General features: G+C 47.5%; 2 protein-coding genes across 7 annotated transcripts in view; one reads left to right on the forward strand and one right to left on the reverse strand.

Annotated features, from left to right (window-relative positions):
- ARHGEF37 (Rho guanine nucleotide exchange factor 37) overlaps positions 1-4,157 on the reverse strand; it is a gene marked incomplete at both ends in the record, with an annotated part of 9,960 nt that extends 5,803 nt beyond the window's left edge. The window contains 6 exons of the mRNA XM_080353274.1: positions 564-668; positions 1,201-1,331; positions 1,888-2,087; positions 2,906-3,053; positions 3,412-3,535; positions 3,954-4,157. Of these exons, the coding sequence (XP_080209400.1) occupies positions 564-668; positions 1,201-1,331; positions 1,888-2,087; positions 2,906-3,053; positions 3,412-3,535; positions 3,954-4,157 (912 nt within the window). The remainder of the gene's footprint in view (positions 1-563; positions 669-1,200; positions 1,332-1,887; positions 2,088-2,905; positions 3,054-3,411; positions 3,536-3,953) is intronic.
- Positions 4,158-23,857: 19,700 nt separating this feature from the next.
- On the forward strand, positions 23,858-59,936 carry CSNK1A1 (casein kinase 1 alpha 1; the record flags this gene model as incomplete). 6 transcript variants are annotated; one of them, XM_080353401.1, is made up of 11 exons in its annotated part: positions 23,858-24,417; positions 25,285-25,391; positions 37,786-37,912; positions 39,584-39,682; positions 42,068-42,151; positions 45,433-45,572; positions 48,660-48,738; positions 49,731-49,805; positions 51,061-51,167; positions 52,053-52,201; positions 59,816-59,936. In XM_080353401.1, exons 1-11 carry the CDS (start codon positions 24,295-24,297, stop codon positions 59,908-59,910), a joined length of 1,185 nt encoding a protein of 394 aa, XP_080209527.1. In that variant the 5' UTR covers positions 23,858-24,294. The 6 variants fall into 6 exon arrangements, with proteins under 6 accessions (XP_080209527.1, XP_080209528.1, XP_080209530.1 ...); XM_080353402.1 differs by having other exon boundaries at positions 52,053-52,165; positions 59,816-59,932; XM_080353404.1 differs by lacking the exon at positions 59,816-59,936 and adding an exon at positions 57,344-58,424.
- Positions 59,937-61,318: the final 1,382 nt, after the last annotated feature.

Genomic DNA, 61,318 nt, shown 5'->3' on the forward strand with positions numbered 1-61,318 from the left:
TCATGACAAGGTCTTTCTAGACCTTGAATTGCTGCTTTCTGAGCCCTCTGACATTTCCTGAGACTTTCCTGATAACACAGTGTCTGGAGAATTCAAGTTTTGCCATTGCTCATACTTTCATTTCCCTCAGATGCCCCAAGGGATTTCCATGAGACAATCACAGCCCCTGCTCAGCCGGGTCATCTCAGAAGGGAAGTGTCTTGTTTTCCTGATTCAGAAACACTTCTGCCTTATGCCTGTTATGCAAGAATTCCCAGACTGAACAACACTTAGCCTTCTCAGCTATTTAATGCCTTGAAATAATGATCAGTTTAAGGACTGATTAATCTCAAACGACGCCCAGCTCAGACTGTGTCAGTGAAGCTTTGACTTTGTTCTAAACTCTGCTGGCCCTGAGTAATCCTTGGATATTGTGCAAGCTCCTGGCACAACATATTTAGCCAAGAGGTGCAAGTCACTCAATATCCCCAGCTGACACCGGTTTCCATAGGGCTTGAGAGTATTCTGCAGCCCCAAGAAACAGGTCCTGAGGCCTGGAGGAGGGCAACCCCCTGCAACTTTACCTCTAAATGGCCCAGGTAGGATGCCACGTTGTCCTTCAGCATGGCCACGCTGGACACCACACACTGGAACTTCTCCTCCAGGTCGTCGTATTCCCTGTCCTCTGTCTGCAAGGCAAGGGGCAGCTTATCCCCAGCACAGGGGGGCAGGCGCTGCCTAGGGCAGGGCTGATGCCCCTCACTGGGTGCTAATGTAAAAAGCAGCCAGGTCTCTGCCTGAAGCTCACAGTGCTGGGACGGGCTGGGGGGACCCTGAGAGGCTCCAGGAATCTGAAAAGGACCAAGATCTACGGTGCTTGGGATGCTCGCAGAAACAGGGCTTTCAGTGCGGTGCTGGGGAACACCGGGGTGTCTTTTCTGTCACTGGCGTGCCTGAGGGGTCAAAGCACTCCCCTGAGGTGTTCTGAAGCAGGCAGCGAGGTGTGTACCTGCATCCCTCCCACCCCGCTGGTCCTTGACTGGGAGCCACTCTCAGGCTGCTCGAAAATGGGACTGTGGCTCCTGTGACAGCCGGAGCCACTGGGTGTCAGCATTGGCCACCTCAGCTCTGCTCACCCCATCCCACTGGCGAGGTGTCTTGGGAGGCAGTGGAAAGCCCCAGAAATAGCCAAGGAGAGGCCGTGGGGTGCAGGCTGCCCACCTTGGCCACGATGCCGGCCTCGTGCATGAAGAGCCGGCTCAGCCGCGTGGTCTTCTTGGCGATGGAGTGTGTGTTGAGGCGGGCAAGGCGGTCCCGCAGCGTCAGGTGCTCGGCTTTGTTGTATTTGGTTGCTGCCTCAGGTGGGGGCACACAAGGTGGGAGGAAAAAAGATCAGAAGAGGAAGCTTCAGCAGCCTGAGCAGCACTGAGGTCTGGAGCTGACAAGTTGTGATTAACAGGATAAGCACAACCCACATCAAAGAAGGGCAGCCCCAGGGGAAAGTACTGTGAAAACCAAAATGAAAAGCGAGCTCCCATTTGTGGGGAGCCTGATTTCTCCTATCCCAAGGGCAGGACTGTTCCTCCCCGGTTCCAGGAATGCAGACAGGCTGGTTTTGTGCTCAGCCCCCCAATGCCACCCTGTTCCTGCAGCCTTCAGGTCTTGCCCAGAGAGGCATTTGCAGGACCAGAGCAGTGCCGGCAGCTGCCTGCGCACGGCTGCGGCTCCGCCACGCAGGATGGGTGGAGGGCAGGAGAGCTTTGAACTGATTTAAGTGGGAATTAGCGCAACACCAAGAGGAGATGACTGGGGTCAGGATGGGGCTTCCCAGATGCGGTGCCCCTGCCTGCACCGTGTCCCCTGCCTGCACCGTGCCCCCTGCCCGTGCCGTGCCCCCTGCCCGCTCACCTACTTCTCTGCGCCGTTTGTACTCGTTGATGTTGGCGTTGACCTGGGCCATGGCGCGGACGGCTGCCTGCAGGGCCGAGTAGGCGCTGGCGCTGGGGGGGGTGTTCTCCAGGATCTTCCCCAGCAGCAGCGGGTATTTGGTGACTCTCTGCACCGGCATCACCAGGAAGAAGCTGAGGTCCGATGCACCCGTGTGAGGCCTGGTGGAGGTGAGGATTGCCGGAGGTCAGAGCGGAGGGCTGCCCTGCTGCTCCCCCCAGCTTCTCTGTGAGCATTCTGGGGAGAAAGCAGCGCCTCGCCAGCTGCAGCGGAGCATTGCTGCCCGGACCCACAGGTAAGCTGTGCCCAGCAGCTGTGCGGGGTTTCTGGCTGTGATCTCCCACCCCCTGCCAGCTGCAGGGCCACCCCCCCGGAGCTGGCAGAGGGAGGCTGTCCCCACCAGCCCCGAAGGCAGTGCCAGCCCCAGGCGGGCGCCTTGCTGCCCAGAACAGTGCTGCGCTTGTCCTGTTTGGAGGCATGAGATCAGTGCTTGTTCTGGGGGCACGGGGCAGGGAGGGTGTGGGTAAAGCACAGGCAGGACTCCCCCTCTGCCCTCACGCAAAGCACTGCTTCTCCAGGCTCTGACAATGTTTGTGAGCCCCCCAGTAGTTCAGGATGGGTTCAGCAGGTCCCCCAGGGCCAGCCCATCTCCTGGTCAAGCTGGAGAACATGTGCCCTCCACGAGCACAGCCTCTTGGGCTGGGGAGCAGGCAGGAGCTGTGGGTGCCACTGCATCCCTTGTTTTGGGGTCAACCATAAAACACCACCAACCTGTAGTGCCACTTTGGTAAGTGGCCCCAAGGATACAGGACAGGCTGCCAAGGGCTATACCAGGCAATGTCACAAGGGTGATGGCCATGACATTACACTCAGCCTGGTGGCATGGACCTGTACAGGCAGCTTGTCCAGAGAGGAGAAGGGCAAGGCCAGTAGGTAAAATAGAGAGAGGAAGGTGGTGGCCTCAGCAGCGGGTACCTACACTGTTGCATTCAGGGTCTCCAAGATCTCCTCCTGCAGCCTGGGGTCTCTGCGGTAGCTCTCCACCAGCAGCAGGGCATGCTCGTAGCTGGCGCAGTAGATCTTGTAGACGCTCTCCATCTCCTCCTTGAATTCCTGGAACAGAGCACCTGGGGAAGGAGAGCCAGGCTGGAAAGGATGGTCCTTTTCTATGGCCTCACGGAAAGCCAGAGGTTTCCCTCCAGCCTGGAAGGTTCAAGCTGTCAGAGCAGAGCCAGCCAAATGTGCTCAGCACCCCGGGAATCACTGCTAAGCTGAGCCTGATGCTGCCCCTCCTCACTTTCTGCCTTACCCCTTCGGGTGGCTGTGGGCAGTGATATGTGGGCAGCAGCGCTTCCCGCAGCCCAGGGGGTGCAGGAGGTGCCAAGGCAGGGGGCTGTGCCCAGGTACAGCACTGGGCAGTGGCACTGCCAGCACCAGCACAGGCACGGGTTGGCGCGGGTCAGCCTTCAGTGCTGCAGCACTTACTGATGCAGAGCAGCTGCTCATGCTCCTGGGTGGCCGTGGCTTCTAGACCCTTCAGGAACCGTTTGGAGACGTGGAGGATGTCGTCAGTGTTAGAGAAGAGTCCTTCCAGGTCAAGATCGGGCAGCTGAAGGGAACAAAGATGCCCCAGGGTAAGCCAGATACATCAGACAGGTGGACCATGTGGTCTGGATGCATTCCCCCTCCTGAGCATTTGTGTCCTTCCAGCTGCCCATGTGACACCCAAGGAGTTGGAGCAATGCTCTGTTTCAGGGGGCACGGAGGATGCTGAGACATGGCTGTGCTCCTGAGCAGGGCAATGAGGCCTTTTTGTGCTGCAGGTGCAGGTTTAAAGCTGTAGGATGGCTGTACTGGGTCAGACCCAACATCCATCCAACCCAAGACCTTGGCTGGTTGAGGGGAGCCCAAGAAGGTGGAAGGTGAACATGTGCTGACCTCTCTGTGGTGATTTGGACACCTCACAGCTCAACAGATTCACCTTATGATCCTCAGCCCCTGGGTGGGTGGCACATACCCCCTCTCACCTGCTTCTTCTGGAGGTGTGCCCGAATGTCCGACACGCAGAGCTGGATGTTGTGGACGTAGCTGGCCTCCGTGGTGATGAGCTCCTCCACAGCCAGCCGCTGGCTCAGCTCCATCTTGTCGCAGGGCATCACATCCTCGTAGACCCCCTCTGCGGTCTTGGCTGCATCCTCAGCACCAGGCTCTGCCCCGCCGGCGCTCGCCATCTCCGTGTGACACTCTGCAGGCGGTGGCAGGGGTTAGGGACAGGCTATGGCAAGGGCAGCCCTGGGACTGGTGCTCAACCCAACTCCATGGCCATGCTCCACCATCTGCTGGGGCAGCCCACAGCACATCCCCAGGGACACTCAAGCCATTTAAATTTACAAACAAGGCACAGATGCCACTCCAAAACCTTAAAGTGCTGCAAGCCAGGAGCGGGCTGGCAGCAGAAGGCAGACAGTCACGTGTGGCAGGTAGGGACTTGACAAACACACGTGCGTCAAGTCCAGAGATCATGAGGAGGGCCAGGGTGCAGGCGAGGGGAGCCCAGCTGCAGGCAGGGGCCCGGCAGCACTGGGGCTGCACGGAGGCTGGTCCCTGCGGGCACAGCAGGGTTTGCTGCCACCACTCCGTGCTGCCAGGGCTGGCTGTTCCCTCCCTGCCTTGGCTGTCAGTGCCTGGCACGCTGCCTCGTGTTCAAGAGTCCTATTCAAAGTACAAAGACTGGTTTTTTTGCAGTGTGTGAACAAGAGGCATTTCTGTGGCAGGGAAAGCTGGTTTAAAAGTAACAGCGATGGGGGAGAGAAGTCGGCAAAGCTGCAAGTGTCTCTGTCAGAGGCACTTGCAGCGCCTGGTGTGCAAAGCCTGTGCCCTGCCTAGCACAGCCCACTCCCCTCTTCTCTCCACCTGTGGAGACTGAAAAATTGGAGCTGATTCATGCACTTTCCTTCTCAGGGACCATCCTCTGCTCTAACTGATGCTGAGGAGGATGCTGATCCATGCCATTTGCTTCTCATGGAACATCATCTGCTCTAACTGATGCTGAGGAGGATGGAGCAGCTCCCAAAGCATCACAGATAGTGCTCAGTTCCAGGCAGAAGGCCTTGAGAGAGAGACAGGGCACAGCCCACGCCAGCGCAGCGCACAGCTCGGCCAAATCCAGAGCCTGGCCGGGGAAAAGGAATGCTGCCAGGCAGCCTGCCCGCGGAGCCTGCAGAGGAGGTGATGAGCAAAGGCAGAGCGGAGGTGGCTTGGCAGGATAAAAGCGAGATGGCACAAGCAGTAGCACAGAGACGGCAGTTCTGCATCTGCCCTCCACCGCCCGCCGAGCCAGTGCCACTCTCTGCGCCTGACCGTCAGCTGGACTGTGACACGTCAGGCGCTGCAGCCCCGGGCACCTGCGGTGAGAGCAGGGACAGGGGCTGGCAGGACAGCCAGAGCCTCCACTGGGGAACAGTCCAGCTAACAAGCAGGTGATGCGGTTGTGAGCACCAGGCAGGGTGAATGTCCCTGCCTGGCACATGCCCACTGCTGCACTGGTGGAGAGCTGGGCTTGGCACAGCAAGCAAATGCCTGTGAGAAGGTATGGAACCTCCGCCTGCCTTGCAGGGGCATGTTACCCTGCCAGCTGTCATCCCTGCCCTCTGTGAATTTGGCTCCTACCCCTGCCTGTGGCATGGCATTGGCTGCTACAGGACATGGGGAGTAGAGGACACTTCCCTGCACCCCCTTGGGTGCTTCCAAAGTGTCCAGGTAGAAGGATGCCCACCAAGGACTGTTGGACAAGCCCAACATCCTCTGCCTGGAGCGAAAGCAACATGCTTGCTCAGAGGAAGGGCCACAGTGGAGGCAGGTGGAGAGCTGGGATCTGAGACACCCCCTGAGCCCTGGAGAGATGCCCTGCAGCTTGGGGGTATGCAGGTATTGGGGTGTCACTGGCCCCTGCGCCAGCATCCCCCAGAGCATGCAGCTGCTTTGGGGCATTGTCCCCAAACTGGGGAAACCTCTTTGTGCCCAATCCACCCCCCCAACTCCTGAAATACCAGAGGAACAAGGGAACTGTGCAAAACCGAAAAGAAGCATTCCTGGTCAGCGCTGGAGTGGGTTTCACTTCCCAGCTGTCCTCCCGGGCAGCTGCCTGCGTTCGACATGTCATTGCCGCCTCAGTGGCCCTCAGCATCCCTGTCTGTAAGGCAGGGGTCAGGCAGCGTCCCCAACCCCGCACTCAGAGACCCGCAGGCAGGGGATGCCGTGGGGTCCCTGGCGTGCTGCGGCAGTGCCGGCTCCAGGCCCCCAGCTCCCCCCCTGCGCCCCGAGGGACAGGCTCTGCTACAGCCGTTTTGCCACCCCCCTGCTCCCCACGCTGCTCCGGCCCCGCCGTCACCTCCACGCCCCGAAGCAGCTCCCCGAGCCCCGGCTCTTACCTGCGGAGGAGGCAGCGGTTGGCGCCGGGGAGCCGCGTCCGCCTGCGGCCGCTCTCCCGCAGCCTGCGGGGAGTTAATGATCAACCCGCAGCGCCGCAGCCGGGGTGGCACGGCCGGCGTGGGCAGGACAGGCCGGCCCACGGCACGGGGTGGAGGCACCCACGCACCTGCTGCCGCTCAGCTCGGGCCCCGCCATCCGGCCCGCCGCGGGGCTCGGTGGCGGTGTCGCGGTGGCGGGGCCGCAGCGCTCGGCGGCGGGGCCGGTCAGATGAGCAGCGCCGCGCTCCCTGCGCACGCCCGGCCGCGGCGGGGGCGGGCAGGCGGCCCGGGCAGGCAGCCGGGCTGGCAGCGGGTGCGCGCCGCCTCCGCCGCCAAACCTGCCGGGAGGGAGCGGCGAACAGCGCCCGGAGTGCGGCTGCAGCGGAGGGGGCGGCGCGGAGGGGGGTCTCATCTGCAAAAGCAGCTGGTCCCCAGGCGCCGTACCTGGCTCTGTATTAGCCCCTGACATCGCAGCCGCAGTCCCCCCCCTTTTCCCCTTGTCCACCCTCAAACCGCGAGGCAGCGCAGCCCTCTGGCGTCCTGGGAGCCTGCGCCGGACAGCAGCTCCGGGTGGGGAGCGGGGGATGCACCGGTGCGCTCCAGTTGCAAATAAACAGGGACAAGTTATCTATGTCTTTTTATGGCCTTGCTACAGCTCCAGCGTGTTGCTGCGTCAGCAGTAGCTAGGGGAGCCCGGCTGGTGCCCTGGGCTCCCACAGCCCATCCACGGCTGCACAGGCTTCCCCCCGGGCTGTCCTGCAGGCACACGCCCCCCGGCTCTGCCATTGCTCCCCAGCTGCTCAGCCACGGAAAAGTGTTCAGAGCAAACAGAAACAAAAATATATTATATAACTGAGGAAGTGGTTGCGCAGATTGGGCCATTGGGAATTAGTGGCTATTTGGTGCGAAGTTGTTTATTTTGCTCATGAGGTGTTTGCATCCTCATAAATAAGCTATTGAGAAGAGAGAGGCTGATGTGCTGCCAGCTCCCGCAGCTGAGAGATGGTCCCCAGACTGGCTGCAGGGAGGACATGGTGGCACCTGTTTGTTTTCAGGCTGAAGCAACATGTCCAAAAAGTGTCACATTAAAAATGACTGAGTCTCTGGTGACTCATGCAGGTCATAGCTGGCACTCGTGTCCAGAGCCAAACCTCCCCATGGGCGAGGACAAACACTGGATGGATAACCTGGGCAGCAACGTGGCAGGAGGAGCCAGGAATGGGAAGAGGTAGAAGCACTAACACCCAGGCAGGTCTGTGGGGGAGAAGCCAACATACAGCAGCGTCCCCTGGCTGGCTGGGGGGCCAAGGTAAAGCCACCCAATGAGAATGGTTCCCAGGTTGGCCCACACCATACATGTTTAGGGACAGACTCACAAATAGCTAGTAGGAGAGAGCTTTACCTGGCTATGGCCCTGAGGACACAGATGGTGTCCTTCCTCACTTGCAGGGGGCAGCAGGGATTCAGTGCTCGCCTGGGCACTTTCTGAAGTGGCCAGGTGGCCTTTGTGCTGCCATCACAGGGGTGTCAGGAGGTCCCCATCTCCATCCTTGGACAGGCGCTCTTACTGCTGCATCCAACAAAGCCATCACCCCTTGAGATTCATCACCACCGCTTTGCTCCCATCAGCATCTCGTGGCTGATCACACCAGGACAGGAATCACAGTCCTGTGGCTGCTGGGGGAGTCCCAGAAGGGTGGCACTCCCCTCTTGGACAGTGTCCTTGCCCCACCAGGGCCAGCACAGTGGGTGGCATCCCTGGCCACCTGCTCCACCCTGGCCAGCTCACACCATGGGTGTTTCCTAGGGCTTATTTCCCACTCCAGGCTGTTTTTTCAGGTGCAGGTTAACCTGGCTCCAGTGAGTTCCTTGCAGGATGGCCTCACCATTGAGCACTGCAGAGAGCAGCTGATGCCTCCTTCCCCTGTGCAAGCCTTTTCTTTCCTGCCATGCCACCAGCCCCATGCTCCTCCTGTCCAGCCCCAGGGCCAGGGCTGCTGTGGCTCTGCTTGGCTTGCCCAGGTGGCTCAGGGAAGGGGGGCAGTGTCACAGCACTGTCACCACTCTGGGGCTCCCCAGGGAGGTGTGAGAGCAAGCTGGCTGCCCTGGCCCGGCTCTAGTTACACAGGAAAAGCAAATAGGCGCCGTCTGGTCAAGCACAATTGTTTGTGTTCCAGGGCGAGGTGTTGTGCTCAGGTTAAGCCAAACTAAAGGGTCCCAGCACAGTGGGCTGTCCCCTGGCACCCCTGGCATCAGTGGTCATGTAGCTTTGTGGGCAGCCAGTGCTCCCATCCTGCCAACACAAAACCTGGCACGTGGTGGCAGCGTGTGGGACCACACATGGGACCACACATGGGGCCCCGCAGCCTCTGTGGGGGGTGGCAGGGCTGCCTTCTGCCCCAGAGCCAGGGTTGTGCAACCTCATCGACAAACTGTTTGTACGGGATGCTTCTCACAGAGCGGGGTGAGCCAGCTCCACAGCAGCACTCAGCCACAGCAGGGGTGCTCTGCCAGCTCTTTGCTGGAAGTGTTCAAGAAAAAAACAACCCCAAGCTGCTGGTGGGATGAGGTCCCCGTGTGACACTCCTTGTGTGATGACCACAGGCCCCGTGTGGAGGCTGAAGGAACACCTGCTTGATGGTGCTGGGCTCCAGCTCAAAATAGGCACTGCAGTAAAAGCGTCAGGAAGAGGGAGGCAGGTTTGCAGGGAGGGAGGCTGCCGGCAGGAACACAGCGTGTATGCAGCCACTGGGGGAGAAGGTACCATCTCGGTGGTTATTGCCCCCGCTTCATCTCATCCTAAATTCCTGATGGCTCCTGGAAAGCCTTTTGCTGTTGACAAGGATTTTCCCAGCCACTCAAAACGTTAGAGCTCAGACTGTTCAGATGAAAGCTAAAGCCATCAGGGGGCTCTCTGGGAACACACCAGATAAGCTTTGAGTTGGACAGGGCTTGCTCAGAAAACAAACGCAACTTCCAGCCATGGAAAGGATGACAGTGCAGGCTCTGCCTAATAACAGCAGGCGGGGGTTCCTCTCCAAGCAGCAGGTTTGCACAGGAAAGTTACATTTCCGCTGTTTAATTTTTTTCCATTATTACTGTTCTTAAGACTTCTTTCCTGCCTTGAAAGGACTTTGTTACCACATGCCGCTATCAGCCATTCATGCTGGAAATGAAAACACGGGGAAAAAACACAGCAGCTCGAGAATGTGCTTGCAGGTGTGTCCTCATCACAAAACTTCCTCCTACACCGCAGGCCCAGGAGTGGACTTTGCCTCCAACACCATCGCTTGTGCAGGCTGTGCAAAGCAGAGGAACTCAAGCAAAGGTCCTGGGAAAAGGAGGAAAAAGCCCAGGAAATGAAAGGTCTTCATTCTGCTGAGCTGGCCACCAGGAAGAGCATCTCCTGGAAAAACACACATTTAATTCCTTTCTCTTTCTTCCCTTCCCAGCTGACATAATCTGTGCTTGAATGATCCACGGCAGGGAAGGAGGGCTGTGCGAACCTGCTCGGGGTGATCCCATCCACCTCCTTGGCCAGGGCTGTGCCGAGGTCCTGCTCCTAAGCAGGTAGAAATTGAGTGAGCTCCAGCGGTCTGGAAGGAGTCGCAGGCTCCAGCCTCATGGCTGGGGGCTCTGCCTGCACCACGAGGCAGAGCACAGCCTAAAAATAAGCAGATAGAATTTGATCCAAGCGGAATAAATTAAGAATCAGTCTTTTTTTTTTTTTTCCTAAGAGGTTTATTTATGGGCCTGAGGCAGATCTGCTTCACAGAGGAGGTTCAGCCCCTCTCAGCCCCTGAGGCTGCAGCAGCTCAGGTCTCCTGTATCCACATTTTAGTGCTTGAAGCACCGTGTCCACCAGCCTCTGTCGTCCTTCCCTCTCCCCACCGAGTCCCCGTTGCCTTGTATTACTTGTCCTACCACACAATCTCCATCTCTCTCCCAGGGCTGGTGACTTGGGGCCTTTCACCCATCTGTCCCATGTCCCTGTTATCAGCTGGGCCAGCTGATGGTGAGGACGGCTCGAGAAGAAAGCCAGACACTAGTTCGAGGGCACTGAGTGCTGAGGTATCTGCTGTTCTGCCCAGCCAGCAGTGCCTGCTCCTGGGACCAGAGCCTGCTGCCATCTCCTGCCCAGTGAACCAAGCAGTGCTAATATTTTATCTTTTCTTCCTCCCATTCATGCAAGGATGCTGGTGGCTGCTTTTCTTGCTGGTGAAGGATAACAGTTTCCTGCAGAGCACAGATACTCACTTAGCAAAGAGGTTATTTTGTAAGGGCTGTGGTCTGCAAGCTCTCCTGTCCCTGCCCATCAAGGACACGGATACCAGGCCCTTCGTGGAGACTGATGCCTCCAGACCTGTGAGCAGGATTTAGTCCCTGTCCCTGCCCTGGAAAGCCATGGCCAAGCAGTATGCAGGGGTGTGTGTGGTCCATGGGCATGTGAACAGGGGTGCCAGGAATGGGTGGGGGTGTCTGCAGCACCTCGCAGCTCTGGGAGGAGGGACAAATATCTCCAAGGGAGCCCAGCCCCAGCTGGGGCCACTGACACCCCATCCCACGGCAGTGCCAGGAACAGTGCTGTGCTCAGAGCATCCCACAGGGCACGTGTGCCATCCCATCCAGCACCTTCTGCCTGGAGTGAGAAGGTAATGAGACACGAGACAGGTAAAGAAGCGTTTAGAAAATTCTGGTGGTTTCTGCTGATTAGTCATTGTCAGTGATCAAACCAACATCTTCTCCCTGCCTGGCTTTGCACAGCTTCTGCTCCTGCCGAGTCATCGCAGCCACCCACCCGCAGAGCCGGAGCTCCACGCGAGCGCTGCCTCATCTCAGCGGCACCCCACACTTTTACCCCAGGACACCCACGTGCCTGGGCACTCCGGCACCCCACCCTGGGTGCAGTTGCTCTCCTGTGCAAGGTGAGGGCGCGAGAAGATAAGCAGCAGCGCATCCCCTCGAGATTCACCTCCTTTGGGTGCAGGTGCCCCCAGAGTCCCACCAGCACCTGCTCCTCCAGGCAAATTCCTGCAAGAGCGGTTGTTCCAGAGTCACCGCAATAGCTGCTGTGTGCGTGGGAGATGTTGCAGGAGCTGACTTCTCTTGCTCAAAACAAAGAGTAGGAGGGTGGAAAGAGCAGCCCTTTGAAGCTGCCAAGCCCTTCTCTGTGCAAGCTCTCCACCCCTTTTTCCATTGATGCAACTGGGAGTGCCAGGGCTTGCGTCTCCACCACGGGCAAGCCCAACAGCTGCCCCTTGAGAGGGATCATCCTGGGCTTGTTTCACTGCTGATGGCAGAAACCCAGCCCATGAATCTCAGCTGTAGTTCACAGCACAGAAAGGACACCTGAAGCAAAGACCTTGCAGTAGACCACCAGCTCCATGCGCTGCCAGCAAGGGGGGCAGAGGAGGGCAGCCCCCAAGCTTTGTGCAATGGGCTGGGGAAGCCCATGGCCAAGAGCCCTTTCAGGGGAGCAGCCTAATGCCTGGGCTGCCCCTTCATTTTGTAAGCAGATAAACAGCAGTAGGGAGAACCAGGCATCTCAACTGGAAGCTGCTGAGAGCTGAGGGTGGGCACTTGCTTGGCCTTAGTCAAGGTCTGACTGCACACCCCTGGCAGGACAGTGCTGGTGGGGCTATCCCATGCCAAGGCTGAGAGAACAGAGAGAAGTGGCCAAACAAACCCACAAGAGGTGAAAAGAGGCGGAGGTGGAATGAGGGGGGTCCCTGGAGCCCCAGCAGCAGCTGCAAAGCTCAGGACCAGCTCATGGTGTTGCTCGTGTGTCCTCTTCCACCCACCTCCTCACATCTTTCACAAGGAGGGTGTTTTACTGGTGAGGAGTCTGCTGTGGAAAAAACCCAGCAGCTAATAACCTGGAATCTCAACCAATGGTCAAGAGTCGCATGTGCTGGTGGCACTGAGGTCTGGCAGCTGAGGGAGAGACTCCTGGTCAGCCTGGACACCACTTGTACAACTCAGCCCCCATACCTGTCGGGTTATCCTGGCTCTGGACACTGGTCCTTGCTGCCAGCCTGGCTGGGTGTGCTCTTCCCATCAATGGCTTTGGCTGAAAGCAGAGCTCCCCTGTGCGTCAGCAGCCATTACTTCACCTCCTTCCCTCCAGTAGGCAGCGTCAGAGGGATGTCTCCATTATTAATGTGTGTAGATGAGATGCCATCTCCGGTTCTTCCACCTGCCTTGACTCACCAGCCCATGCCCCACCCGCAGGTCTCCTCCCCAGGCCATGACGGTGGAGAGCCACCAGCCTGGACACCTTCCACCCCTCTGCCAAGCCTTGGGACCCACTTTTGGACAAGGGGCATCATGGGGCCATCCAGCAAGGATGCAGGGAAGGAGACCTGTTCATGTGGTCTGTTGGGGTGTCCAGCAAGAAGTCTGGCCAGGCCTCCGGCCACCAGTCCTTGGGGACATGGTGCTGTACAGGAAGGAGAGAGGAAAGACTTGCCAGGTAGGAAAGGAAGGACTGAAGTAAAGAGTCTGTTTTCACAGCATAGGGATGTTACCCTTGGAGAGCAACAGTGTGTGTCCAGAAATTATCTGAAAAAGGGCCAGAATAGCAGTGACCACATTTGCCCCCAGCAGAACCCAGTCCTAGTGCTGGTAGCCCAGCAGTGGGCTCTGCCCAGTGCATCTCCTCCCAGCAAGGAGACCTCAGGGGTAGCGTTAAGTGGTGTTTGCATAATGTCTGGAGCAGAGAAAGCAGAAAATGGAATGTTGCGAGTAGTAAAGAAACAGGGTGAGGAAAGAAACACTATCGCTGCGTGAGCTGGTGATGGGCCCATGTTTGGGAGGCTGCATGGGGGTCCAGCTCTCCCCACTGCATCCGCCTCAAGAGGGATGTGGAAGAGGCTCAGAGAAGGGAAGCAAGAACAACCCAGGCTCTGGAGCAGCTTCTTTGCGAGGAACAGCTCCATGGCCGGGAAAAGGGATGACGTGAGGGGCGTGATACAGATCTGCACTGTCTTGGGAGGTACGTGGAGGTATGGAGGGATGATTACTCACCATCTCTTCCAGTACAGGAGTACAAGCTCCGAACGAAACTACCTGGAGGGAAGTTTAAAACAAGGAAAAGGAAGTGGTTCTCGGTGCAACATATAGTTAAACTGTGGAGCTCCTCACCACAGGATGTGACAGATGCAAAGCATTAAACAGGAACTGGATGAATTCATGGAAGAAAAATCCTTTGGGTTATTAAATACAAAGAACTACCATCTCTTCCTTAGTGCTGGAGGACTGGTGGGAGCTGGGGGACTATTCTGGGAAAGTCTTGCTGCACCCTGACTCTGTTCCTCTGTAAACATCTGCCGTGACCCACAGGATATTGGCCGAGATGAGCCGACACGTGGCTCTCACATTTTGTCAAACCACTGCCCTGAGATGAAGCCACAGACAGGGCAGGTCCCCAGGAACATCGCACACCGTGTCCTGGCCCAAGGGGAGCCCAGGACACCCCACCACAGGCTCTGCAGCCCAACCTGTGCCACGAGCTGATTCAGCTGTGCCACCACGAGGTGGTCCCATTCCCTTTGGTTTTAAGGGGACAGTTGATAATAATCCACTGAAGTTCACTGTTTTTCTTGAAGCACTTTTTGGAACGCCTCGCCCTGGGGAGCGTCACTGTGCCCGGTCTCCTCTGGACTTTTGGGAGGCATAGAGCTTAAAGAAAGCAAATACTTGTGCTGCTAACAACCATCTGCTGATGCCCTTGAGACAGAGGAAGGGAAAAGAGTCTGGGAATTCATGGAAACCACAACACATGTTCCATTCACAAAAATTCATTTTAAAGAAGTTCTTTAGCTAGAACTCAGTCCCACGTCCGTCACCAGCCCACACCTCTATATGCACATCTCCCCTCCATTGCTGAATGCTCACGAGAGTTTTAATCAGCTCAGAGCTGGCAGGAGCTGGCTATTCGGACATGGCAGCTGACTCCAGCGTCTTCTGTTTCCCTGGTGCCACCTGGTCTGCTGATGTGATCTAGTCATTGTGATACCCAAGCAGCCCTACTGAATTCAGTCTGAGTTTGAATATTTCCGAGCATCATCTCCAGCTCCCCAGGGCGATAAAGCAAACCTCACAGCAAGGGTACACTGAGGTGCTGTCATGTGCCTGGAGGTCCCTGCAATGCACCAGTTCTGGCACAGTACACCAGCTGCTGGGTACAGAGATGTGACTCTGTTGGCTTTAACAGGAAGATCTGACTCTGATCTGGCCCCTGTGCTGTTTGGGTGAAACAGGGAGAAATTTATATTTTTAGAAACATTTGTTTCCAGGATAATTTTTCAAAGAGGTGACTGACACGGCTTCATGTGCTCCAGATACTGAACGTACCAGTCACAGTGTGGGTCACTCTGGCAGCTGCCTGACCCTTGGGAAGGGAACAGGGCACTTTGTGGGGGAGTGAACTTTTCTGTAGCTCCCACCTCGGGCTGCCAGGAGAAACCATGCTGGTACAGCAACACGGAGGTGTGGGGATATCCAGTGCCACGGCTGGCAGAGAGCTCCAGCCACGACCTGGCGCTTGTTTTGACTCAGCGCATTGCTGCTGCAGTTCATGCTGCAGCATCCAAGGGATGCTCTGGATGCATTGGTGACAGAGGACAGAAGAATGCTGTCACCTGCTGCATCCCACAGCTGCAGCAGATCTACCCTTGGATGAACTTCAATCACTCGTTTCTTCCCCCCTGGTCTCAGAGCTTTCCTTGTCTCCCCCCCTGCAGAGCGGAGGCAGGTCCCACACGTCTGGATTTTCCTTGGAAGCTTCAGCGTGGTGTGAATCACCTGTCTCAGACGGCAGGCTGGGTGCCAGTCCCAGGAGCCTGGGTTCATCAGCGCAGCAACACGGGCTTGCTGTGGGGAGCCACGCTCAGCCACCGCACACCTTCCCCTCCTCTGGGGCCCTGGGGGACATGGGGACACTGTGTCCTGCTGGGGACAGGACCACGAGACACCTTGTGACAGCAGGTCACTTAGGAGAGAGGTGACGACCCTTGTGTCTGAGTCACGCCAGATTTCGATCTGCTCCCCAGGTACCGGTGGGCTTTGGACCAGGCCAGGAGCACCTGTAATCAGGGCAGGCCATCCTTGCTGGGTGACATTCCTGTGCCAGCCATCAGCCGTCACCCCACAGATGTGGCCTCACAAACCCGACAGAGGTGGCTGCAGAAAGGAGCGTGGGTACGAGAGCTCCACACCCGGAGCCTCACACAGCAATAGCAGAAATGCCTGTATTTTCACTCAGTCTTGATGTCAACAAGAACAGGCGCAGAGCAGCAGCTAGCAGAGCTATTTTCCCATCACGAGCTGCCTGTGAGATCCTGCAGAGCCATTTCTGTACTGCCCAAGTGTTGGCTGGAGCATCTGACACAGGCACCTGCGTTTGCAAACCATGGCCCCTGCTCCTCTGAGCTGTGCTGAGCTGCTCTTCACTGCTGCTAAAATTAGCTGAAGGTCCATCAATAAACGAGCCCTTGAAAGAGCTCGCTCTCAAGAGCGTCAAAGCGGGACAGCCTGCACCCTTTTCTTTTTAATCTGCTCCCTCTGCTCCTCAGATGATAAAGTGGGACCCACATGGCATGATTGCTGCTCCAGAGGAGATGTGGAACAGGGCCTTGCACATCAAGGGGCTGATTGATTTGTTAGTGATATTTCCAGTGCTGTAGCAACAATAACATGTGATGAGCTTTTCCCCTTATCTGGCACTTTCCACCCTGTGCTTTTCACAAATAATAATGAACCGGAGCTCGTGATCATCTTTGGAGGAGGGGAGAAAAAAAATTCAGGCTTAATCCAAGAGCATCTCTTAACCCATGGATTGTTTGCTTTTTTGTTTTTAATATCAACAAGAATCAGCTTTCAAATTACATGAAAAGCTGCTCCATTGAGCAGAGAAGATGTTCAGGCTTGCAGGTGACTGTTGGAAGGGACAAGACACAGGCGGATCCTGCCCCTGGGAGGACGTGCTCATGAAGGGGCTGGAGCCCCAGGTTTCCAGACACAATTGTCTGGATTCCGGCGCTCCATCCTGAGTCCAAATCCTGGGATACTTTGCCCAGTAGTGTCCCAGTGGCATCTGGCAGGTGGGACAGCACTCAGCATCCCTCAGAGCTTGCTCCTGCGAGTCTCCCCCAGGATTTGGGAGTCAGCATGATGGCCTAGGAAATATCCTGTTTAAAAATCACAGAGACGTTTACAAACAAGCCCCTGGAGGAATGGGGCTCTTTTCCGCTGCACTGTGCTATCCAGGCTCTCTGAGGTGCTCTCAAACACCTTTTTCTTTACAATCTTGGGAGGAAGCAACTTGCTTTAAAAAAAAATGGAAGGAACTGTAATGCCCTAACTCCACAGGACCACCTCCATGCCCCCTGAGGAGGTGCTGATAAAAGCCACCACATGATGTGCTGCTAGTGATAAAATCACCAGACTTTACAGCCCTTGATTGGGTCCCTCATCTGCAATCTGCTCAAGTGCGGATCCTCATCCAGAGGCAGCCTCTCGTGTTTTAAGATGCAGGAGGTGGGGGGCAGAGGGAGCATCCCTGCTGCAGGGGACTGGGGGGCACAGCCTCTCCCCACTGCCCCCTATCTTCTCTGCCCCAACGTGCAAAGAGATCAGAGCACCCCCAGAAGAGGCTGGTGGGAGCGCACTGGGATGGACTGTGCTCAGCTGGCTCCGGTGCCACAGTGTCACCCAGCCCCGCCAAAACCTGTGCTGGGCAGATGGGACCGAGCTGGCCATGTCCAGTGCTCCACACCTCGCTCTGCTGCTGCAGCAGATACCCTGCACCGCCTGCTTGCATTGCTTTCCTCCTCCCCACCATCCTAAACCACAGCACACGGCAGGTATAAAAATCCACGTTCCCTAAAAAGGTTCAAGAAATTATACTTAGAGGGAAGAATTACTCCCACGTGTTTCAGCCGTCATCTGCAAGCTGAGTTATTTTGCATTAGAGGAGACTCACCTCAGTGATTTGAACTTGACGCTTTCAGCAGTTTCACAGAGGAAATGTGCCTTGGATGCCAAATACCAGAACTCTGCACTGGCAGGGTAATTAATTCAAAAGCACCAGAGAAACTGCTGCTGAAGACTCATCCATAGCACTTGACATGCAGTGAATCAGCTGTGATGCCATTTACAGCTTTTTTGGCCCATGACTTCTTCAGAGTCTCTCACCTCACCTCCCAAGTACCCGAAGCAATTTCCAGTCTGACATCACTGGGAAGTTTGGACCTCAGCTTCATCCCCGTTCAGCAAATTGTCCCCAGCAACTGTGCCAAGGGAAAGGAGCTGCAGTTCCCCTGGCTACCTACAAACACTTGTGGAGCTGCACAGCCTCTTGGCACAGCTTTAGGAAAGGAACCTGCTTTTAGAAACCCCGTGGACCTTCAGAGAGCTAAGGCAGGGTAAAATGAGGTATCCCAAAGGAAATCAGATGAGGTCCATCAAGAAAGAAACCTCCATGGACCTCATGTCTCCGAACCCTTCTTGCCTGGGTGGATAGTCCGAGCTCAGCAGCAGAGCCAGGGCCATCCAAGCATCTGCAGACGCTGCTGCTCGGCACCAATGTGCTCACTAGAGAAACTCCGCAGGAAAGAGTCTTCTAGGGAACAAGTGCATTGGTAGAGCTTCAGCTCTGCACTAATGACATTTCCTATGAATCATCAAAATTACTTGAAAATCCCCCTTTTCCTGCAGTACTTAAAAAACACCCCCTCTCCAAAGAGCCAAATATGTCTCAGACTGCAGAATTCCCCTCTAACTTCTTGCAAGGCTTGGAAATGGTGCTGTTAGCTCACGGACACCTTCTCCACAAACCCAAATACTCTGGTTCAATTCAATCACTGCGAGAATGAGATTCGTGCCAGTGTCCCAGCCCTGCTGCAGGCTCTGCCAGCACCGTGCCCCAGCTCCAGGGTCCCCCACGTCCCTTCCCTGCAGAGGATGAGCAAAGCAAAGCACGATGCTACATCCATGCTGCCGTGGCTGCGGGTGATGGGGTCTGTCTGAGACACGATGTGCACAAACGCCAGGGTTTGGCCTTGGTGGGGAAGGCTCACCCCAGCCTTGCCTATTTCTGCAGAGCTTCTGCTGCAGCAGCGCTGGAGACAAAATCCCAGGCTCAGGTCGGACATGGTGTCTTCTGATGCAATAAGGCATCACCCGTGCTGGATGTAACCCCGGACTAGAAGGGATGACAACTTTCTGAGGGTTACGTGTAAATACTTCAACAGGCACCCTTGCCAAAAATAATGGTGCCTGTTGCCTTGTTGCCAGCACTGGCATGGAAGCTTTGTGCTGAGAGCCAGTCTGGCAAATGCAGGTGGTGTCAGACTGCTCCGGAAAAACAGGGTTATTTTCAACCTGGACCAGTTCCCTGGGCTGGCTCTCCATAGCCCCATGCCTGGCCCTGCCAGTGATACCATAAATTGGCTTATTCTTATTAAATGAGTAAATGCCTAAAATCTATGGCCCTTATTCATATAGACTTATTTGATTACTAATTGCTGATTTTAGGTATCACAAGTGCAGGGGAGGGATTGGTGGGAGGGCAGGAGCAAGTGGCCCTGGAAAGGGGGGACAGGAACACCTCTTTGGTGCCAGTGGATACTCTTGGAGGGGGTGGGTGTCAGGCAGGACGTTGCCCAAGTAACGCAGAGGGATTGGATCCCTCCTGCCCCCCTGCGACGCCCTGGTGAGCCCCACGTTGCCCCACTCTGCCAGAGGCACCTCCAGGGAGGAGGCTTTGGCTGGGTGGGTGGAAAAGCCACCCTGTGAGGTGTCCTTGGGCACGCAGGCAGGACCAGCCGAACTGGAGCTGCCTCACGTGGGGTCCCAGCACAAGCCTGGTTTGGTTCCTACTGGCACAAGCTGCTCCTGTCCAGCCGCTTTCCCAAACACCGTACGCCCTGCTAAAAATAGCTGGATGGAGAGTCAGCTAAGGTCAGAGCAAAGCCAAAGCCCAGGGGCTCAGGAGCGAGGGCAAACGTCCCTGCGTGAAGGACACACTGCTGGGGTGATCGTGTGGGCAGGGGGAGAGCGAGGAGATACCAGAGCTGAATGGGTGTCTCTAGAAAAACAACCTGCTGTGCCTACAAACCTGCAACTCAGCTCTAATTTGAACCAGAAATCCCTGAGCCATGCCAGAAGCCCACTTGCCCCTCCTGACAAAGAGAAAAGAAATGCTGAGATTATTTTGGTTGCCCAAGGCTCAGTGAAACCCATTGGTGGTATCTTGCTTTATTCATCTGCAGCCAGGTTTTGCCCACTTACAAGTTGTGGATAAAACTGCCTTGGTTTCTCCATCTCTCTGACACAATAAACACCTCAGAGAGCAGACTGGACCTCAGGTTGAAGATATGGACCTTGTTTTTTCTTGGTTACACAGGTTACATGCCCCTCTGGAGCAGAGCTGATGCTGGGTGGCTGGAGGGATGAGGCAAAAGACAGAAGACAACAGTTTTATTTCTGAAGATCTTGGGCTTCTCCTGACCCTACTCTTCTCTTTCCTTTGCATCAGGTCCAGCTTTGTCGGACGTTGCCGTGAGACAATTTTATCCCCTAAACCATCAGAAAACTAGTCTGGCAAAGCAAGAGAATTGTCTCCTGCCAGGTCAGGAGGTGCCTCAGCTCAGTGAGGCGCTGGGCTGCCGGTGCTACCCTGAGCAGGACTCTGCTGCTGGGCAGGGGATGGGATCTGTCAGCTCGGCTCAGCTGTGGTCTGTAACTTTGCCCTTTGTGGTCCGTAACTTTGCCCTTTGTGGTCTGTATTGAAGAAGCGCTCAGGATGTGCATCCCTGGTGCTCCCAGGTCCTACCCGCAGCAGGAGGAGGAAAGCCCTGGGAGATGGCAGCTCCACTCTGGAGAGGGTCCGAAATGATAACTTAACCTGAACATGAGCTGACTGCTCCGGAGCAGAGGCGCTGCATGCCCTTTGACTTTTTCAATCGTGACTTTGCTTAGCTTGTCATTTCACTGATCCTCCCTCCCCAGGAGCTTTTAAACAGGAGTTCGGGATATTCGTGTTGCCCAGGAGGATGAACAGTTCCCTCCTGTTCCAGCTTCACAGCAGCACATATTTGGTGACGTGGTTACAAGCATGCAAAGAGCACTGCTCCATCAGTGCTGCATCAAACAGCTGGTTTATTACACTGAAAACATTCCCCTCCTTTGCTGGGACCAAATTAAGAGCTTTGGGGATGCTCAGCTGCAATCAGGCACAAATAAAGGATGAGCAACACTGGGATCAAGGAGGGTCAGGCCCACTGTAGGCTTGGCCGTGCAGCAAGATTTCTGGCTTATCTTCTGGACAGAGAAGAGAGGGGATTTTTTTCCTTTCACTTTATCAAGTGATGCACCTGCAAACATGTTTTTTATTGTCTCAGTGTCCCTGAAAGATGTGAAAAATAATAATGAACACGAGGTAAAGAGCAGCTTGTGGGTGCTCTAACTGTCCAGTTCAGCCTGTCCTCTTTGCTGGTGGTGCTGAGGCTGCTGTTCTCTCTGTTAGCAGCGAATTCAATGATTCTCGTGTTCTCTTCTGGGTGTCTGCAGAGCACCTTCCCAGGCAGCAGGAGATGTTCCTTCACTTTTCCCACCTGATTGCTCCAGTCTGTTTTTTTGCCTGAGGGCACATCATTGCCAACAGGGGACAACCTTTGCACTGTCCCCTGGAGCTCCTTGAGCCATTCGAGTCAGTCTGGCAGAACATTAACACAGAGAAAACACCAAAAGAAAACATTTGGACAATTTTCTGTAGGCTTGGAGAGTCGAACCAGCCCTGGAGGGTGGGACAGGCTGCCAGAGCTGGGCATTGGCAGTGGGTCAGTCGGAGGGGAGAAGGATGCAGAATTGAGACTGTCCAGTACGAGCAGCTGCGAGTCCCTCGATCCTGCTGCAGGACCTATCAGTGAATGCACGTTGAAAATACACAAAAATAGCAAATGCTGCTGGCTGGTCATTTTTGCACAGCACTCCAGTAGACTGCAGACATTTTGGGGAAGATGTGTGCCTGGGTGCGTTCGCAGCAGGCTCGGCTTGACCGGTCCCTGTCCTGTGTGGCGTCCCCTGGCCCCAGGCACCAGCAGTGTCTCCAGGACACAGAGATGTCCCCCGGCTGGCAGGAGGTGGCAGCATTGCATAGCCCAGGAGATCCTGCTGGCCTGCATAGCCATGCATGCTCTGTTCACTGGCAGGGAGCTCCAGACCTGTTTTTCCAGCTCCTCCAAGGATACGTGACTCAAGCTAAACGCCTCCAAACTGCTCAGATCCCATCCAGAACAACCATTAAAACCAAGAAAACCCCAAAGGCCGCTAAGTGCACATCAGTCCTGAGCTGTCTGCAAATCACCATTAACAGCAACGTGAGGGCAACTGAGGACACGGAGGCTCTGCATTTAGAAATGAGTGTGATGTTTAAAGATACCTCATTCGTCCTTGAAACTCCAGCCCCCTTAACTAGTGTGTGATGTATCTGAGCTCCTCCGCACAAGCTCCACGTTCCCTCTGAGTGACAAGGGTGCAGATACTCTTGCTTGCGTAAATGCTCCTTGACAGAACTGAGGTGGGAATGAGTTGGAGGCGAGCTCGCTCTCCGAGCATCGTTTTCATTCTAGTGGATCTGGCACAGTCCAGGCTGATTTTGAATTCCTTTGTGGTTTATTTTTATTAGAGATGCGGAGCAACCTGTAGTACAACCTCAGATCTAAGCTCCCTGAAACACAAGGGGAACTTGGAGCTAATATTTGTAGTTCAGGGCATTGCTGGCTGCCAACCTTCCCTTAACATTCCTCCTGGTCTGTCACTATGGAGCCATCCTGTAGCCGACTGAGTCCACCACAGGCAAATCACAGACTTCCCTTGTTGCCTAAGAGCCAGATGGACACAAGCCAGGACTGTTTTGCAACTCGTGCATCCAGAAAGTGTTTGTACCACAGTGACGTTACCAAGCTAGAAAGCAACATGGTGAGTGGAATAACAGCCCCCATGCGGGCTGCTGTTCTGTTAGGAGGGCTCCTCTACCTTGATGTGAACAACTTCCCACTGATATAGCACTGTTCTACCCTGAATCTCTTAATCTCGCTTTTCTCCAAAACAGGTAACTATTAAAAATAAATAATAAATTAAAAAAATCTGTACATAGACCAGTCTTAAAATAAAACTTTTAATTATTCTTATGGCTTTGGGTACACCAGACAAGCTGGAAAGCAGTTTCTCTGACTGCCCCTCTTAAAAGTAGACACCCTGAGCAGGCCTTCCTTCTACATGCATGAGCTACGTTACTGCAGGAGCTTGCTTTCTCCTGCAGACTGAATCATTTCCCAAATGTAGGACTGCACAGCAGAAGACACCGTTCTGAAAGGGAGTGATGATGAGTCACCAGGAATTCGCAGTTTTATGTTCCTGCAAAGGAAAAATTCACAGCACTGAGGGGGCAACGGAGGAGAGCTTGGTTTTGACAGACAGCAAGAACCAGGTCCTTGAGCACAAGCTGCCGGGTCAAAGCAATCTGAGGAAGGCGAGAAGCCAACCGTAGTGGGCACTGGAAGGCGGGGGCCATGAAGTGTGGATGTGGATGGTGGTGTGGTCCTCGTGAAGGGGCCATGGCCTCCCCAGGCTCCTCCTGAACACACACCTGGGCTGAGAAGCACCCGCCAGGAACGCTCTCAGCCTGTTAAATGAGGTTGGAGGTCGGAGGGATAAATCAGGCACGGCTGGGCACACAGGGAGGGGTAATGAAACAGATGTCGTGTGCGCAGGGGAGCGGGGATGGCACCACCGGGGCCTCAGCTGAGCCGCGCGACACTCCGGGCTGCAGGTACCGCGGGGCAGGTTGTCATCAACTCATTACATACACAACAAGAGCATTAAAGTGCATGCAGAGCAGGGCTGGGGACTCGATAAGGACCCTGACACAGCGCCAGCAGCCCCGCCACAGCCCCACATCAGAGGCGCGACTCGTGCGTCACCGCACTGGCTCCGACCGGCCTTATCTCCTGCTCCCAGCCGCCACCTCGCAGCCAGCCAGGGCGGGCACCTGCCTCCCAGGAGCCCCCGCCACCCGAGGGACTCAGCAGGAGCCCGGCGGTTTGCAGCCCGCCTGCTCGCAACCGCAGCAGCGCCCGGAACAGCCCCGGCCGAGGTGCGGGGCTGGTGCTCCTGCCCCTTTAAGAAACGGGTGAGGGCATGGGCGGGTCTCTCCTGCATCTTCCGCCCGGGGTCGTGTTCGAGCAGTGCGCATGCGCATAGCGAACAGAGGCCGAATCTCCAGGCCTGGGGCGGGTCAAAAGCGACGCCGGTCATTGGTTTTGAGGGTGGGCTGTGCGTGCGCGCGAGCAGAGGGCGTATTGGAGCCGCCTCCCTGCCACTGCGCAGGCGCTGCGAGACGGGGAGGGGGCGGCCTTTCCCTGGGGCATGCGCGCCGGCCGCCCCGCCCCGTTCCCAGCGTGCCCCGCGCGGTGAAGAAGCGGCGGCTGCAGGCTGGGGGCATTTTGTGTCCGCGATAGCAGCGGTTGGGAGACAAGATGGCGGCGGCCGAGTGAGGGACCGGCGGCGGCCGGACCCAGCGGGCTTCTCCTCTCCCTTCCCCTCCCCTCCCTCCCCCTTTCCTTACCCTCACAGCATCTCAGTGGCTGCCTCTCGTCTTTCTGGAGGGGGCCAAGAGCCGAGCGTCGCCCGGCCGGCGAGCGGGACAGAACCGCGGAGGGGGGCGCCCGCCGGAGGGGCCCGGCTGGAGCTGAGCAGCGGGGACCAGCCTGCCTCCATCTGCCTCCTGTTATTCCCTCCCCTGCCCCTTTCCCCTTCTCCGGGGCGGCAGTAGAGCCCTCTCTCTCCCCGCGAGCCCCTCAGCGCCCGGAGGGCCCCTCCGCCGCCCTTCGCTATGGCGAGCAGCAGCGGCTCCAAGGCCGAGTTCATTGTCGGAGGCAAATACAAGCTGGTGCGGAAGATCGGGTCGGGCTCCTTCGGGGACATCTATTTGGCGATCAACATCACCAACGGAGAGGTAAGGGGCGCCTCGCACTCCCCCACCTACCTGGGCCCGTGGGGCAGGTCCCGTCCGCACCCCGGCGGGAACCGGAGACCAGCGCCACCTTCCCGGGGCACACTGGACGTCTGGTTGTGCCCACCCCACCCGACCCCCCCCGCCCTGTCCCCGGGCACCTCCGCGGGTGGGGGTGAAGGTCCGGACCGCGAGGGTGAGGGGCTTCCCCCGCCTGGCGGCACCGAGGGGGTGGCTCTGCCCCTGTGTCCCTCCCCACAGCGGAGCCCGCGGTCCTGGGCTCCCCCACGCAGCAGTTGCGCAGGGAGAGGGAACCACCATTGTGGGAAAACACACTTTGTCTTTTGTGAGCGACTGAAGTCGGCCCTCTCCCACCAATCGTCTATTCCCCTCTCTCTCAGCTGAGGAACGCTTTATCTCATTTTCATCAACAGTAATAGGAACAAAGAAGATCTTCTGTTTCTTCAGCTCTTTTTTTCTTGGTATCTTGTTTTGGTTGGTTTTTTTCCTTGTGTGTTTTTTTTTTTTTTTTTCTTTCTTCCTCTCATGGCTCTGAGCTCTAAAGAAGAAACACCCACCTATTTTCTTCCTCACTTGTATGGATCTGATGACTTCACATCTCCAGCTCAATTTCATGACCTGGGATGGATGGATGGATATTTATGTACAAATCATCACGATGTGGATTTTATTTGAAGACTCAGCAGAATGCTGGATGTTGAGCACCGAGAGCTTAAAAAAAATTATATCTCAAAGTGTTTTCAGCAGGGGTGTGTGTGGGATCTTGAAGTGCTGTGCCCCTTAAACCTCAGTGGCAAGGCTGTGCTTGGTGGACGTTCTGCTCTGACTCCTTGTTCCCTCTCACTGTAGGAAGTTGCTGTAAAGTTGGAGTCTCAGAAGGCCAGACATCCCCAGCTGCTGTATGAAAGCAAACTATACAAGATTCTGCAGGGAGGAGTTGGCATCCCACATATACGGTAGGAATTATTGAAGTATGCCAGTACAGTGATTTTTCTTTAATGTCAGTGTGAGGCAGGACACACCATTAAAAAGAGATTTTTCCGGGAGGGATTTGGCTGTTTGAGGAAAAATAACTCCATTCCAAGCTCTCCAACTAGTTGGGTATCCTGCCCAGCAACCCATGATCTCTCCTTCTTCCTATGTGCTGTGCTTTGAAAGTGAGATCTTCAGCAGTTCCTGAGCTGTGAGAAATTGTTGTTGTGATTAAAACAAAGTGTGAGACTGTTTTGCTGAGAGCCACTGTTGTTGATGAGGTTGGGAGTTTGGAGGCGGCACTGGAAATGGCTGCTTTCTTTTGTTGCTTTTTTTTTTTCTTTTTTTGTTCCAACATGTCTTCCTCCTCTGCTCAGAAAATGGCGGATGGATGTGATTAACCCTCCCCCTTCTCGTGTTGGGACAAGGGACATGCTCCGGCATGTATCTTTTCCTTTCATAGTTATGTGCTGCAACGCTTGAGACTGCAGAGAACCTCAACCAGGAATGAAATGGCAGCCCCTTTCTGTTACCCGCAACAAATGCGTCACTAGGATTTCCGTACAGTTAAAAGTGCCAAGATTAATCCTTCTCAGTTGCTCATTATGCACATTCCTTGTTTCATGTTCTGCCTGAAACTTTCGGGAGTGTTTCATAATTTCACAATCTGGAAGAAAATCACTGGTGCAGAGGACTCTAGGAGGAGTTATTTTTCTGGAGATTATTGAGCTGTTACAGTGGGTTAGTTCCCAACTACTGAATCTATGCATCTGAATAGATTAAATGAAACTTCAGGTTTCTTCAGAAAGACTTTGTACAATAAGTTATTTTTTTTAAAACTTTGTTAACAACTGCCCTTAAAAGTTAGTATTTATGTTTGCACTATGGCATAAATGAGTTTTGCTCCTTGAGCCACAGAAACTACTTCAATTAGATATCGAGTCAAACTGTGGATTCCATATAATGTTAACCCTTCCCTCACTGTGTTGAATGTGCACCTACATCTACAGTGACCTGTAAGGTATATTATGAAGCCATAATGCTGATGTGTTCTAGACTATGTATTAGTTTTAACAAAACCTAAACCAGGTCTGCATTTCTGAGGTTAATAGCTCCTTTCCTTCCCCTTTCCCCAAAACCACAACTGGCTGCAGTCCTGAGCATAAGCTGGAGCAGAGGACAGTGTTGCCTTGGCCATCTGTCCTCATTCACTACAGCCTTTTGCAGGAATAGAGTAAATGTACCTTAATTAAGCGGAGTATTTGTAGCTTAAGCAGAATCGCTTTTGTGAAAATGGATTTAGTCTTTATTTTTGCCTACAGTTTCCCTCTTCAAATGGATGCCTTTATTTCACAACTGAAAGAACAGAAATTGCAGTTTGGGAAGCTATCGCAGTATAGTTATGTGCTAAAACAGGGATAACTGGGAGAACAGCCAAGACAAGTGGATATCAGGTGGTTCATTGCAAAACTGGAAAAGCAGGCATTCTTAAACTGTTGGGTTTTTTTTAAGTAAATGAATATTTGGCGTGCTAACAAGGCCTAAGTTGCAAATTCTTCAACTTTTCCGTGTAACAGAAGTGAACTACTGTTTGAGTTCTTCGTTTTGGTTAAAATACCCTGTGAGAGCATTTTATTTAAAGCTGAAATACTGGAATGAATCTGCATGTTAAGAACTTGATTCTAGGTTCAGCTACAGCAGTCATCTTTAAGTTTTCTTTAATCTCTGTTCAATGTGCTTGTATCTGACTTCGTTTTCTGTATAACCAGTGACTGTGGTTTAGGATTCTCACCACCACAGGGGAGCTACAACCTTTAACACACTCTGACTTCCCTCAGTACAGCATTACAAAAATCTGAGTAAGAATGAACATCTGAGGCAATACTCAAACCAACTCAAATTTACTCCTAGACTCATGCTAAAGGTGTGTTATTTATTTGATAATGGCAGTGAGTTTTGAGGTTTTTCAATTCCAAGCTCTTGCAAGTTCTTCTTAATTGTTATACAGGATGTTTCAAAAAATTGGATCCCATTTCAAAGCAGCATTATTTCATGATGGCAACATGTTACAGTTACACAAAAAAATTCAGATGGTTTAATGAGCTATTGAGTTTTAGTAACACTAATGCTCTGTGTGTTCCATGTGCTGTATAGACAACATCGAGATGATAGTTGAATTCATATGAATGAAGTTCAAATTGGGTCCATCTTTTTGAAATACCCTCTAGTATTTTTCTAGGAAAGTGTCTTTATGAAATTTTTGGAAATACCTTTTTTGTCTTCAGAAGCAGCATTAAGTTAAAGATGCTGCTCCCAAGTTCTTTAACTAGGCTTCTGTTACTAGTTATTGCTGTATGATATCTGGTGGTGCTTGAAGAAATCTAAAATTGTATTTTTTATGTTCTTTAAGAGGAAGCTGAGTAGGGCACCCAACACAGTTCTTAGGACAAACATTGAAACAATGTGTTAAGTAGCAGAATCCATGGTACTCTGAATGTAAAGAGGAGGACTTGGCGTGCCAAGTGAGCCGTATCACTGAGGCGCTTAACAAGGATATGTCCTGAACAGGTGATTACAAAGATTAGGACCTAAGTGATATTACTGTGCGTATTGTTTCAGACAATTCCAGCTTTTCTGTCCTGTTTTTGGCAGCAGCTAAGCTGGGAGAATGTGTGACTTCGTACTTAGGTCACTTTGCATGAGTAATTGATAATGCACATTCCACCATTGTTTTATAATGGTATACTGTCAAGTTGGAATAAGCTGTTCTTGGCTCAGTATGTTTAGAGGAATGAATCAAGTTGAAGGAAAATCTTTTGATACATTTGTTAAAATTTGTGTAATGTGAGACCTTTAAACAGCAGCAGCACGAACAGTGCATTTGATAAAAAAATGAGGAATCATTCTAAGCTTTTCCCATTGCAGTGCTGTCTAAGCTGGGCTCAGCACTGTTTCCATCTCAGTGCTACACATCTGGGAAACAGAGGCACAAAACCTTGCGTTCCTCATGTAAAAATGTGGGACTTCTCTGGTTTTCTTTTACTTAAGCAAGGCAGTGGCCAAGGTCAGCTTACTTAGATGTTGCATGACGTGGCTTTGCCTTACAAAGTGGGCTGCTGTGGTTCTTTGACTCACAGAGCTGAAATAATAGGTGAGGTATGGATTGCTGGTTTGTTTTGGGTACCTGCTCTTAAAACTGAATTCTGCCCTTTAGATGTGATTGCAAACTTGGTAATAACAAGACAGCAGATCTGGAGTGTCACTTAAAAAAAAATAATTGCTTGGTTCTAGATAATTTTTATAGTCTTTAAATTGATTTGATGGCTTTTCTGGCTGATTGCAAGGAAGCTAATGAGCAAAATCTGTTTTGGAGATAAGGTTTTAAATATTGCTTCTATGGGATCAGCTGCAAGTTTTGCTTGTCCTGGAGGGTGAACGAGGGGCCTTGGGAGCTCCCACTGTAACAGAACGTGTTGTTTGCACATAAAATAGCAAAAATAGAGATTGGAATGTCTTTATCTTAATATTCTAAACCATTTTAGATTTATAAGTCTTTGACTTTGCTGCTTATTTTTGTTTCCTGGAAGAGCAGCAAAGTTTCTGAACTTGTCTCTGGAGTTTCACAAAACTTTGTATAAATACTCTACAGACTTTAAGCTGTGGTATGTTCTTGATGCACAAAGTTTGGTTAATTATTACCTTAATTTTTCACAAAAGCCTCTTGAACCAAGCTTAACATTCTAACAATCTGATCTGCCTTTAGGACACAACTGTAAAGTCCGCAGTATTCTGCTGGGCCTTTTCCCATTGTTCTCAGCCATCAGCTGTCTTTCTCTTTTCTCGTCTCTTTTTCAGCGGTGAAGCATTTTTAGCTGTAATCTTGTTAACTGGGCACTGATCCTGTTAGTTTGGACTGTCTGCCTTTGTTCCCAAATCCTTGGTCGGGGCTTGGAGGAAAGCAGCAGAGCGTGTTTGGTGACTTTTGTGTGTTGGGCTGTTCCTAGTATAACGCTGTTAGACAAAAACAATTGTTTGAATAATCTGTGAGAGCCCTTAATTTTTGCCATTTATGGTGTTTATCAACCATTTTTCCTATCATTTATGAATACCACCTTTAGGTACTTTCAGATGTACCTTTGAAAGAAAAACAAGCTTTGGATTTTTCTCCTGACAATATCATGGGATATAACTTAGTTTTGGTATCAGTTTCAAATGGAAAACAGCTACGCTGGAACCAGCTGTGGCTGTTGATGCATCGTAAGTGTGATACTTCAGAGCAGGAAGAGAGTCTAATAAATGTGAAACAGATACTGCGTGAATTCTTCTGTGGGCCAGGCTGATGAGACACTGTACAGCATGTGAGGCTGATGAAGGTGATATTTAACTTTAGTGATTTGTAGCTGCTGACTTAGCATTTTTTTTGCAATGTTCTCTTGCAAACTGGACAAGTAAATCTTCACATTTCTGAACTTTTCAATGGAGTAAGTTCCTGCAAAATATTGTGATGTTGAGAAATTCAGTATTGCCGCCCTTGTATCACTGTGCAATCTTCTAAATAGTGAAGCATATTAAAATGTTCTGGAAAAAATAAATCTATAAAAGCATCTACAATTTTTGTTGTTTTGGTTGCTTACTGCGGATTTTTCCTTGAGCACTTCAATTTTTTTATCTCTAAGCAGTGCTTAATCTGTAAATTCACCTCTCAAACACCTTCATTTTAAACTATTTTCTCTATAACTTCCTGCAGCTTAGGGGAAAAAAAAAAGGGGAGGGGCAGACAAACCAACCAACCAAAACCCTAAAAACAGACAAACAAAACACACTGGAAAAAATACCCACAAAACCCACATGCAAAACCATCACCCCCCTCCCAGTGCTCCCTTCAACTACAAAAATAAAGTAAAAAAAGACCCAAATCTAGGACTAGTAGTCAGATAAGCCCAAGTTCTTGTCTTCAGTGGTAAGACTGATACTTTCATCTAGGTCTGCAAGTAATTAGGAGGAACGTTCTAGCAATAGAGCCTCCTATTAATTAATCTTCTGTTATTACTTAAGGCAATGTGCTGAAGGGCAGAACCACTGCAGTAGAAAAGAAGTGATCTCTTGTTCTGGGAGCTCAAAGTAAAATTAAAAGCTAGTCTTTTAAATTAGTGCCTACAGTTTTTCTACTGAGAGAATGAATGTCTTTGAAGAAAATCTATTTCATGTTTTATAGCAATCTAAACTTCTGTCCTAACTGGTCTTTGTGGGCTCCTTAGATTCATGCAAGACCGACCACAGTTTGAAAACAAAGGAAGCTGTCCCTTTTTCATTTTGTTTCTCCTTGCCTTGCTCAGCCCTTGCAGAAGTACCTGCTAAAGGGTGCAGGTTCAGTGTTACACTTATTTGGAGCAGGTGATCAGCAGAGGTGTAATACCACTGAAACACTCTTTTCATTGGGAACGTTTCCTGTACCTGCTGTGGGTTAATGACTCACCCTCTCAGCTGAACTGAACATTCTGACTTTTATGGTTGAAACTTGACTTATGTTCCTGCCATTTCCTCCCAGGTGTTAATGAACCTCACTGAACAGCGGGCAGAACAGCGAGTCACCTCCATGGAAGTATGCTTGCAACATAACACAAGGCAGATGAAATGACCCTATTGCTTAGGAGATGACTTGCACCAGCTTCTCGCATTCATATTTCTCTCATAACTGTACAAAAAAATGATACTGAATTTTATTTATAGTCTGTCTAACTTCATAGAGTAGGATGTTCATTGCTGTTTCTTTATTTAGTACTTGGATGGCCTAATTCATGCTCACCATGGCAACTAATGTTGGATGACATCTGCTAAATATTCTACTTCAGTATTTCAGTCATGCCATATTATGTTAAGTTCATTTCTATTACTCCTAGCTGGCTAAAAGTTAAGAAGTGCTTTTCCAGCTTCAGGGGAGAAAATCTAGAAATGTAAAATATATGGCAATTTAGACATGAATCTTCTAAGAATAGATTGACGTATTTATATATGTTGCTTCAATATACCTTAAGATTCAATTTAGTTTATTTTTACAGGCAGAATATACTTGCCAGTTTGTCTGAAACATCATTTGTCAGGCGATGCCTGTCCTGCGAAGCCCAGAACGTGAGACCAGAAGGGACCACTTTGCTCCTAATCCAGCACAACACCCTGTTTTTCCTGTGAATGGGTCAGGTGCAGTGTTCAGACTTTCTAGGCTGGCTCGGCAGTGCTCATGATTCACTCATTGGCGAGAGCGAGTCAGCTGCCGTGCCTAAAGAGAAACGCTTCTACCCACAGGCAGGCAGCTCCCGTTTCTTTCTCTCTTTTTTAATAACTTTTTTGCTACTTCAGCCCTCCCGTACCTCTAAAGAATAGTTGCATCACTCTGCAGCTGCCTTGGTGAGCTGTTCGAATACGTGATTACAGAGTTCGCCACCTTTCTTGAAGTTTCTTTCCTGTCCCTGTTGTGATTTGAATTTCCTTTCCTGAATGTTGGTGACAAGGCTCGCATGTCAGTGCTGTATGCATTGATACCGATTGCTTCACAGTTCCTGTGGAGAGTACCTGTACTTTTACTGGTTAGGATTGTATACTATTTTTCAGTGATTCCTGATATTAGAGCTATATGATTACAGGGAGGTCTGTGTTTTCTCCTTAGTCACATCATCTGACTAATGCTTAGTTCAGAGACTTTTGTATAGATGACTTAGTGCTTGCAGAAATGGAATACAGTGTCAGAGTGTTCATCAGTTCGGTGTCATTTGGTTTTCTGTGGGATGTCTGAATCCTCTGTGTTCATGAGGCCTCCCAGACTTGCAGGTTCACCCTCATGTCTGCTGACTCGTCAAACTTACTAATAAGGTGATCTCAGGTAATTCTAGTACTAAGTTCTTTTCCAGATTGCTTGTTGACTGTACACTTCTTGTTTTAATAGCTTTTTTATCCACCTTAGTTCTTCTGACCATCTCCATTTTTGTCAAGTGGACTCTTCTGCTTGATGTTGAAAGCCCAAATGCTGGAAAACTAATTGCACAGGACTAGACAGAGTAATCATAGGGTCAAATACTATGAATTATGAAAGTGACAAAAGTTTATGTGATGTCAAAGAAGTCCAAATTGACTTTATTTTTTAATGTGACTATAAAGTTTTCTGGAAGTCTAAAGGTTTAACTGCTCAAGTCTTGTCACAGAAGCCTTGTCCTTCCTTGCATTGAGGCACCAGGAGATATTTTGTGTGTATGTAACAAAAGCAGGACCTTCTGCAATGCCACATTGCCCCACTGGAACAGCCAGTGATCATGTTGAGAGAAGCCTGTAGTGGACAGGTTACCTGACAAAGCAGGTGTTGATTGAGGAGAGCTTCTATTCAGCTGGAACAAAATAGTCTTGTACCGGTTGCTCTGGTAGTAGTAGCATTTCTTGGGACACTGAGCTGATGTTCTGGTTGTGTATCGAATAAGCTGTAGACACAATGACATGCCATCGTGCTAACAGTGACAGTGTCTTTGCTGCCTTCGTGGTTTCAGAATGCATGGGATTTGGGGTTTTTTTACCAGTGATTAACATATGTACAGTTATTCAGTAAATTAATTAATCTTGATCTGAACTTGAGATTTTGTGTGTGTATTTTCTGAGTCTTTTTGTTCAGCAGTTGACGAGCTCACACAGCTTTGATAATTGTGCTGCTTTTGTTACCTTGTTTTAATTACAAGTGCCAGTATAAGGGAGATCTACTAAAATTGTGTAAGCAGTACAGGAGTCTGAAAGCATAATTTCAGTTTCACAGGCTGTGTCTGAATTCCGTTAGCCCTTCACTTACCTCTGTTTGCTAACTGGCCTACCTCAGTTTGAGCCTTGCAAAGGAAAATTCACAAGATGTGAAGAGAATGTTCTAATAACCACATGAAATGTTTTCTCAGTTAAAAAAACTCCCAAGCTATTAACAAACATTTTCTTGAATGTTTCTTTTGTTATTGATATTATTTATAAAATAAGCAGTTGCTGAAATAGACATCATACAATTTTGGAAAGATACAGCTCTGAAAACAGAAGAGAAATTTAAGTTTGGGTAGATCTGACTACAATATGTGTTACCAAGAGCTAGATGTGCATCAGCTGCTCACTTGCTTGTCTCAAGGTTAGTCAAGGGAATTAATAAACACACCCCACATGAGTTCAAGTAGACATTCACTTGTCGTGTGATCTGACATCGTACCCTCTTTACTGTATGGGATTTGGAAACCAAATACTGCCAAACCTCTGTGTCCTGTGACTTAGTTCAGCAGAGAGCTGCAAATATTGAAACTCAAGATGTTAGAGTTTCAGCTGGATGCATGTACTGGGGCAGCACGTCGGGCTGCTGAACCACATGATTTGGAAATGGAGTGATGCGGTGAGTCTCAGTCTTTCAGATTAGGCCAGTCGCGGAAGTCAAGTTAAGGTCACTGTTCAATCTTTAACCGTGCTTTGATGGAAAGCTTCATAAAGGATATTTACTGTATTCTAACTGATATGTAGTAATTTGATCTGCCGTTTGAAACAGATGAGGCAAGGCAGAGTGACAAAGCATTTTCATGCATGTGTGAGCTGGGGTGCACTCTGCAGCTTGAATATGGACCTTGGTTCTTAACAACTGGATCAGGTGTGGCACTGTTACACTGTCTGCTCAAGGAAAACTCTTAGTTCTTCATGGCAACTTTGTCCTGTTAATGTAGAAATGGACCTGTGCTACAGAATCAAAATTCTCTATTTAGGAGATATGTCCTAGTGGAACATACAGCACCATGGGAATGAATTAAAGGAATAGAATTTTCCTAGTCTAGTAATTTAGCTTTTCTTTTTGAAATAATACATTGTGTAGAGCTACATGCAGAGTCATTACCTGCCCAAAGTGAACTGTCAAGTGGTTAAATCTCTTCCTCCTACTTTGCAGTCTTCTCAAACTCTTCCTGCTTAAAATGTATTGCTGCTGTTGTTTCCTCAGCTTTAGTATGAGAAAGAGTGCTTCCATGGAGCTCTGACAGAGGTGGGACAGTTCTGAGACGCAAGTGTCATCTAATAGTTGCCTGGGGCTTTGTATGGATCGTTCCTTCCTATTAGTAGTTCACTCCAATTTGTATGGCTGATGCAGTATTAAATTTATGAAGATTTCTCTTGAAAACTCTAGCTTTTTTCTTTTTGGTATTGTGCTCAGTTTGTTGCCATAATGTTTTGCACTTTAGCCCAGCAGTGTTAAAACTTGCATGCCAAGTGTTTTAAATTTGTGCTTACCCAAAGTATGCACTTACATGCTATCTTACAGTGATTATGTGAATATTGGACTAAGGAATACTTGCCAAGGTCTTTGGTGTGATAATATCCAAGGTTTCCTAAGAAGAGCCAAGGCTTCTAACACCTTTAGTCAGAGCTGCCAGTAGTAGCAGCAACTACTAGACTTTGAATGGACATGATGTAGCCGTACTTATTAATCCCACTTTTTCCCTGGCAATGTTCCAAGGGAAATGAAAACTTACTTGCAGTGTTAGCAAAGTAAATAAAGCACCCAGTGACTGCAAAGCCCAGCACAAGGTCTGTTGCCAGTGGTGAAATGGAGTAGTCTTCGGAGAGGAATTACAGGCATGTGCACATGAAAACAAAGTGTTAAGAGGTCTCCTCTCATTTCTTTGTCTTGCAGAGTTGACTCTGCTTTCCACCAGTGCAAAATGGTCAGGAGATTAACATTTTCTTGTGCATATGTAGAAGTAGGCCAAATGGAGATTGTGCAATCAACCTGAATTACCGCACTTACTGAGCAGAGAGGTCACTGTAGAGGAACAAAATGCTTTTAAAAATATAACTCCCAGGGTACGCTTCCTTTTCATCAACTTCGCTTTTTTTCTGTGGTGTTGTAACTAAATTTTCGTAGCCGAGTTGAAGGTTGATCTTTGATCCTTTTGCCTCATACTGCAGTCTCCTGGGCACTGAACCGTTACTGTGCTGAACAATTACACCCAACACCTGAATGGTGCTTCCATTTCTTGAAGATGATCGTATTTTATCTAGATCTTGCTTTACTCCTTAGAATGCTTCAGTTCAGCTTATTCTTTAGGCTTTTTCACAGCAATCCTGAATTTCATGTGACAATAACCAGGCAGGTCATTTGGTCCAGTTTGTAACTCTGGATGACCATAGTGATTTGTTTTCAGCTGTGACCTGTGTAGTTGTTTGTAGAGCCTTGTCAAAGCCGTTTGTGTGGGTGACTTTGAGAGGAACCAAGGAGTAGATTTACAGGCATAGTCAATAATACTTGAACTGAAGCTGGTTTGTAGTGGAATAAAAACTGTTCTCAACAGTATCTCATTTTGACTCTTTCCTGATCTCTGCATTGCGTTTTTTAAATACTCCTCGTGGTTGCTCTTGCTGTTGAAATGAGCTCCTTAAAAGGGCAGAACTATAAGGCAGGTCTTTTCAGAATGCGTACGTTGCACAGCTTGGTGTCAGGTTGCACTGAGAATATTAACCTTTTCATAAATTGCAGACTTTACCAAATGATACCATCAACATACTTTCCCAGTTGAGTTACTTGGAAGGGTTTTTTTGGGGTGGTGTTGTGTATCATAATACATTCTATGAATTTTTAGAGGGCAAAACTGCTAAATAGTGCTTATAGTACCGGTATGATCATTAACACGTTGGAGTACAGCTGTTTTGTAGACATCTCACTTGAATGACTGCTTTCAAAATACATATTTTCTCTATCCACTCATGATGTAGGGAATCAGTAAAGGTGCTTGACTGACCTGTAGAACAATGACTGATCCACAGTCCTTATATAACTTCGTAATGCATTGTTAGGGACTTGATAAACGTGCATGGTTTCTACTAGAATCCCAGCAGTGGGAAGGTACAGGCCAGTAGTTCCTGAAACAAATCCAAATACAAAATCTTTTCTCTGTGGTTTTGTAAACACTTTACTACCCTGGCTAAGCTTGGAATTCTGTGAGTACCAAGGAATTTGTCGGCATTATCAGTGGTAACTATTTTCCAGACAACGATGCATTAGTCTCCTGGAGACGTTGTCTAAAGTGGAAATAAAATGTCTATAGAGGTTTTTAAGCCCCAGGTACGACTGTGTTTGAGCTGATTTTTGATTTTTATTGCTTTAATCTGCATTTTCTTATTATGGGATATACTCTTGGTGTATCTTTTCTGTACCACTGTTGTTGGAAACTTCGAGACTCCTCCAGAGAGAACTAGTCAGTGCCTTGTGCATTGACTGCTGGTACTGGGTCTTTGCTCACTCAGTCCTCAGCACTCAAGTCCTTACAGCAAAGGCAAAACGCAGCCTTCTGATCCATATGGTGTTGGATCTGTACAGTGATGTACTAGAACTCAGCACAACTTCACAGTGTTTCACACATTCCTCTCACTTAACTGTAGGTACCTGCAATGTGCAGAGGACTGTAGAGAAGAATATTTGTGTCCCTTCAGTGCCAATTTAAAGTATGGAAATTCACAGCTGAGATGTGCAGAAGTGAAGGGTGTGAGTCCAGGTCCCAGGCAGCTTAGGTGGTGCAGTACTCCTGCCCCAGCTGCAGAGAACATGAAGCAATACTGTGATAGAAATGGTAGATGTGGATTGGAAGGTAAAGTATGTATGGGAGGCCTTATGCTTGTTCTCACAGTGTTGGTAACATTCATTTTTTTTTGCACCAAATAGATGTATCAGACACTTAAAGGTGGTTTTCACAGTCTATTTGGCTGCAACCGATATATTACTAGATCTGTATTTTTGCTTTTATTACACTTAAGTATTTTTGCCTTCATGGTGTCAAAAACCTGCTAAAGAACCTTTGTCATCTGCTTAATAGGACAGTAGAACTTGTTTGCCATTTGTTAAATTTGGATGAATGAACAGAGAGGTAGTATGTGAGTTAACTGCATGAGCTGCTTTAGTCTGTTGCAGGGAAGTTGTAGCTGAAAACAAAGGTTAAAGCACTTAAAGATGTTTCTGTGATGTTAAATAACACAGGAAGCATTGATAGGATTCCAAGGTGCCCTGCAGGTGGGTTTCGGTTCAGACTCGGTACAGTGATGTGTAATGGCTTCTGCTTTGGTTGCGTTTTGATTTTGATGTTTAGTATTTCAGTTGCTACTAAAGTGTTTCCTCTTAATGGAAAATCAAATGTGTTCACATGCACTTGCCAGCTTGTGTATTCTGCTTTGTCTTCAGACTTTGTTTCCAGGAAAAATAAGGCACTCCCAGCCATAGCTTTCAGTTACCTTTCAAGATTGAACATTAGCCAGCAATATGCCTGTGCAGTCAAGAGGGCTAACGGTATCCTGAGCCGCATTAGGATTCCTACTAACGCTGGGCAATTTTCTTTGTTGCAGGTGGTATGGTCAAGAAAAGGACTACAACGTTCTAGTTATGGATCTTCTTGGTCCCAGCCTTGAAGACCTATTCAACTTCTGTTCTCGCAGGTTTACGATGAAAACAGTACTTATGTTAGCAGACCAGGTACGTACAGACCTTACAGTGAGGAAGTTAAAAACCTTAAAGTATTTTGTGCAACATGGTTCTCTTTAAGTGGGTTAAAGCACTTGTTATACAATGTTGTATACAGCTAATTGAACAGTTACTAGAGGAATTGAAGGCACGGTGCCATAGGAATTGAATGTAGCAGGAGGGCAGCCCAGATACCAGCTCCTTGATGCTGCAGATCTAACAAGTGCAACTTTAATCAATTATCAAGACTAATATGGGTGGATTAACTCCTGCTATCAGCCATGGGTGTGGTATTAGAAGGCCTGGAGAAGTCTCCAGTTATGGCTGATCTGATTTAAAGGAAACCTGTTACACATTGGCCAGCTCGCTATGCACTCGCAGCCTCCTGTAACAACTAGTACCAGACCATGAGCTAATAAACATGATTTTGGCAGTTGTGGCCCTTGAAGACAGTTCTTAAAGCTGTTAGTGGAGATAACACACTACTGTAATCAAGGCTTATCAAGCTGAGGTCTGTTAAGTCTTTTTCTAGCAACTGATATTTTTTTCTACTTGATCCTGAGAGTACAGCATTGCAAACAGCCAGCTCTATTCTTGCTATTTAATAAATATCTTGATTGTGCTGCGCTGTCTTCAGCTACTTGCAAGGCAATAAGGGTTTCTCAAGTTGAATTTTCAATGGCAGTTTAAATTTCATCTGATATTACGTCATTGATGTTAGTACCAAGTTGTCACTTAGCCAGCTGCTTGTAGAGTCCCAGGCTCTTGGCCAAGGAAGCTCATGGCGTTTGTTTGGAGACAAGGTCAGCTGCCCCATTCTGGCTGCCCATAGCGAGCGCAGCGCTTGCTTTCGAGAGCCGGTAGCTGGAGTCTGGGTGTTCCAGCATTGCTGGGAAATCTGTGAGGCTTTCCTGCAATATTCCTTTGGATGATAAACAGTAACTAGTTATCATCTGGGAAATGTACATGGGATGTATGTCAGTGCATGGAAACTGGCTTGGAGGTCACAGTCCAGTAGAACAGCTGTCAAGAGTATGATGTTGTAAGAATTCAACTCCCAAAAGGCCGCATGAGGAGTGTTTTAGTCTCTGGAAAGCTGTATCGTATAAATGCGTGTGCTGTGATCTCACGCACAGGAAATCACGTGGTTGTATGTGACAATACAGATGTGCCAGACTTGCTCTGCACGTCATTGCTGACTGTGATTGCTGGATCACAATAGCTTGGAAGTGATAGTACGGGCCACAGTCAAGTTGTTACTTGCTCCCTGCAAACTGTTACCTGGAAAAGTGACACTTGATAATGAATGAATAACAGGGATGGGGGAGGGAGTGAGTTTTAAAGTTCTGTTGTGATAGGTATAGCGAACTTTTGTTTGAAGCAAGGAAAAGAAATTGCTCTTTAATGGGACACTATAGTTAAAACATTAACTTTAATATCTGGGAAATTGTTTCAGGTATTTAATTTGCCATTTCCTGAGGAAGGTTATGGAATTTTAACATATAAGAAAGTTAGATTTATTTGAACAGCATAAAAAGCCCTTGGTTTTCATTAAGCAAATGTAGAAACGTAAGTTGCAGAGGAAGATAACACTAAAAATTCCTGCTTTCATTGAAGGTTTAAGTGAATTGTGTTGCTGTTATTGAAATCTTACTTGTTTTGTTGTTGCTTTTTTTTTTACAGATGATCAGTAGAATTGAATATGTGCACACAAAGAATTTTATACACAGAGACATTAAACCAGATAACTTCCTAATGGGTATTGGGCGTCACTGTAATAAGGTTAGTCGAATGCTCTTTGTTTAAAAGATCCATAGGGAATGGCTACGTTACTTGATTGAAGCTGCACAACCTTTTTAAAACTCATTGCTGAAACTGATGTTTTGGATACTAAACCCTGATTGTTTGATGGGAGAACTTGGATTTTTAAGTGTCCACTTCTAAATGCAGTGGCACACATGTGGGTCTCTGACCCATCCTGCCAGATGCACTTGATTGCAAGATGATTTTCAGGCTTGCTACAAGATCATAAACCAACCCTAGAGAACACTTTGCTACTTTGCTCAGTAATGGAGTTTCATTATCAAGAATTGTTGTAATAGCATTTTTTCCATCAATGGTAAAGTCAAATTTATCTTTGTATTTGGGGCTGACATCCTGGGATGAAAAGGATTCGTGCCAATGTGGGAGCTCCTGACCTACCAGTCATCAGCGCATTAAACCTCACGATGACTGGTAAAGAGAACTCTGCAGCCATGGGAGCTGTGCATACAGCTGATAGCCAACATGGAGATCAGTTGCCTTTATAAACAAAGGAATTTGTGTAAACATGCTGATAGAAAACTGTTAAGTTGTAGAGTACTTGAATATGTTGTACAACAAAAAACTGTTTTCAATTTACTTTGTGGGAAAAAAAAACAAAGGCAAGGTGGGGGGGTTGGGCTGAGGTGGTTGCACTTGTTTGGATGGGTAAACATAGTCAGAAGTGCATGTTTCCCGTTGAAAACCTTATATAGAAGAAAACTTTAAAATTTTATTTTTAGTTCTCTTGAGTGAAATATGCTTAATCCTGCAATTTGTATGTCGAGCTCGGGCAGACAGGCAGCATTGGCAATGCATTAAGCATGCTACTTAATAGAAATTAACTTCAGGACAAACGTATTGTGATCAAGCTGTTTATTGGAAGCAAGATTCCCACTTATCTTCTCGATATGCCATCAGAGAATGTCTCATCTCTTTAGGCACCACTAGCGTTCAAAATGTTTACCTTTGTTTGCCTGTATGAATGCCAACTTCAGGGCCATGAACGTTAGCGGGGGGAAGCTGGGCTGCCGTCAGATAACGGCTGTTGCGTGAAGAGGTGCAGCGCACTGACTGTTCAGATCCAACCCTTGCACAGCTCGTCCGTGCAGCGGAGGGGCCGTCTCTGTGATCCTGTCGCTGTTCAACTCTGTGTGTTCCCAAGTTTCACACTTTGCCTCTGTAGAGCTCTATTTTTCTCTGCTGTGTTGAGCAGTTAGGCTCCTTAGTTTCCTGGCATGACTTAACACTATGACTTAAACTTTTATTTTTTTTTCCTAGTTTTAGTTTCTAATTTCCAGTCGTTCTTTTGGGGCCATTTTTCTATACTTTTGCACAGTCATGCTCGCTTGGCATCGCTGCACTCTGTTCATCTTGAGGTGGATTAATGGCCTAGAGAATGCTGCTGTGCTCACTTCAGTGAAGGAACACATTAGATTTACATCAGCTGAAATGAAAAACAATTGCCTGCAAACCATTCTTTTTTTGCCCCATTAGTTAGATTAGTTAGGGCGCCACACAATGATGTGGTGGCAAACACTGGGCTTGCTTACTGGTGCAGGGGTCTAGAGATGAGGGAGGTAGTTCTTGGCAAAAGTACAAATCGGTAACAAGATGAGGAATGGTTTGCTTCAGTTTGGAAGCAAGTGCTTTGTCTGGGGAACACTCACCACCATACAGTATTTACTTTGGTTTGTTTTGTAACTAAGTGTAGTTTGGGGTTTTTTAGAGATGACTATACACAGTTTAAAGAAGATCAGCCCCAAAGACTAGAATAGCATGGTAATCTTGTTCCAGTAGCTTCCTGTCAGTTATATTAAAAATAAAAAAAAAAAGAATTGATTTTTTTCAAATTTTAATTTGGTGATTGGGAGAAATTTTGCTCCCACCTTAAAAGATGAATTTTCAGCTCTGCTAGAAATAAGCCCTGCATGCTTATGAAAGTAAACTTTAAGGTGACTAAATGCCTTCTACCTCTTCCTTACTGAAGATTTACTTTTTCTAAACGTCTTTTGGGGGAAGGGCAGTTTGTGAAACCAAAGGATGGTTTTGTAAGCAAAACTTCCATTTCCTTTTTTAATAGAGCCAAATGTCACCATTGCTATCCGTGCTCAAGGCAGTGTCATTTTGGAGCGGCTCACACTTGAAATTTACCTGGTCACATCTTCCAAATTTTCTGCTTGGAGAGAAAAAACCAATAAAAATACAAACATAATTTTTTGAAAACTACAGTGCTTGGTGGAAGAAGGATGGCATTTGGCTACCCTGTTCTTTCTTGAGCGCCTCGGTGTTGCCTGTCTGCGCCGGCCAATGTTGCGTTGTAAGCAATACTGTTTGATGCACTGCCACCCTCTATTGTTTGTTCAGTGTTTAGAATCTCCAGTGGGGAAGAGGAAAAGAAGCATGACTGTTAGTACTTCTCAGGACCCATCTTTCTCAGGATTAAACCAGGTCTGAACTGTCTCCTATTCCAACCTCAACCCCAAATTCATGTGCTTTATTTTTGTTTTGTTTTTTTTTGTTATTTTTATTTTAATCTTTTTTTTTTTTTTTTTCTGGAGAATGTAGACCTTGCAAAAGCACCTCTTATGTTGGCATTATTCAGACATACTTGGCAAACATGTAACATTACTAAGATGTTTCCCTGTGGCGCTTGTTTAAATTGTGGAATTATTTCTAAACTTTATTAAAAAGGGCTAAATGTACATGCTTGGTTTCAGATGCAGAAGCAGGTTTTGTCCTTTCAAACTCAAGGCAATGTGGTGAAGGATGTGTCACCCTAGTGAAACAGCAGAATTCCTGCGTAGGGCTCCCTGCTCGCCCCGGAGGGTTCCTGCTGTGTCTTTGAATGCATGTGGATGAGTTCTGTTATCGCTTCAGCCAGACTCCTTCCCTTGCAGTTTTTGTTCAAAATCTTTCCAAATGTGTAATGAGGACTCGTATTTTCATCCATTGTGCTTATGAAATGAAATTACTCCCAACAAGCTGTGCCTTGGAGAAGCGGGAGCTTATCTGGTAGTGTTAAATGTAGTACTCCTGACTCGTCAAGAGAAGATGAATTGGAGAGAAATGAAGACATATGCCAGTTCATAGCAGGACAGCTGGAAATTGCTGAATGTGAATCATAGCTCAGGAGTTTGGCCACAGAATCAGTCCGTAGCTTTCCACAATGATCGTCTTCACGTATTAAATCCTGGGCAGCCAGCTGCTGTACACAAGCTGACAGGCTTCTCCTGTCTCCTCCTGAAACTTTCTTATCAGTTGGGCAAAGACTTTGATCTGCTTCTCTAGTTGCTCTTGGCAAAAATCTTGCCCTACTTCTCCAGTTTCCTGCTGATTGTGCAACAAACAGAACTAAGGTGGTGTGAGGTTATCTGTGGGAATAGATCTGTGTTCCTGCTGGCTGCCATTGCTGTGTTCTGTGCTCATCCAAATCGGAATGTATCTTCCAACTTAACTCTTTGCAAGACGGATTTACTCCTTTGCGAATAGGAAATACAGAACAAGCCTAAGCTGGGAGCAGAGTGAACTTCCCCAGAGAATCAGTGCTGTAAAATAATCATCCAGTTATTTGCCTGGTGTAAAACAGGTCTGTGTTGCTGAATGGATTGTTTTTGTTGAGGTTTTACCCATACCTCTTGAGAGAATGCAGAATTACCTTGTTCAGCTCTAATACAGAGAGCTCTGAGCAGCTGTGGAAAGGGCAGAGCATCATTTACTTTTAGAATTCTTTGGAAGAAAGTAGTCGTACCAAGTTGGTGCTAAACAGGGCTGGACACCAGCTATTTATGTATTAGAGACACACTTCTAGTGTTAGATGTTTTGGTTAATGAACTGAGAGTTCCTTCATACCATTAATTAGCAGAAAGATCACCAGGATTACAGAAAGCATTTGAAGATATTGAGTTGTTCAAAGTGTTTGTAGCCAAAGATGTGTTGAAAATATTCTAATGGTTACGTATAGTGTTTGGATTTCCCTCCTTCTCAAGACACAGTATTTTGCTTCAGCTAATGGGCACAGGCCCTGCAAAAGTAGCTATTGCAAACTACACATCAGAGAGCTTTAAACAGCAATGGGATTGCATTTGAGTTCAGGCATTGCTTCTAGGAAAGTTGCATATGCAGTGTAGCGATCGTGTGGAGGCTTTGTACTATCTGCTTTAGGAGTTTAGTATCAAAATTGCTGATTTCCCAGTAGCTGGAGAACCTGTCCATGCTCCCTAAGTGAAGAACAACCTCTAGTGGTGGCTGTGGTGGGTGCAACAAAGATGAGACCCCCACATTCCTGAACTACGACCAGTGTAGTTGACGTAAGAACTTGGCTTTACCTGCTCTTGCTCCAGCCATTCTGGACTTGGAGAGTGACTTTCACTAGGACAGCACATGTAGAACTGCTCTGTGGTTGCATATAAATCATGACAAGCCTTCAGCTCAAGGTTTGCTGCTCCAACACTAGTGGGTGAAGAGGTTTTTAGCATGGTGGTTTGTTTTGTTTTTCCTGTCTAGACTACTATAGTTAGAAATTCATCTTCAATCAGAATTCTGAAACATACCTACCATGTGATTCAGAAACTTCCAGTCTTGCAGTATCTTCGATATTTCCATATCGAGTGTCACTTTATAATTCACTGCACTTCCAGTGTGGCCCTTTGTTTGAGTCTTGGATGCAGGTATAGCTGCATATCAATCTCCAGTACTTTTTTGCATTTAAAGCTGTATCTTCTGTTCTGGAATCACCATTGAGGTGATACTGAATAGTTTTTACTGAGAATTTCTTGAAGTTTGTCTTCTTTCCATCATCTCCCTCCCACACCCAAGCTACTTCTGCAGTATTCATTAATCTGTAGGGCTTGTAGTACCTGATCCTGTTGCATTAATCCAGCGCTGGAATCGGGAGCTCAGCCTGATATGTAGATTGAAGACTGATTGCTAGAATTTGAAATGTGCCTTACGTACTTCTGCCTCAGCTTTTTTTGCCTTAGTCCTGAAATCTTGTCACAAGAAGGTACTGTCTGGATTAACCTTTGTAGATAGGCTGGCTGTTAGCACGCTAATTAGCACACACTCAGTTGTTGCTAAATACCAAATCATTGAGCAAGCTTGGTGATTAGAAAGCTAAATTGGATTCCATGTACTAGGCTCTAGCTTCCTGGCTGTATTAATATCAGCAAGTGTGTCATGCTGCTGTGATAGCGTTCTGGTAGTCTGAAAATGAGCAGATGATTGAAAGCAAGATGCCTTGGTTGCTGTTGAAGGTTTTGGCCTCGTGCTCTGCAGAATGGCCAGTGCTCTTCAGGAGACATAGAGCAGAATACAGGATGTGCATCATTTGCATTACATTGCTGAGCTGCCTTTAACTATCTGGATGTGTAAACTCTAGCGCGAGGGGTTTTGGGAAGTGTGCTTCCACACATAGTAGTTTCCTTCCTAAATTGTGCACTGTAGTTATTGAGCTAATGTGATACAAACTACAATAACAACATAATAGTTGTAGATGTGAGATACAGATTAGCGCAATCTAATCTATTCTACTGGATTGAACTAATTCACTGTTAAGTTTTTGAACTGGCTAGTTAAAGCTGGTTGTGATTCTGCACTGTTACTCTGCTTCCTCTTAACTGTAGGCTGTCACATTGTGTGGATGTCTTAAAAATGTTAATGCCTTGTGAGAGGTTGGAGATTCCTTGCATTGTATAGAAATATAATATAACCTATTTTCATTTTTCTTGAAGTTATTCCTTATTGACTTTGGTTTGGCCAAAAAGTACCGGGACAACAGGACAAGGCAACACATACCGTACAGAGAAGACAAAAATCTCACTGGCACAGCTCGATATGCCAGCATCAATGCACACCTTGGCATTGAGCAGAGGTGAGTTCAAGGAATCATTACTGTGCTTTTGGAGGCAGCAAGATGATCTTATTTGTAAGATTCTGATGTGTCTGAACTAATTTAACATGAATAAGTGTATATATCCCTTTGCAAGTCTTTTTGTCTGCCTATGTAAGGGTAGGGGAAGAAGTCCAAGCTCCTAATTTGCTTCTTGAAGAGGGTCTGAGTTTTTGCAGACATGATATGGACACACTGCACACTGGGTTGGGTTGGGTTTGTTTGTTTGGGGTTTTTGGGTGTTGGTACCTATTGATGCTGCTACTGACTGGCTTGATGAGCAGTTCTGTAGCCAGGAGGAGTATTCCAGAGGTGGTGTCTGTGTCCTGTTTTCTCACTCTATCTTCAAGTTAGTAAACTATTGTTTATCCTTTTACCTGCAAGCAGGACTTAAAGATCTTCACTCACATTGTGTTTTGGTTTCTGGTATCCACAACCATAGTTGTGGCTCTGTATATATGTACACAGGGGTAGGTGGAGGGTGTATTTGTATTTTTGAGCTTTGCTTAATCAACAAACACGGTTTTATCATCTGGATCAAAAGCATATTGCCGCTTAGCAATGGCCTGGTGGAGATAACACTTGAGGTTGTTTGGGAGAGGGTGTTAGGGATTCACGAGACATGAAGCCATGTCTCTTCCTGATCTGTATGCCTGGACATTGTAATGTGTAAGTGCAATAGTGTGGCTTTACCACACGATGCTGAGGTCACTTAGACATCGTTAAAATTGCCATGTCTGTGCCTCTGACCTTCATTTCAATCCAAATGGGGGTGACAGAATTTCTAGCAGTCAACTTCAACAGAACACGTAACTTAAAAATAGCTGGTGCTTTAAAATGCACCGCGTTCCCCCTGTGCTTTAATTTTATTAAGGTTCCTTAAGTGTATCTTATTGTCTGCCAGTGTCATTATTTAAGCCTACTTGACATGTGGGTGAGATAGTCAGGTGTCACTTCTTCAGTAAGTATGTTTCATGGAACCTAAGCTGTTTGCTTAAGGGAATAGCTGTGCTAGAACCTTAGAGTGAGGGAAGGGAGCTGCAAATCACTAATGCCTTTGAATTTAGTTGGAGGCCTTGGAATTTAGTTGGAGGCCATCTCTGCTGGTACTGGGAATTCTGATGTAATTAGAAATGTAGCTTGGTGCATGCTAAAAGCTTTTAAACTGTCGAAATCAAGCCAACAGTGAGACAATATATTCCTGTAATCAAGAGAAACCAGTCCTGAAGCTATGGCAGAATACGTCAGCTGTTAGTGCTGTACATCAGCTGTTAGTGCTGTACTTTAACTGTTGCAGAACAGATGTCCCTGTACATAATGACAGCTGTTCTTGGGGAGCTGTTTGCAATGTTACCTGTTTCTTTTTAATGATGGAGAGTATTGTCCTGCTTGCCAAATCCCGAAAATCACTTCTATCAGTATATCCGTTACAGATTTACAGAATTAAATGTTTCATACTAAAAAACATGAAATTGAACATCACAACAACGAATGGGACGGAGGATAGAAACTATTAATCCCTGTTTTTCTTCTGAATTTAACACTGCCTTCTCATAAAATGTAAATTCATGTCATGGCTCCACATTGGTTCACTGAATCCTGTTGATTATTAAAACCTGAATTAGCAAGTTTTTCAGGCTGGAGTTTGTGGTCTTGGTATCATTTTTCATCCTTCTGTCTTTGGCTGTGGTTTCATGTTACAGCTGAGGTGACCTTGGAGCCAGTAGCTGTCAAGGGAACTGAACCAGTCCCTGGGCACAATTAGCACGTTTTTGCCCTTGTGGTGAAATGGTTTAGGGAGCCAAGCTGATTTTCTTGCGGCAGATCTCCCTGGATTGGTTCCCCAAAGGGCCAGAGAGCTGGAACATGCGTCGAGAGGGTGACAGGCCACTCTGGGGATGATTAGTGGTTATATTGGGTTGGCCACAACATAGAGCATCACTTCTTTCCTCTGGTACCAAGACCTGGAGGTAGATCTGTCCAGGTTCTTACAGATGGGTCTCACTTAGAGGGAGCTGGTGTAGGTATAATCCTGTTTGCAATACTCAGCCTTTTACTCCCTTGTGGGGCTGGTAGGTGCGCAGTCTTTCCTGCCGCCACTTAAATACTGTTCTTGCACATCTGCCTGGGTGGCAAAGCAGCAGCAATACCTGTCAAGTTCTCTTGATAAGGGAGCTTGGAGGAGAAAAAGAAGTTATTGTTCTGCCTCATGTTAACTAAATGGCAGCTGCAGTCAGCGGAAAAACCTGACTCTAGCACAGCTGGGGAAAGGTAACTTGGCCAAGAGGGAAAACAATTGTGGAGCATTTTTTCCACTTCAGTGGACTGTACTAGCCTGAGTAATGATGAGAACTGTGTGGCAAAGTACAGTGGTGTTCGTGTGTCTGGAGTGTGGATCTGGAGCATATGCAGTACAGGAAACACTGGATGCCTTTTTAAATGAGAGTTTGAGTGCGAATTCTCACTGAAGTCAGTGGGTAGATGACTGGGATTCTCCAGCCGCCTTCAAACAGACTTGTGGGAGGAGAGCAGGGGCACCTCTCTGTGTGCACCTTTCCAAATATTACTTGTCTTTAAAGATCATGGAAACAATTTGGGGGTTTTTAATAGAAGTGAGGGAAGAAAAGTTCTGCACTTCTGGGGCTAAATGGTCAGTATTGGTCCCACACTGCGCCTCAGGGAAAAATCTTCCCTGATGGAGTTAAGGCGCATCCTGTATCTCTGTTACAATGTGTTCTGTGCTTCCTGCATGTGAAACTTTTGTTTCTATGCAAGCTACATAATTAAATGGGCAAGACATTGGAAAACAAAGAAAAGGAAACATTCAAAGTTAGGTTTCCCTTGCCTGAAGAAAGAGTAGGATCTGTTCCTGCTTGTAAAGCCTTGTTGCATGTCTGCCAGTGGAAACCTGAACTGCTGGCTGGCTTAGCTGCGTTAGAAAGAGACCTTCTTTTCTAACCAATGCTTAGATTTTATTCCTTTTTTTTCTTTTTTGAATGCTCACACTATGTAGAATAAAGTGCGAAATGCCCAAATTTGTAATTAATTGTGTTCATTCTCTTTCTCCAGTCGTCGGGATGACATGGAGTCTCTAGGCTATGTATTGATGTACTTTAACAGAACCAGTCTGCCTTGGCAAGGATTAAAGGTAGGTTCTTTTGCTTTTTTTTCCCCACCCCTTTTTTATAATGTTTGGTTATGGTGCTTCTGCCTGCTGATCTGGATATGTGGTTGTATATAATGTTTAGCTTCAGTTATACAAAGCAGTTTTTCCCAAGCCACGATATTTATAGAATATAGAAGAAAGGTTCTTTCTGCTTCTCATGTAGTGGGCAAAATATGTATTGTTTGACTGCCTTAAAATTTATACAAAACAATAGCTTACATCATCTTTGCAAACTATTATTGTGCTGTTGTAGGCTGAGGCCCTCTTTGGGAAATAAAAAATAACATTGTTAGTGGTTTTGGAAGTACTGCAGAGAGCATGGAAAGAAACTCTCACCTAGCAAGTTCAGCCTTAGTGATATCTCCAGTCCACTTTATAGGATGACTGAATAATTATTAGCTGCAATGGGCTTGTTTCAATTATGGTTGTGTATGGTAGTCAAGTACAACCACAGCAAATACTTATTTCTGTTATATAGACTTCAGTGATTTGTTTTCATTGTTGTTCTTCCTCCATGTGAGAGTTGTGTAACTCAAATGGTGTTGCAGCTGCAAGTTGTCTAAAAAGGCAAGTGGCTCATGAAACCCTAGAGCTCTCAGCTGCAGATGAATGTAATGGCTGCGCACCGAACCACGCGCCGGCCCCTCAATGGGGCACCGAGTGGGAATTAATAGAACTTTGGCAAATGGAAGCGCAAGTCTGGTCTGTTTAACGGACAAAAGCAGCAGCCAGGACTGCACGAGCTGTGCCATGTGATGGAAGCATTAGACTGCGACAAATGGTATTAAACCGTGTCCAAATCTTAATACCAGATTGACCTTCATTCTCTTTGCAATAAGTGTGTGGGACTTGGAGATTTCACATAAAATACTTATGGTTGACCAAAGGATTTTTGTCTTTTTTTTTTTTGCAACTGTCCTTGTTAATCCAGTGTTGCACAATATCTCTTATATTGTGACCTACATGTTCCACAGGCTGCAACAAAGAAGCAAAAGTATGAAAAGATTAGTGAAAAGAAAATGTCCACTCCTGTTGAGGTTTTGTGTAAGGTAAGAGTTTCCCCATGATGTCATACTGTGAAATTAAGTGTTTTGTTGTTTGTTTTTTGTTGTTTTTTTTTTAAACTAGAGCCAATGTGTTAGTCTCACTTGGCATTTGCTGCTGAATAACAGTTCTCTGGCAGTTGTGGGTGCCTCGTGTTTGGCCACCCAGCAAGGCCGTCAGTGTGTGTACCAGGGCAGGCAATCGCTGCTGGTTGTTGGCGTAGTTCATGCCACGATCATTGCAGTTCTTGGTGCCTCTGGGCTGCACGAGCTCTCCAGCTCTCTCAGGTGAAGCTTATTCACTTCTTCAGCTTCTACAGTGAAAACTCTACCTGTGCCCTCTTGGATAAATAAAACCAAGGTAGAGCCATATAGATTTCCTTTATATACTTGTTTCTGCCTCTTGAGAATTGTTCACATTGTCTTCTGTATCTCAAATAGAGGCTGTAGTGGAACTGCATGTCAAGTGATCTTTAAAGCCACGTCATGGAATGATTTTTTTCCATGACTGTCCTTTGGCTCTTAAGATTTCTCTTTAACTGTGGCAGCCACATGGTTGTTAACAAAGGTCCTTGACAACATGTGGGATTTTCACCCATCAAACAGCAGCACCAAGGGTTGCACTCGCTAGTCATACACATTTATGTATTCTGACAGTCTGACAACATCTTCCAACCTGCTGAACTGTTGTACCCCCTGCGTGCTTGCTTGTGGTACAGCACTGTGGTGTGTTCTGTTACCTGCTAACACACAGGCTTTAATGTAGTGTTAAATCCATGAATATGGAAAGCGGGGAACCTTTAAAAGAAGTCTTCATGGTTTAAATCTTCACTTGACAGTGGTAACTGACCTTGCCTCTAGTATGCTCAAGTAGATTATCAAGGAAACATGAGTGGAATCTTTTAAGAGACAATTACTACTAATTTCAGAGACCTAGTTAATAAGAACTAGATTTAATTAGGATTAATGAAGTGCTTTAAATATTTTCTGTGTTGAGATTTTGGTAGCAGAGGACTTGTAATTGCATAATATGCATCAGATTCTGGGGAAGGAATGTGTACCTGGTAACTCGCTGATCAAATCCACTTTCTGAAATACAGAATAAATTAATAACTAGAGGCAAAATGGAATTTACATGTATGAATTTTCAGCCAGTTTTTCTCTGCCATTATGGACGGAAATACAGCTTTTTGCCTTCTTACAGGGTTGTTAGAAGCTTTTTGCTGCAAGCCATGGCTTGATTAACACTGTTGATTTACAGGGATTCCCTGCAGAATTTGCCATGTATCTGAACTACTGTCGTGGCCTGCGCTTTGAAGAGGCACCAGATTACATGTATCTGAGGCAATTATTCCGTATTCTTTTCAGGTCAGTCTCGAAGTGGAAAAGCACAGAAATGTCAGTGCTTTACCAGCTGGTAACTGCTCTGTGGGACGTGCACAGCAGAAAGTTGCTTTGTATGTGTGTGGTGTAGGGAGTTCTTTTGGGGCTTTCTTTCCATTTCAGAGTTTGAAAAGCTGTTTAAAGGACCCAAAAAATACTGTTCAGCGTTAAACAGGAAGGAAAGATCCTCTTGGTTTTGAGTTGTGTGATCTGACCACTTAATGCTAGAGGGTTGAGCCCATCATTGAAGCTCTGTTGCAAGTAGCTTAAGCAGCTGACCCCTCAGTAGAAGCATGTGAAGCTTTTTACGTTTGGAGAGCGGTGATGGCACTGGCAGTGGTGCCCAGGACATGGATTTCAATGGAGGGGGACAGTGCTGTTTCATTGAGCTTATTAGAGAACCCAGAACACAAACTCAGCCTTCTGGAGTGAGCAGCATCTGTCAAAAGAAGAGCTGGTACTTATCACTCAAGGGTCTCCCTCCAGAGTTCTGGAATCCAAAGCAATTTTTATGTGATGATCTACAATCCTGCAGTCTCTCCTTAAAAGTATAGATTTAGAACAAACCAAAAATGAACAACAACAGAAAAAAATACTGAGGCAAACAGATGAGCTGGGTTGTGAGAAACTGCTGCTTCTGCAAATGCAGACTTTTGTGTGAACAGGGAAAAAATCTCAGCTTGATCGTATTTGGGCTTGCTTCAAGAATGCCTTTAAATTAGTGATACGTGGCATATATATATACTATTAATAATCTCCAAAGTGGCTTAAAAAGTTAACCTCTAGTTCTGGGCTTTCAACGAAGGCTTGATATTAGCAATAAAGAAGTTGTTGGGATGTGTTACAGTGAAGCATTTTGCTCTTTTCTAGGACCTTGAACCACCAATATGACTACACGTTCGACTGGACAATGTTAAAGCAGAAAGCAGCACAGCAGGCAGCCTCTTCCAGTGGGCAGGGGCAGCAGGCCCAAACCCCCACAGGCAAGCAAACTGACAAATCCAAGAGTAACATGAAAGGTTAGTAGCCAAGAACCAAGTGACGTTACAGGAAAAAAGAAAAATTGACACTAATTTGGACAATGTCAGCAATTTAAGTGTTAGATCAAGGAGGTGGTTTAAAAAGCATATTCGGCTGTTAATTGACAAAAGCAAAAACAAAAGACGTCCTTGGAGAATTTGACTACTAACTTTATACCAAAATGTCCTTGTTCTTCATATCATTTCTTCTGGGGATGTTGGGTCATTTTAACCACTGCATCTTTTGCTCCTACATTAACCACTTTCCAAAAACAAGAAACTGACTTGGTGTTGGGAATGTGACATTTTTATTTATTTTTATTTATATATATACATATATGATATTATATATATTTATATATATAAAACATACAATCCAAAATCCTAGACCTAACACTTCTTAAGGGATAATTCTCATTAACTAGGTGAGGATCTAGAGACTTTGGGTTCTGCTCTGTTCCAGCCGGTATAGTGACGTGGGTTTGCTTCTGGTCTGTACGCCTCAAACATGGGAAACAGAAAATTGTGAATGGTCTGGCTTCCTCCAGTGGGTTTACATTGGGAAATCTGGTCCAGAGTTAAAGGGAAGGACCAGTGAGCTCCAAAGGTCTTGTTTAAATCACAGAACAACCCCGAGCTGCTGGGGACGCCAAGTCACAATTTTCTGAGGTGTCTGGGTGCTCTGGGGTGGGACTGCAGGTCTCTTGGTTATTGTTAATGTTTCTAAGTTATGGTTTCAAAGGGAAATGTTGTGAAATGTTCAAGATGGAATTGTGTGAAAACTGAAAACTGAGTTCTGAAAAGGCACATTCAAATATTTTTTTTATACGTTCTAGAAGTTTTTTGAAGTTTTTGTGAGGTAAATCTGCCAGTGTCAGTCTGGTAAGTCACTGGAATGCAACTGCTACAGCTGGTGACTCTTACAGCCAGTCCTGGCATGAAACGGATCCCTCAACTTGAGCTGTGGATAAAATTGAAGCTAATGGGTCTGTTTGAGTAGAGAAGCTCAGTTTGAGTTAGTGCTGCTGAGTTGGCATATTGAGGTATTGCTGCTGCTTGGGACTCTTCAGTACATCCTCGTCTTGACTATCATTTTTATATATGTAAAATCATGTATGAAGTTCATGTGGCCAACTTGGAAGTCAAAGAAATGCAGAAGTGTTTAGTATCCTTACCCAAATATTGTTTTTCATGTATTGTGGCCACATTCAAACATTACTGGGTGGCTTTTGTCAAAATAGCTATCCGAAAATACACCACTTCTTCATTTTTCTGGATGAAGTAAAATACCTGCCGGTCTTTCCAAGACTCAGTCTGAAATGGTTCCTTGAAGAAAAGAGACTTCCATTGGATACCATTAAATACCAGGTTCTTTGAGGCATCAGTTGTCCAGCTTGTTTTGCTGATGGATATTAGAACTCTGCAAGCTCTAAACCAGTTCCCTCAGCTGTAACACCGGTATGTAGCAGACTGGGTGATTAAGGCTTAGGTTGCTTCCCAAAATACAGCTCAGAACCCAGTGCTGAGCCCAGCCCAGCGCTGGCTGGGTGTGGTGAGCTTGGCTGTTAGAGCAGGAGGGAATAATTGGAGCAAAAATGCAGATTCTTCACAACAGCTCGTGTTGAAAGCGAGCATCTTACGGGAAGTGATGCTCTGTAAACAGATGCTGTCCTGAAAATCAAGTTGTGTCGCTTGAAATGCTGTTTTGCTGGTGCAGTATTCTGAGGTTTGATGTGTCGCTCTCCTGGCTCAGGTGATCTCTGACCAAACGCTGTTCTGTAAGCGAAGAAAAGGTCATGATTATTACTTAGCTCCGCTTTCCAGCAATGGTTTGATGACAGCGCAAAGCTGACTGACAGCCATGAGTAACGGGGAGCCTGCTTTGCAGTTAAACCTTATGGCCCATTTCTGTTTCTTGATGGACCTTCCCCATTGCACTGTCCCCGAGTAACGAGGCCCATCGCTGTAGCCATGGAGTTGTTGTTTTTCTAGCAGAATTCTGCTAGCAGTCACAGGAGAATGACTCCTTCCTCTCCCACCTCCCCATCGTGAAGAAAAGGCCTGTGACCTTTAGGTGGATCAAGCTGTAATGTCAGCGAAACATTGAAGTAGTGCTTGTTGAACATCTGAATGCTGCTTCCCCAGCTTCCTAAAATAGTTCAGTCTCTTCATCAAAGTGAAGATTCCAGATTTCTAAAACTCTATGTACTTTTTGTGGGAAATACTGCCTGTTAATGAAGATTTCCTGAAAGCAGCGAAGCTGAAGCAGGAGGCTGCATGGCTTTTATGTTGCTACCGCATTGAGGATTAATGAAATACCTGGTTTATTTTTTCCAGGGTTCAGTTAAACTCTCATGTAGTTCCCGTAGCAAAGCCCATGCTCAAGTATCTTAAAAGGCTTCACAGTGTCAAACTGTACACCTCTGGTAACCATATCCAGTTTAACGAGAGTACTGGAAATAGCAGTTTACAGGTGCATTAATTGGTTAAAATCTTAAATACACTGTGAGTTCAAATCCTATTGAAGATGTGCATCTTGGGAGTGGAGAAGGGGGGAGTGTGAAATCTTAATTCTTTCAAGTAATGTCCAGAGATGTGAGGGGATAGACACCTTCTTAATCAACAACATACATGAATTAGATGATTTGGATGTACAATGTGTTCATTTAGAGATATTCCTGGCTGCCTGAACTCATATCCATATTAAACCATCTCACTGAGTCCAGCAGGCTGAATATTCTGTTTGGTTCCAGAGTAGCCTGTTCTGTCAATGGCCTTTTTTATCTCTTCCCCGTCCATTTCTCTGGAACTGTGCAGTGTCTTTTGTAACAGTGGGATCAGCTGGTTTGAGGTGGTTGGCGGTGACCTGTGCGAACAGCCGCGGCTGCTCTGCTGACTGGGGAGCTCTTGATCTCCTGACAGTGCAGCAGTTGGGGTGCGATAGGTGACAGTGCTCACACTCCACTTCCCTCCATCAGAAACCTGACTCAGGCAGCCAGTTTAAGTCTGTTCTGTTCGCAAGAGGTGTTTGCAATTCTCTTCAGCATCGAGCTCTGTAAGGCTGTGGGCAGTCCCATTAGCATTCACTGAACGCCTCTGGTGGCGGCGGTCTCTCAGAACAGACTAGTTCACTCCTTGAGATTTATCCAGTTGACAACTCAATACGTTTCACTGCCTGTCTCTGCAGCTGCTTAATAGAGAAAATGTTTGAACTCAGAGGAGCTTCGCAAAATATGACAGTCCAGTTACTCTTCCCCCATTGATAGATCTGCAGCCATAGTAATAATGAAGCAATTTGAGTGTCCCTCATGTAGCACAGAGATTATCAAAGTTTTGGGTAACACCCTGGAGGAGCAAGGAGTGATGAATGTGCAGATCTGAGCTGGCTGTTTGTATAGTGAAGGTTTGTTAGAGAGATGCTGGCATAAACTCTTGTGTTTCCTTCATACTGACCAAGTCTTGTGCTGCACAAATGTCTTGGCATCTCATTTGGCAGCTGGGGCTGGACTGTGTTTGGGAATGCTTCTGTGTGGTCTTAATAGGCCTTGCAAGGGATGTTGTGGGTTTAATCCAGTTCTCTGTTGCTCTCTGTAGACTGGGGCACTTTCTTTCCCATAATGTCCTGGATTTGAGATGATCTGACAAATAGCAGCATATCATTTGTTCACATGTCCTTTGTCCTCGGGTTCAGGATCCTGTTGTCATCTGAAACATCCAGACTTCTAATGCAACGAGTTCTTTCCACACCGGGAGCACACTCCTCCTTTGGTGACTTAGTTTTGGCTACTTTGATGGAGAAAATGGCTCAAGTGATGAATCAGTGTTCACTGTTAAACACACGAAATGGAAAAACAGTGTAACTTGTATGCATCAAGTAAGGGTTGTGGGCAGCTTTATGCCAGTTGAACTGAGAAATCACTGTGGTTTCTGTGAGATGTTGCACTCAAGTGGGAATGACTTAGTTCTGGTGCAAGATTTATTTTATTTGATTTTATTTTTTTAGATTTGCTAGTGCTGGCTGAAGAGAAATGTCCTTCTGTGTGTTAGGATCAGGTTCAAACAAAGCTATTGAATCTCTTCTGAATTACCTGTAGCCTATTCTGGAAGAGTTAAAGCTGTCTTCTGGATACTATCCAGATACATTTTTGATGGAATGTCAGGCTGTGTTTAATACTTGTTTGCACTTGCTTCTCTCTGGATGACAGCACACACTAGAGCTGAGCCCAGCTTTGTCTGCACTTCACTCTGAAGAGATTTCTGTTGCAAAAACTCGGAGCTGTTACTCAGATCATTCATACACGGACAGAATCCCTTGCTGTTTGGAGGGCGTCCAGAACAGAAACTTGCTTGGCAAAGTAACCTTTGGTTGAGGCTCTTGTTACCTGTGTAAAGCACAGTGCTAGTACCTGGGTCACCAGGAATGAGTAGAAGCAGTCACATGAAGACTGGCTTAGCTTGCAGTAACTGGTTCTTTGAGATCCGTGTATGTATTCCTTTATTCTGCCTTTTCCACAATGTCTTGTAATTTGAAGTAATTGCTCTTGAAGCCTCCCTTCCCCTGTCACATGAGTCATTTCGCTTGTCCTTCCAAGGACAGGAGGTTTGCTGTGTTCCTAGTCACCACCAAAGGTTCTCGCTTCTATTCTGGCTGCCCAGAGCACACGGTACATGTGAGCGTGCAGTGAGCACCAGTTACTGTAAGGTAAGTTCTGTCCGTGTGACACCGGTGCCGCGTCTCTGAAGAGCACCACTGCAGTCATATGACAGCTTGACATTCAGGGGTATAAACACAAGACGCTGCAGACGAGTAGAAAACAATCCTATGAAATTACATCCTGCTTCGTAGTGGCAATAACACATCTTGTTTTCAAACTGTTGCTCTGAATTCCTGTTTGCGGAATGTGGCGTCCAGCTGGTGCGCACGCCCGCTTTCCAGCAGCAAAAGGTGTGTGTTTAAAGTACAGGGTGGTGGCAAATGCTGGATCGCTTTGGAAACGGCCACCAGGAGCTCTGCAGTTCTGAGACACAGCAGCATTTTCCCCTTTGAACGATCATAACTGCTGTTTAATTCTCCTCCTACTGTGAAGGCTGTTTCTCATTTTCATCCCGTATCAGTAAGTTGCCCTTGTGTTTATCTTGCAGGTTTCTGAACATGGCGAGGATGGGACAAAGCAGAGCAGATCGGAGCAGGACTTGTCACTCCCCAAATCCTAGAAATTTTAGTTCATACATACACTTGCCAGTGGCTGTGGGCAACCATTTACTTGGTGTAAAGAACTTAATATCAGTATAAACTGGCTCTGGGCAGTGTCAATGATGCTGCACTTGGAGTTGTAGCAGCTGTAATTGTGAATATTACTGAGATAGTGAAACATGGTGTCCAGTTTTCTATTGCATTTTTTTCAAGTGGAAAAGTTAACTAATGGTTGACACACAAGTGGAGAAAATTGTGCATATGCCAATTTTTTTTGTTACCTTTTTACTTTGAACTACACTGCTTATGAGATCTCATTGTTTTGGAAGAATGGCATGAACAGTCTTCGGCAACAGTTGTGATAATTGTAAACGCTCACAATTGTGCACTCTTTTCTGGTTATTCCTCCCTGGGTTTTGAAAGTTGTACACTTAAAACATTCTTAAAGTTGTTGGCTTCTATGTGCAACATACCAAGCCAGCTGACATGGTAGTAACCAAAGATTCCAGTTTTTAAGCGTATGAGAGACTCTGCCTGCTTACCTGTGCTAGAAATAACAGCATCTAAAGTGAAGACTTAAGAGAAACTTAGCGACTACTAGATAATCTTTAGGACTCTGCATTAACTCTATAATGTTCTTGGTATAAAAGGAAAAACAGCATATTTGTCACGAAATTTAGTTAACATCTTACAACTGAACCTGTATGTAAGTTGCTTAGATAAATGTAATCACTGTAAACATCTATATGATCTGGGATTTTGTTTTTATTTTGAAGCGGGAGCTTTTTTGTTTACAAGTTCATTAAAAACTAAAAACTGTTTCTGTAAGGAAATGAGATTTTTTTTTTTTTAATTTGCTTTGTTAATTCAGTTTAAGAAATCTACATTACCCTGTTTTTAAACCAACTTTCAAGGCCATTTGTTAGGCAAAAGGAGTCATATTTCCTTCTAAATCATTTTAGATTTAGTGTTGTAACTCTTCCTCATTTTGTTTTTAAATAAATTTTGTATTTTTTCCTTGAGGGAGAAGGGGCAGTCTTGCGTTTTTATAACTTGTTGTTCGAGACCAGCCCTCTGGACCGAGATTGGCATTTTTAAAGCGAAACGGCGTCTTTTGCAGGCCCGGCGCGGGCGGCCCCCGCGCGCTGCCCCGTCCTGCACCGCCCGCACTGACTCGTGATGCTGGTTTTAAGAGAAATCTTTGAGTGGAGTATTTGGATGGTTTTTAAACCAAGGCATTTTCTTTCAAGTTCTTGTGAAGTGGATCTGAGCAGATTGACTGTTGTTCTCGGGGACAGCCTCGCGCCGCGCAGCGTCACCCGGTTACTGCGCGGGCTGTCTTCCTTCTCACTCCTATCCTAGCCCAGCTGAAAGAAAGAAATACTTTTATTGCTGGTAATTCTTTAATAGTGTAATTTATTCCTTTATAGCATGTCAGAATAAATTAAAAAAATGTCTGAAAAAGCTGCCAGATGCCTATTGTGTAAATGTTGTTTGTATGTTAGCTTGTTAGACAGTTTCCATGCATGTAGCAGGGTTCCTGCTCATGGTTCATATTTTTACTGTTTGAAAAGGTCTCTTTCATTTCGCAAACGGTTTCTTCAAGACCATAATACTCCCACTGTGCGCTTGTCACCGAGCGGTGATGTGGATCAAGGCCGCGCTCCTCTGTGGTCACTATGCATAACTCCCTTCACGAGAAGGATCTGCCCTGAGAAGATGTTAAACTTTAGCTGGAGAACACTCTGTGCTAATCAACATTTCTATAGATAATCTGGGAGTACGGGGGAGTAAAGTCTTGACGGGCTTTGGAAATATCAGTGCACATTTGGAAATGTGTGGGTCAGAGCGGTCGCTCTCTGTTACCTGCATGGTGAAAGAAGAAATGCAGCCCGTTCAGGCCGGGATGCTTCGCTGGGCTCTGAGTGTTGCCCTAGATGAGTAAGGATGCTTTACAAGCAATGCCTCATGAAAACGTGTGTTTCAAAGAACTGGTGTTTAGAATACCATGATACGTCTTTATGATTTCCACTGTCCAGGCAATGCAGCTGACAACACGCGTTGGCAAAAGGGGAAGGAGCATCACTGAAATGCAGCCTTGGCAGCTGTTTTCAAAGTGACTGCTTGGAATTGGTTTTGCACCACTTTTCTTGCTTTGACAGGAGGTATTTGAAAATCAGAGCAAATCGTTTGGTTTCGGGAGAATAAATTATTTCCTCTGTCTGTTAAATTTACTCATGACTTTGAGCAGGGTTTTAGAAACAAGCTGCCCCATAAGCAAGAACGCTTCCTATGCTTGGAGTGTCAAAATGCATTTGGTTTGTGGTTCCTACAAGTGCAAGGCGCATCCTGCAGAGGGACACGGGGTCTGCTTAGTCCTTCAGACACACTGTGTTGATGGAGTTTGCTTCTGCACGCAGGTGTGAGGTTAAACTGTCGCTCTGTCGTGCTGCGTTGCGCAATCCAGCCTGCACCAGGTGTCCTGCACCAGGAACGGGATGGCAGCCTTCCCTAAAGAGACGCTGCGATACTGAACACTCGTTTGCTGTATCATCTACTTGGTTTGTATCAGAGACTTAAAACTGAAAGCATTAAAAACTATGTGGATCTTGATTTCTGGCTGCAGCTCTGCAAAGGTTTTGTGTTGGGAGGTTTATCTGCTGTCCTGATGAAAACTCAAACCGCAAGCAATCCCAGGCCCTTCACAAGGAGTTATCATTGTAACAGGGGCCATGAAGTGCAAGAACTACAACTTCATGTTCCCTGGAAAGTGCTAGAATTCAGGCAATGATACTAGGCTGGGACAACAGATTCGTAGTCATCACACCAAGCTGTGTGCAGAGTTTCGAATCAATTTATTAACCTCCTTACAGCAGCTCCGAGAGGGCTCCTAAGGCCACGGTTTAAAGACTTGCTTAATTTGGAGTGGGGAGTGCTCATACGTGCAGCATACTGGTTCATTATCTTTAACCTATTTAAGCCATTCCTTCTTACAAGCAATTTGAAAGCTTTTTTCCTTTTCTCCCATAAAAGGCTCTGAAAGAAGGGCAGGCTGCTCAAGGTTTCGGTTATTAAACATTGCTGCTTTGCCTGCTGTTCTGTGTGGTGCTGGTAGTAAGTGATGAATTCAAACCCTGGCTGTGCTGAAAACACCATCAGTCCCCAAAAGCTAGATACGTTTTTTAGTAGGTGTGTCAAGCCCGTCCATCCTCATTTATTTTGCCGATTTCTGTTGAATTCCATCTGTCCGGGGGTTATTTTTCAAGCTGTTGTGTTGACTTGTATCGTTCTGCCTGTTCTGTCGGCTTTTCCAGGTGTGTTGTTCACCCCACAGGGGCCCGTCCGTGCTTCGTGCGCCGTGCTGTCCCGCAGCAGGTCACGATTGTGCCGCGTTGAGCCGGAGCTCGGGCTCGATCCCTCCCAGCTGGAGTTCTTCCGTCATCCTAAGCTGCCTTTTTTGCATAAGGCATTAATTTCTCTTGACAGCATTCTTCCATTTAGAAGATTTGTTGCTTAGCCAGCTCCGTCAGCCCCATCTGCTCCTTACTTAATTGCAGTGAAATCATCATGATTTCATATCAGCTTGATGTCACCGTGTGAGTTTAGGAGCATGGCGGGCTGCAGGCTGGGCAGGAGGAGCTGGCGGCTCCGAGCGCCCGTGCCTCTGGAAACGCGGGGTGGGGAGGGCGCGGAGGAAGGTCCCACCCTCTTAATTGGGCCTGAATGGATGTGGCGTGTTCTAATGTGGAAATGGCTCTTTAATGCAATCCGTGTTATCCGGGGCTAAACAGGAAGGGGGGAGGGTGGCGCCAGGTCTGTACGCAAAGAATTGAGATGGAGTGTTGTGCCAGGACACAAGGTTGTTCGTCCTTCTCCGCTGCGTTAATGCAGCTTTTCCAAATAGACCAAGGGCCGTGTCCTCG

Source organism: Nesoenas mayeri, assembly GCF_963082525.1.
Source record: "Nesoenas mayeri genome assembly, chromosome: 14".
NCBI lineage: Eukaryota > Metazoa > Chordata > Aves > Columbiformes > Columbidae > Nesoenas > Nesoenas mayeri.